This window comes from Acipenser ruthenus, chromosome 41 (genome assembly GCF_902713425.1).
Source record: "Acipenser ruthenus chromosome 41, fAciRut3.2 maternal haplotype, whole genome shotgun sequence".
Lineage (NCBI taxonomy): Eukaryota > Metazoa > Chordata > Actinopteri > Acipenseriformes > Acipenseridae > Acipenser > Acipenser ruthenus.
This window is the reverse complement of record NC_081229.1, coordinates 9,399,458-9,471,546: the sequence shown is the minus strand read 5'-3', so window position 1 is coordinate 9,471,546 and position 72,089 is coordinate 9,399,458. Positions and strand designations below refer to the sequence as shown.

General features: G+C 42.7%; 2 protein-coding genes and 1 pseudogene across 2 annotated transcripts in view; all 3 read right to left on the bottom strand.

Moving 5' to 3' along the window:
- LOC131709041 (zinc finger protein 79-like) overlaps window positions 1-1,670 on the bottom strand; it is a 6,230-nt gene extending 4,560 nt beyond the window's left edge. Inside the window, exon 1 of the mRNA XM_059010655.1 lies at window positions 1,619-1,670. Within this exon, the coding sequence (XP_058866638.1) occupies window positions 1,619-1,670 (52 nt within the window). The remainder of the gene's footprint in view (window positions 1-1,618) is intronic.
- Window positions 1,671-13,455: 11,785 nt separating this feature from the next.
- LOC131709003 (zinc finger protein 883-like) lies at window positions 13,456-30,367 on the bottom strand. Its single transcript, XM_059010600.1, has 4 exons — window positions 30,162-30,367; window positions 26,408-26,918; window positions 25,414-25,809; window positions 13,456-15,407 (listed from the first exon to the last, which is right to left on the bottom strand). Exons 2-4 carry the CDS (start codon window positions 26,886-26,888, stop codon window positions 14,422-14,424), a joined length of 1,863 nt encoding a protein of 620 aa, XP_058866583.1. The 5' UTR covers window positions 26,889-26,918; window positions 30,162-30,367; the 3' UTR covers window positions 13,456-14,421.
- A 5,613-nt stretch (window positions 30,368-35,980) lies between these two features.
- On the bottom strand, window positions 35,981-65,278 carry LOC131709040 (uncharacterized; annotated as a pseudogene).
- Between the last annotated feature and the right edge of the window lie 6,811 nt (window positions 65,279-72,089).

The following is a 72,089-nucleotide window of genomic DNA, read 5'->3' as shown; positions in this document are numbered from 1 at the left end:
CAATCACTTTGAAGGAGCTACAGAGTTCAGTGGCAGGGAGTTGAGTAATGGTGCACCAGTCAACCATATCAAGAGCTCTGTATAACACTGGCCTGTATGGGAAGGTGGCAAGAAAGAAGCCGTTACTCAAAAAGTACCATCTGAAAGCACGTCTGGAGTTTGCCAGAAAGCATGAGAGTGACCCAGCTGCGATGTGGGAAAAGGTTTTGTGGTCAGATGAGACCAAGATAGAGCTTTTTGGCCGACACTGTGTGCAAAGCTGGTACATACTTACCCCAAAAGACTTAAAGCTGTTATTGCAGCAAAAGGTGGCTCTACCAAATATTAATGTGTGGGGGTTGAATACTTATGCAAGCAAGATATTTCAGTTTGTTTTATTGTTCTTAAAAATATTTCCCAATGTCACCTTACAATAATTGATTTTGAGTTTCAGTGTTAAAATAAAATATCAAACAGAACGAAATGTCAATGTACCATTTGTAATTCAGTAATATGAGAGAATTGGTCAGGGGTCTGAATACTTTTGCAAGGCACTGTATATATACACACACACACACACACACACACACACATACATATATATATATATATATATATATCTCCCATGTTTGTGGCTCAGATGCCGGGAGCTGTTTAGGGTTATGTTGTCCTGGTTGCCACCTTGCTGGCTATTCAAGCCACAGTGAGCAGCCCCATCGTGTGCCACATAATCAGGGTGCCTCGGACAAACCATTTGAATGTTTTTTGTTTTTTTCTTTTGCACATTTTCAGTTAATCTTTTTTTTTTTTGGTTGCTTTTTTGTCCCTTTTGTATATATGGCCATAATTGCTTTATTTTGTGTCCAATTTGTTCCAATTTCACGTATGACGTATACCTGTAACCTTTATAATTAAAGAGTTATAGCCACAAATCTAACAGTAAAAACATGTGAAAATAACTCGGACCCTATTATTAACCTCCTTGTGCTCCGTGTTTCGGGTGAGACGCTGTTTATGCATAGTTCACACATACCCTATAGTCTCTGTAAGTTGCCTTGGATAAAGGCGTCTGCAAAACTAATTATTTATATATATATATATATATATAGGTCAGTTTACGCGTATTTCAAAATAAAAGTCTCAAATAATCTGCTAAAAAAATGCCTTACTGTATTTATCTTTATTTTTGTTTATGTTGCTTATTGTATTTCTATTTGTTTGTATTTCTATTATATTATATATTTTGTATGTAAAAATCTGTCATGTGTATATTTCATACATTCCTGAAAAAATTAAGGATTGTAACTCAGTAAAAGGGGGGTGAAATGTAATGAACAGACTCATAGTGAATAGAAAATGGGGTTGGTTGTGCCAGATTTACGTCACTGCTATTGTTGCTGGGGTTTTAGTAGTGCTCGGGTGCTGAAAACACAACATTTTGACTGGTAGGTTGTGTATTTCAGCCATTCCTGAAAAAATTAAAGATTATAACTCAATAAAAGGGGGTTAAATGTAACTAATTCACTCAAAAATAAAATAATGATTGTAACTAAAACAATAGGGATATTTTATTCTTTGTATGTTAATGTAACCCTGTTTAAGCTCCCTGTTGGTAGGTGGTAGTCTTAGATTTTCTGACCCAGCTTATCGTTGACCTTGGGCTTTAAGATCTGTTGTGCCAGGAATACCATGGCTGTGCATGAAGGTCCGATACCTCTCAATATCTGAACACTTCCCCGTCACATGCTCAGATCTGTGGTGTACTGATGGTGTACATCTCAGTGATGACTGTGGAATGAATCTCCTTGCACAGCTCATGTGGTGTGCAGCTTACTGTTTACTGCACAAGAGACCAAACTAGCAACAACAGGTTTGCAGAGCAGTAAACCTGGCCTCACTCCACGTGTGGTTGTGAGAGGGTCAGCACCAGTAATCAGCAGGTTTGCAGAGCAGTAAACCTGGCCTCACTCCACGTGTGGTTGTGAGAGGGTCAGCACCAGTAATCAGCAGGTTTGCAGAGCAGTAAACCTGGCCTCACTCCACGTGTGGTTGTGAGAGGGTCAGCACCAGCGATCAGCAGGTTTGCAGAGCAGTAAACCTGGCCTCACTCCACGTGTGGTTGTGAGAGGGTCAGCACCAGCGATCAGCAGGTTTGCAGAGCAGTAAACCTGGCCTCACTCCACGTGTGGTTGTGAGAGGGTCAGCACCAGCGATCAGCAGGTTTGCAGAGCAGTAAACCTGGCCTCACTCCACGTGTGGTTGTGAGAGGGTCAGCACCAGCGATCAGCAGGTTTGCAGAGCAGTAAACCTGGCCTCACTCAACGTGTGGTTGTGAGAGGGTCAGCACCAGCGATCAGCAGGTTTGCAGAGCAGTAAACCTGGCCTCACTCCACGTGTGGTTGTGAGAGGGTCAGCACCAGCGATCAGCAGGTTTGCAGAGCAGTAAACCTGGCCTCACTCCACGTGTGGTTGTGAGAGGGTCAGCACCAGCGATCAGCAGGTTTGCAGAGCAGTAAACCTGGCCTCACTCCACGTCTGGTTGTGAGAGGGTCAGCACCAGCGATCAGCAGGTTTGCAGAGCAGTAAACCTGGCCTCACTCCACGTCTGGTTGTGAGAGGGTCAGCACCAGCGATCAGCAGGTTTGCAGAGCAGTAAACCTGGCCTCACTCCACGTGTGGTTGTGAGAGGGTCAGCACCAGCGATCAGCAGGTTTGCAGAGCAGTAAACCTGGCCTCACTCCACGTGTGGTTGTGAGAGGGTCAGCACCAGCGATCAGCAGGTTTGCAGAGCAGTAAACCTGGCCTCGCTCCACGTGTGGTTGTGAGAGGGTCAGCACCAGCGATCAGCAGGTTTGCAGAGCAGTAAACCTGGCCTCGCTCCACGTGTGGTTGCGAGAGGGTCAGCACCAGCGATCAGCAGGTTTGCAGAGCAGTAAACCTGGCCTCGCTCCACGTGTGGTTGCGAGAGGGTCAGCACCAGCGATCAGCAGGTTTGCAGAGCAGTAAACCTGGCCTCGCTCCATGTGTGGTTGCGAGAGGGTCAGCACCAGCGATCAGCAGGTTTGCAGAGCAGTAAACCTGGCCTCACTCCACGTGTGGTTGCGAGAGGGTCAGCACCAGCGATCAGCAGGTTTGCAGAGCAGTAAACCTGGCCTCACTCCACGTGTGGTTGTGAGAGGGTCAGCACCAGCGATCAGCAGGTTTGCAGAGCAGTAAACCTGGCCTCACTCCACGTCTGGTTGTGAGAGGGTCAGCACCAGCGATCAGCAGGTTTGCAGAGCAGTAAACCTGGCCTCACTCCACGTCTGGTTGTGAGAGGGTCAGCACCAGCGATCAGCAGGTTTGCAGAGCAGTAAACCTGGCCTCACTCCACGTGTGGTTGTGAGAGGGTCAGCACCAGCGATCAGCAGGTTTGCAGAGCAGTAAACCTGGCCTCGCTCCACGTGTGGTTGTGAGAGGGTCAGCACCAGCGATCAGCAGGTTTGCAGAGCAGTAAACCTGGCCTCGCTCCACGTGTGGTTGCGAGAGGGTCAGCACCAGCGATCAGCAGGTTTGCAGAGCAGTAAACCTGGCCTCGCTCCACGTGTGGTTGCGAGAGGGTCAGCACCAGCGATCAGCAGGTTTGCAGAGCAGTAAACCTGGCCTCGCTCCACGTGTGGTTGCGAGAGGGTCAGCACCAGCGATCAGCAGGTTTGCAGAGCAGTAAACCTGGCCTCGCTCCACGTGTGGTTGCGAGAGGGTCAGCACCAGCGATCAGCAGGTTTGCAGAGCAGTAAACCTGGCCTCACTCCACGTGTGGTTGTGAGAGGGTCAGCACCAGCGATCAGCAGGTTTGCAGAGCAGTAAACCTGGCCTCACTCCACGTGTGGTTGTGAGAGGGTCAGCACCAGCGATCAGCAGGTTTGCAGAGCAGTAAACCTGGCCTCACTCCACGTGTGGTTGTGAGAGGGTCAGCACCAGCGATCAGCAGGTTTGCAGAGCAGTAAACCTGGCCTCACTCCACGTGTGGTTGTGAGAGGGTCAGCACCAGCGATCAGCAGGTTTGCAGAGCAGTAAACCTGGCCTCACTCCACGTGTGGTTGTGAGAGGGTCAGCACCAGCGATCAGCAGGTTTGCAGAGCAGTAAACCTGGCCTCACTCCACGTGTGGTTGTGAGAGGGTCAGCACCAGCGATCAGCAGGTTTGCAGAGCAGTAAACCTGGCCTCACTCCACGTGTGGTTGTGAGAGGGTCAGCACCAGTGATCAGCAGGTTTGCAGAGCAGTAAACCTGGCCTCACTCCACGTGTGGTTGTGAGAGGGTCAGCACCAGTGATCAGCAGGTTTGCAGAGCAGTAAACCTGGCCTCACTCCATGTGTGGTTGTGAGAGGGTCAGCACCAGCGATCAGCAGGTTTGCAGAGCAGTAAACCTGGCCTCACTCCACGTGTGGTTGTGAGAGGATCAGCACCAGTGATCAGCAGGTTTGCAGAGCAGTAAACCTGGCCTCACTCCACGTGTGGTTGTGAGAGGGTCAGCACCAGTGATCAGCAGGTTTGCAGAGCAGTAAACCTGGCTTCACTCCACGTGTGGTTGTGAGAGGGTCAGCACCAGTGATCAGCAGGTTTGCAGAGCAGTAAACCTGGCCTCACTCCACGTGTGGTTGTGAGAGGGTCAGCACCAGCGATCAGCAGGTTTGTAGAGCAGTAAACCTGGCCTCACTCCACGTGTGGTTGTGAGAGGGTCAGCACCAGCGATCAGCAGGTTTGCAGAGCAGTAAACCTGGCCTCACTCCACGTGTGGTTGTGAGAGGATCAGCACCAGTGATCAGCAGGTTTGCAGAGCAGTAAACCTGGCCTCACTCCACGTGTGGTTGTGAGAGGGTCAGCACCAGTAATCAGCAGAGCTGATCCTTTCCAGTGGGCCGAGGTGAAGCACGCTACCACCGAGAAGGCAGCGGAGGAGCTATTCCTGGCGATGATGTCTGTAAGTATTAAAACTTCATTTGTGTTGTTTTAATTTGATGTTCTTTGGCATTAGACAATAAAATATGCAAAACAATCTGAGTGATTGTCAGTTCTGTGCTATTATCTGAATTACATTTCCTCAATATGTAGCTGAATTATATTACATTAACGTGGATTGTATATAAAAACAAAGTGAAGGGTGAACGGTCTTAAAAAAAGGTGTCTAATAAGGAAGTAGGGCTGATTACAGGTGAGGTGATGGAGAAGGAGGTAGGTAGGACTACAGCTCAGGTGAAGGAGGGAGGTAAGACTACAGGTGTGAAGCATGGAAGTAAGACTACAGGAGAGAGGTAGGACTGCAGGTGCAGGTGTGATGAATACACTAAATATTACACTGAATATTACTAAACTTAAGGGAGGAAGTCCAACCACAACCAAACACAAAAAACATAAAGGAAAAAAAGCAAATCCATTAGATTATACAGTAACTGCAAATGCCATTCATGACGTTAATCAAAGCAATAAAAAAAACAAACACATTTCAATTTTTAGGACTGACTGAAATACACAACCTACCAGCTAAAATGTCGTGTTTTCAGCACCCGAGCACTACTAAAACCCCAGCAACAATAGCAGGGACGTAAATCTGGCACAACCAACCTCATTTTCTATTCATTATGAGTCTGGTCATTACATTTGAACCCCCTTTTACTGAGTTACAATCCTTAATTTTTTCAGGAATGGCTGAAATACACAACCCTCTAGTTGCCAAGTACCATCACAAACTAAAAAGAGATTTAAACACATAGATAATACATTATTAGCAATGCATTTCTGAAGGTATGTAAGTCACATAGATTATTTTCGTGTTTTCACTTGAACAGCTACACTGTATGTTTGTACTCATTCACAGCATACCTTAGTATGTGTTAACAGAATCCTATAAGACACATCTTATTTCCATTAGTATGGGGGTCTACACCAGCAGTCATTAAAGGTACAAACTTGAATGAGATGGTTTAAAAAAACACATCAACACTAAAAAGAAAATGATCTTTTTATTTGCTCCAGCATCACCAGCAAAAATGGTTTTGTGCTGGTACCCAGTGAGTGATGTGGAGCACTTTCTTGGTCTGTGGTGTGAACCACTGCCGTATAATGCAGAATCCATTGCTTACAATACAATAAGCTTCTACATTATTTTCATTTTAATCAGTTTATTTAAGTGAATGCACTTTTAATAACAGGATATGTGAAATAATATGATATCTTGTAACAATTGTAAGTCGCCCTGGATAAGGGTGTCTGCTTAGAAATAAATAATAATAATAATAATAATAATAATAAATCTTGTTTAAAAGTGTTTTTATATATATATATTTTTTATTATTAATAGTACTTTTTTCTATTTCTGTATTTTATTCTGTATTCTGCTTACCAAGTGCTTTGGGCTGCTTTTAATAATTGTACTGTATGTTTCTGTACTTCACTCTGCTGGATTCTGCTTGTAAAGCGCTTTGAGCCACTGTATTACACATTGATTGCACTATACAACTCAAGATTATTATTACATTGTTTAAGGCAGTGACTCCCAAATTATTATTATTTCAGAAGTAGCCTCTCTCATTCCTACAGAGCAAAATCAATTAATAAATAATAAATTACCTGGTGTTGAAGTCTTGGTCTCTGTTAACATATATTAAGCCTAATAAATGATCATTTATCATCTTGTTTTTGCATTTATAGGTTACAGTAATTTATACAGTATATGCAAAAACAACTATATATATATATATATATATATATATATATATATATATATATATATATATATATATATATATACACACACATACAGGAGACCTTGGTCATTAATAACATTCTTAAAAATAATATTAATAATTAAATGAATAATGCATGATGAGCAATGTATACTTCTTGCTGCTGCTTTTACTGTCTCTTTCAGTCGTTATATGAGAGTGACAGGATGGAGGGACTTTTATTTTGGAAAAAAACAGCCGGTTTCGACATCGAGATGCGGAAGCAGCATACGCCGGAAGTGAAGTTGTTGCTAGCTTCACGGAGATAAAAACATCGGTACCTTATTTTTTATTGATTTAATTGTTATATTTTAGTTTATTTGTTATATTTTAAATGGACTCGGTGTTGTTGATGACGTCACGCCTGTTCATTTAACAAACAAAGAGTCTCACACGCGCGCGCGCGTCACAAACAAATAACCTTCAATTAAAATGAATAATACTGTAACTTACCTTTTAGTCTCGTCCACGCCTTACAAACGGGTATGTAATATCGTTTAACTAAACACACAAATATAAAATCCTCCGCAGGGCTCCGTGTTTACCTCCTGCTGTGTGTTTGAAACGCCAGCAGCGCCGCGTTCCCGGATGCAGTTTGTGCGCATGCTCCGAGGCGGAGGCTCTTCTTCTGGTTAATCTATAGGACGCATCCCATCTATTATATTAGATGATGAGCGCCCTCCATCTGTACTCCTTTGTGTGTCTTTGTTTCACTTTATTTTTCTGTCATCTTTATTTATTATAACTTCCCTTCTTTTCCTGTTTCCTTTATATATTTCGTCAGTATCCTTTCTCTATTCAGTCTCCCGTCCTCTTTCCCCAGCAAGTTCTTTATATTGACTTCCTATACCTCCATTTCTCTCAGCCTCCTCTCCACATTCCTTCTCTGCTCCTCATATTTCTCACACTTTAATAAATAATGTTCTACTGTTTCAGCTACTTTACATTTTTCACACTTTCCATCTTCATGTTTCCCCAGTCTTAAAAGATGTTTATTTAAAGAACTCTGCTCAATCCTTAACCTATCCAACGCTCTTTCCTCTTTCCTTCCCAACTCTTTGTTCACCAGACTGTTATTCACCTCTTTCTGGATATTATGATAAAAACCTTCCTTTTATGCTTTTAAGCTGAGTCTCAGCTGCTCCATCAAGCTCCATAGAGGCACAGCGTCCATTCAAAACTAACACAAGAAAGAGTTCACATCCTTTTTATATTTAACGGCTGTAATACATACAGTACTGTATCGATGCCTCTGTAATTTCCATTGATAAATCATTACAAAAATAACATCTTAGAGTTTTATTACACTTGATAATCGGTTCCCTTTTCTCTTTTGCAGTTGTAGTTTTTGTTTTGCACTTTGGAAACATGAACGAAAAACACAGATGAATATAATTGAAGTAGACTGTAAACCCGACACACACACACACAGCTCACAATATTACAGCAGATACCAGGAAAAACCTATTCAGGTAACTGACAGTCTATTCATTATTTACAATCACTCTGCAATATCCATGTCTCCATCCTCTACGTCTGCCTCCTCCACTTTCCTATTCTCATCCATGTCGCTGTTCGTGGCTTGAATCATCTCCGCTGATGGCTGAATAGGGGAGGGTAGCAGGGTAATGTTCCTGCGTGGGGATAGGGAGACAGGCAGCACCAACGCGTTTAAGTTCAACACTAACCCTAAATAAAATGTTCTTCCTGTTATTAAGCAGTGGTATAATGGGAAGCAGTGGTAAATTGAAAATAACAGAAGCCAGTTTTTACTATAGTGAAGTAGGCTACAATTTGTTTTTCATTAAAAACGTGTTTATTGAAATTAATGTTCAGCTTTCATATTGAAGCTTGTTGTGGGCGACTCATTCAATCAAACCCAGTAGTGTGGAATTTGCTTTAATCGTTCAAGACGTTTTTCAACTCAAGTAAGCTTATTTGTGTATAACAAACGACACACGAGCGTGGCAGCCCTTCTATCGCAGCCAGTGTCATGTTTATAGCACGCAGCTGAAATGGTAACGTGACAGCGCTGTCTCTGTTTAGCGCACGCAAGAACGCGCAGAATGGATGGAACTCTGTTGAGAATTGGAAGACAACGCATTTGAAAGCAAAACATTTTATGACATTTTTAAATCTCATAGCTGAAGAGGTGTCGGCGCTTTGCCTCGTCAAGACCAGAGGTGCCGGGCTGAGCCCCAGACAGCCCTGGCACAAATTAACCACTGTGTGTATGTGTATGTATGTGTTAGGGCTGCAACGATAAAATCGAAAATCGATATTTTTATCGATTTTCCTCCTTATTACGATCATCGATAATAAAACTGGATCATCGATAATGGCAAAGTTTATTAATTTCTGGAATTTATAAACTAAATGTTGCACCAAACTTCCTATATTGGCATTTAAATTACAGGACGCCACCATTATGTCTACTTGAAATACCGACACAAATACCCGGCACTAAGGTTCAAATGTATCTCCTCAAGTGCAGCGCGAAACTGATTAATTCTCTTCCGGTTCGTTTTCATAAATGAAAGATGTCTGACAAAAGTGATAACATGGCGGGTAGAAGTGCTCCTGAGCGCACAATTGTTACACCACCCAGTATGAAAAGCAAATACTGGCGTCATTTCGGATTTTGGACGATTGGAGGACAGATTGAAAATAAAAAAAAATGTTGTATGTAAATTATGCAAACGCGAACTCCCCTATAATTCAAATACAACGAACATGAGAAGCCATTTGGAAAAACACCACCCACTTGAGTGCAGCGAAATACAGGGTAAGGAGGAGAGATCAGAAACGGCTGGGCCTTCATGTCCTAAACAGCCACGAATGACAGCGTTTCTTCAACAAACTTCTGCTGCTGCATTACCCGGTCAACGAAGTGAAGCAATTACAAAATCTCTTGTAAAATTCATCTGCAAAGATATGAGACCCATCAGCATTGTCGAGGGTGATGGTTTCAGGGAATTTTGCAGTGAAATGGAGTCGAGATACAAAATTCCGAGTCGCACAACAATTTCAAAGAACATAATTAAACTGTATGATACCACTCGTGCAAATGTAAAACAAATACTGCATGATTGTAAGGACATTGCTTTAACTACAGATGGTTGGACCTCCTTAGCCACCGATGCTTGTGTTACCGTAACAGCGCATTGCATTACTGATTCTTGGGAACTGCGAGATTTTGTTCTGCAAACCAAAGAGCTTCGAGGAAGTCACACAGCAGAAAATGTTGCAGAGTGTATTTCAGAAATTCTGGATGATTTTAATATACGCGAGTCAGTAATTGCTGTCACTACTGATAATGCACTGAACTACGTCAACGCAGTAGAAAGATATCTCAATTTGATCAACATCCCGTGTGTGGCTCACACAATTAACCTTGCTGTACGGAAGGGACTGAATACTGGACCGATCGAAAGAACACTTACCCGACTTAAAAGTTCGGCTGCACATTTCAATAGGTCACCAACTGACAAATGTCTTCTGGAGGATAAGCAAAAGTTGCTCGGATTAAAAAATGACAATTTAATCAATGACTGTGTTACACGCTGGAACAGCACCTACGACATGATTTGCCGAGCATCAGAACAACAGGCTGCAGTGGCCGCTGTAATCTTTGAAAAAAAGCTCTCGCATCTGGAGTTAACAACTAACGAATGGATGGTTGTTGAAAATATCCGTGAAACTGAAACCATTCAAAACGGCAACCGCTGCATTATCAACAGACAAATACCCCACAGCTTCAGCTGTTTTACCTCTTCAGCATATCCTGAAATTCCTGTAATAAAGGAGATGAAAAACAAAATCTACAGTGATCTGAGTTTGAGGTACGACAAAGAAGAACGACAATCAACATTCATGCTTTTGAACAAAACGTCATTCTTTGACCCACGCTTTCACCGATTGATACATTTATCTGAACAAGAAAAGCGTCAGGTACAGGAAGAAATTCAAACAGAAGTGATACAGCGTTTTGTAAATGAAACTGATTTGGTAAATGAACATGGCAGTTCTGAAAATAAAGACGCTAGCAGAAAAACTGCGCTGTCTGCAATGGGTGACCTGTTTGGGGACACATACACCTGTGGGCAAGAAGAAACAAAGAATTGCGAAATACAACTGATGCAGGAGATGGCGTGCTATGTCAAGGAGACACCACTCTCAGCAGATAGCAATCCACTGGAATGGTGGAAAAAATCAGGCCTGAAATATCCACACCTTGCTCAACTGGCCAAAAAATACCTGTGTGTGCCAGGCACATCTGTGCGCTCTGAACGTGTCTTTTCGACAGCAGGAAACATTGTAAATAAAAAGCGAGCAGCCCTGGATCCAGAGCAAGTCGACAGGCTTGTGTTCCTTGCAAACAACATTTAAAATACACACGTTTGAATGGACAGATTGGATATACATAGTTTTTGTTTCTTTTTGAACTGTTACAATTCTGTGATCTAGTTGGATATTTCTTAAGGACAACACACAGTAAGTAACTGACTGTACATTAACTTATATATTTTTTTCATTTGAAAGTTTATATTTTGTGTACCTGGGTAATAATAATATATACACACTTTTATAACGCTTTTTTTTTTTAGTTTGACATTTGACCGTAATCCGGTGTTGCCATTAGATGTTTTTCTAAACAGAGGGTTGCGAGATAATAAAACATTGTAAGAGTATAATATAGAGATGTCTTATTTTGTATTGTAGGTAAAACAAAAATAACTCTAAATATCGATTTTTTTATCGATCGATTTGATATTGTGGGTTCAATTATCGATTTCAGTTTTCGGGTTAACCTGACACCCCTAGTATGTGTGTGTGTGTGTATATATATATATATATATATATATATATATATATATATATATATATATATACACTACCGGTCAAAAGTTTTAGAACACCTCCATATTTCCAGTTTTTACTGAAATTTACGCAGTTTAATGTCTCAATGTACTCTGAAATTAAAGCATAGAACAAATAAACAATTGGAGATAAAAAAGAAATCATGGAATCATTTTGTTCAACAAAATTTAATCTAAATTTTTGACTCATCAAAGTAGCCACCTTTTGCAGATATAACAGCCGAACACACTCATGGCATTCTTTCTACAATGGAAATCAAATATTGTTCGGAAAGTTCTTCCCAACACTGTTGCAGAAGTTCCCACAAATGTGTTGCACTTGTAGGTTGCTTTGCTTTCACCCTTCTGTCCAGTTCATCCCAAACCAGCTCGATGGGGTTTAAGTCTGGAGACTGTGCTGGCCATTCCATGATTTGAAGCCTACCGTCTTGTTCTTTTCTTCTAAGGTAGTTCTGACATAGCCTGGAGGTATGTTTTGGGTCATTACCTTGCTGTAGGATGAACCCCTGACCAACTAGGCGTATACCAGAGGGTATTGCATGGCGCTGCAAAATGCTGTGGTAGCAGTTTTGGTTCAGGGTGCCACTCACTCTGTGCAAGTCGCCGACTCTGGATCCAGCAAAAGAGCCCCAGACCATCACGCTTCCACCTCCATGTTTGACAGTTGGTGCCACACACCGAGGAACCATTTTCTCGCCATTATGAGAGCAATATACTACTTCCTGCAGTACAATACTGTCCAAATAATGCTTAAGAGGGTGTAGTAACACAGTCTGTTCCAACACTGCTTTTATACAGACAGAGGGTTTGTAAGAAATCAACAAAAGTTGACACCTGTAGAAATTGTTAGCATCAACTTTCAAGGCTTAATTTACTTCCATTGCTGCAGAACAGCTGTAAGTTGTTAACCTATTACTTGTTCCCTGAAAAAGGCCTTTTTGTATAACTCTGAAATGTACATTATTTTTCAGTTTTTGGTAACCTAAACTTTTTTTTTTAAACCTCTGGCAGGTAACAGCTTACCTTTGTACCATTTCAGGTTATTCACTGGACTTGAACTGCTTAAATTTCAATAAAACTGGAAAAATGGGGGTGTTCTAAAACTTTTGACCGGTAGTGTATATACACACTGTAATCCCCAGTCATTCTAAATAAATTAAATCAAATTACATTCACTTAAAAATTCAAATTGCATTCATCCATTTTAAGTTAGTTTAACATTCAAATTGACTTTAGTTGTTCAAACGTAAATAGATGATGTAGAACCAGGGGACTGGATTCCCATCAGCCCTTGCGGGACTTGTACAATTTATTTTTTGAATTGTTTGTTGTTTATTGTGTTGTTGTTTTGTGTGTGTGTGCGGTTGCACACGTGTGTTGTGTTTGCTTGTCTCTTGTGTCCCCGGATGCTTTCTTGCACGTGTTCTCCTTGTGTTGTTTGCGGCCAGCCCCGTTCGGACTTCAGTCTGCGGATGTGACGTCACTCCCTTCTCCCTCTGTCTGCTTCTCTGCTGCTGCCTGGTTCCAGCACTTGTAAATGCTGCCATAAGCACAGAAGAAGTGCTGCACTGGCAGCTAATAAAATAACTTACCGATTTCACATTCTGTTTCCTCAGCTCACTTTTTATTGTTAAAATTAATTTAAAAATGTTCAAACAAACAAAAAATTACATCTAACGTCTGTGTATAAGCTGCTGCCTGTTGTTTTCGTGTGTGTGTGTGTGTGTGTGTGTGTGTGCACCGCCCCCTGTGGGCTCGCTGAGCTGTGCGGGTGGTGGAAAGTTATGCAAATCACCTAATCTAGCCTGACCAATGAGCGGTGAGGATAAGCTTATATTAAGAGCAGCCTGCGCTCTGCATGTGGTTGATTTGGCTGGGGACTCAGAGAGTTAAAGAGGAGCTCCCTGTACTGTATTCAAGCTCTAAACATGCTGAAGTGTTGCAATACCCAGGAGCTGTGTGCTAGCTGGAACTAGAGGGGAAGATTAACCAGCATTATAGAAATCAACAGGAATTCTGTGCAGCATTAAAACACACAAATCATGACAAATAAAAATAATAAACACATCTAAAAAATAAAATTTATTGAACATTAGATCATTTAAAAAAATGCATGATTAGTTGTGACTTTTTATTTTCATGTTTTTTTCACTACCTAAAAGGCTCTTTCCCAGCAGTCCTCTATATCCTCTGAATGCAGAGTCTGCCTGGGTGCTGCGTCACATGATGAAGGCTCCAGCACTGACAACGACTCAGAAAGGCAAAGCGACAGAACTCAATTTGATACAACAACCTTTAAAAAGTACATTTTGCTAATTTAAATACAAGTTAGACATAGGTGTTGTTTTAGCGTTGCTTACTATTGTGTTGTATAATTAATCAATTAATTTCACAATTAACACATTTCTCATTTTTAATTCAGAAATCAGTTGTTTCTACTAACTTGGCTTGTGTTTTTCAGACACAGTAAAAGCAGATCAAATGCATGAAAAACACAAGCCCAGTTAGTAGAAACAATTGATTTCTGAATTAAAACTGAGAAATGTGTTAGTTGTAAAATTGGGGCAACCTTGGCCCCCACCTCTTTGATAGTTGTGCCCATTTCCTTGGTGCTGAGCAAGGTTGCCCCAAAGGTTTCATGAAACTTGGCTTGTGTTTTTGATATCTCTACTTTAAATGGCTGGGCACTTTTGATAACTTGGCGATTTTTCACATTTCCAAAGTGTTTTTGTTTCAAATTCATGATGCAAGGTTAACATTTTTTTCTTCATGATAGAACAGTCCCAATTAACATAGTCTTTAAGGTTTCGCTCTTCTGTGAATTCTCTGGTGATTTTGAAAGCCTTGTTTAAGACGGAAGCACTTCCCACAGTCAGAGCAGTGATACGGTTTCTCTCCTGTGTGAATTCGCTGGTGCGAAACAAGGTTGTTTGAATGACTGAAACTCTTCCCAAAGTCAGAGCAGGAATATGGTTTCTCTCCTGTGTGAATTCGCTGGTGTTTTTTCATGTCTCCTGAGTAACTGAAACTCTTCCCACAGTCAGAGCAGCGATACGGTTTCTCTCCTGTGTGAATTCGCTGGTGTGAAACAAGGTGTCCGGACTGACTGAAACTCTTCCCACAGTCAGAGCAGGAATACGGTTTCTCTCCTGTGTGAATTCGCTGGTGTTTTTTCATGTCTCCTGACCTACGGAAACACATCATACAGTGAGTGCAGGAATACGGTTTCTCTCCTGTGTGAATTCGCTGGTGTGAAACAAGGCTGTCTGACCGACTGAAACTCTTCCCACAGTCAGAGCAGGAATACGGTTTTTCTCCTGTGTGAATTTGCTGGTGTGTTTTCATGTCTTTTGACCTAATGAAACACTTCCCACAGTCAGAGCAGTGATACGGTTTCTCTCCTGTGTGAATTCGCTGGTGTGAAACAAGGTTGTATGACTGACTGAAACTCTTCCCACAGTCAGAGCAGCAATACGGTTTTTCTCCTGTGTGAATTTGCTGGTGTGTTTTCATGTCTCTTGACCTAATGAAACTCTTCCCACAGTCAGAGCAGCGATACGGTTTCTCTCCTGTGTGAGTTCGCTGGTGTGAAACAAGGCTGTCTGACCGACTGAAACTCTTCCCACAGTCAGAGCAGGAATACGGTTTCTCTCCTGTGTGAATTCGCTGGTGTTTTTTCATGTTTTGTGACCTACTGAAACTCTTCCCACAGTCAGAGCAGCGATACGGTTTCTCTCCTGTGTGAATTCGCTGGTGTGTTTTAAAATGCTCTAACTGGGTGAAACCTTTCCCACAGTCAGGATATTCTCCAGCGCCCGCCCTCGCTTTAGCTGCTGGACTGGAACCTGGAAAATACGAACAGAAAAGTAAGAGGGACTGCTTGCTGGCTTAGGCAGGGATGGAAATAAGCCCCTCCTTTGCATAGCAGTTTGATCCCTTCCTGGATTTACTAGCAGTTTAATAAGACACACCTGTGCTTGTTAACTATACATTGGGGCTAATCAGGCTCATTTTAAAACCTGGAACAGGTGAATCTGCTATGCAGTAGGAGTATTATTTGCATTCCTGGCTTAGGGCAGGTGGTGGAGTGTATTAAAACATGTGAATTTTAGCTGTGGGGGCTTGCAATAGGTTACAACAGCTTAAAAAAACCAAATAAACAAAGCCTTTACTTTATGTGTAAAAGCAGTCAGTAAAGACTGATGCTGGTGAAACCGAGCCCTGGGATCAAAATCTGCCTTCAAAGACCTCCTGTGACGTTTCAGGTCTATTTCCTCTAACACATGCTACAATTATATCTTTAAATAGCATTATTTTACGCATTTACAGAAATATCCATATACTGTTACACTGAACATTTATAATGATATACAGTACTTTAGTGTTTCTCCCCCTTGGTATAATACCCCCCCCCCCAGCAATGACTACATTATATCTGTATCTGAAGTTCACCAGTAGTGAGTCCTATCTTGAACTGGTTGGAGTGGTACAGCAAAAACAAACAGCTAGTAATCTAGCCTACATGCTCCCTCCCTCCCTCTCAACCACACTGTGGATATCACCCAATCTAGAATGACAATGTCACAGCTACTGGGAGTCACTCACCTGCTAGACTGCATTCTGAATGGGAGCGCCCGTCTTCCTTTCCACCTCCTTGCGTGCTGTTGGGAGAGCCTTCCTCTCCAGCGCCTTGCTCTCTCACACAGATTCTCTCCAGCACCACACTACACTCCCGCAGGCATACAGGCTCCAGCTCAGGGATGTTTGGTTTGAAGTCCTCAGATTCTTCCTTCCCTGGTTCCATGTGGTCAAACTCTACTTCAAGGGGCTCCCATTTAATACGGACAGTTTCCAGCACCTCTTCTTGTTTAACAGGAAGGGGTTCTTCTGTCTGGGGGCTCTCCAGGTCATTGTGCTCAGCTTTAATATCAGAGACCTCTAGCTGACTGCTGTCACATTGCATCTCACAGAGCTCCTGTTTAATGGGGAGGGAAGCCAGCCCAGAGAACTCCACTCTAATGGGGACAAGTTCAAGGAACTCCTCTTTAATCTGGACAGATTCCATCTTCACACTGTCCATGGCAGCACACGGGATTCTGTTTAATAGCTGAAAAACAAATGCATGTATTTATTTAAATACAGGGTTATGAAGGCCATTCAAGGGGCCGACAACATCTGTCCTTAATAGCAGGGGTGGCTTTGCTAATGAAGGGACTTTACAATTTCTTGTAATAACTTCATATTACCAGAGGATTTTATCTGTTGAAATGTTTACATAATGTATCCATTCCATATATTATTTATTGCAGATTTCTTTCAAGCAACATGTTCTAACATTTGTTTCAGATTTCGAACATACCCAGTAGTCTCTGCATATAGGAATACCTCCTAAGAGAACACTTTTTGATATAGACTGACTACACAGGGGAAAGTTGACAGAGATTCATTTTTATTTTTTCACTCTGCTATTTGAAGCTGCATCTGTATTGTGAATGACTAGCGTATCATATCGGAGGCATGGATTAGTGATGAGACATTATCACTTTTACAAGTCAATTTGATTATCGATTATCAGTTACGATTATTCTAATAACATCCTTCTAGGGGCAGAAAGTCACAAAAAGGTTCCTGATTAAATGTTTTTTTTTTATTCTAATTAAACTACAATAAACTTCAGTAACTTTTTCAACAGCACTTTCAAACCTAGAAAACATACAGTATGTTTTATATTGAAGTCACTACTAAAGCAGCATAAGCAATATATAAACCATACCACTTCACAGAAACCACTTTTAAATAAAGAAGAAAAGCACACACAATCTGACAATGCACTCTCATGCTCTCAACTGCCTGAATCTTCTCTTAAAGTCTTTCAAATCTTTTACACCCCAGGGAATTATGCACTGAAAAAAAAAATATTCAAAATGATGCAGTATCTCTGAACAAGTGTGTGCAAAGTAACAAAACTATTGTGCAGTTGTGTTGGGTCCTTCGCTCATACTGGATATGAAAATACTAACATAAGTTAAAAAATAATAAACTAGAAAACAATGGATTTTTTTCTAAATTCCATGATTGATATAAAGGAACACCAGCTCCTTCAGTTTGTCTTCCGAAAGAGAACGCCTCCGATCGGACAGGACAAGATTCCACAGCGAGGTGCTGCGCTCGGCATCGGCTGTATTTACTGCATCGATGTATCTGAAAGCTAATGTTTTCACATGAAGAAGACGGTCAGCTGTCGATGACCAAAACAAGTCAATGTCGAATTTCCCCTGTGGATCGCATCGGGCGTCACCTTCACAGTGTTCAAAGCAAAGCAATGAAAATCTTTTAGTCTCTCGTTTCCTGATATATTTGCAACGTGGGATCTTTGTCGTGGCATTTTCTGGCAAAATCAGTCAATGTTCCCTTTATCCTCAGTGGGTCAACTGCACTGAACTGAAAGCAGCGTAGTAACTGGGGATGATCCCGTGGTTAGTACGCAGCTCCGTACTAAACTAGTGCGCAAGTTAAATACCAATTGCAACGAACTTGGAGGCTGAAGTTAGTCCCCAGCTGCGTACTAAAAAAGGTATCAATTGCACCGAAGCCAAAAATAACTGCTGCTGCCCTCTAGAGGATACAAAGTACGGGACTAACTTAGTTTAACTCTTGCTATGGACTAAGAATTTTAGTATCGTACTAAGTGGAATAGTGGAAGACATGTGAAAGTCCCAGAATGTACTGGCAGTTTATTTTTGCTGAAATAATAATGTGTGCATATAATATGCACACATATACAGTGCCTTGCAAAAGTATTCAGACCCCTGACCAATTCTCTCATATTACTGAATTACAAATGGTACATTGAAATTTCGTTCTGTTTGATATTTTATTTTAAAACACTGAAACTCAAAATCAATTATTGTAAGGTGATATTGGTTTTATGTTGGGAAATATTTTTAAGAAAAATAAAAAACTGAAATATCTTGCTTGCATAAGTATTCAACCCCTGTGCTGTGGAAGCTCCCAGTTTACACCGATGAAAGAAATTGCCCTAACGAGGACACAATTACCTTACCATTGGCTTCCACCTGTGAACCATTAAAGTTGCTGTCACATTTTCTGGATAAAAACCCCACTGTTGAAGGATCATTGGTCAGGCTGGGAATCTGAAGGAAAATGAAGACCAAAGAGCATTCTATAGAAGTTAGAGATAAAGTAATACAAATGCATAGATCAGGGAAAGGGTACAAAATAATATCCAAGTGTTTGGATATCCCAGTGAGCACAGTTGGATCAATAATCAGGAAGTGGAAGCTGCATCACACCACCCAGGCACTGCCAAGAAAAGGCCGTCCCTCAAAACTCAGCGCTCAAACAAGGAGGAGACTTGTGAGAGAAGCCACAGAGAGGCAAGCAATCACTTTGAAGGAGCTACAGAGTTCAGTGGCTGGGAGTGGAGTAATGGTGCACCAGTCAACCATATCAAGAGCTCTGCATAACACTGGTCTGTATGGGAAGGTGGCAAGAAAGAAGCAGTTACTCAAAAAGTACCATCTGAAAGCACGTCTGGAGTTTGCAAGAAAGCATGAGAGTGACCCAGCTGCGATGTGGGAAAAGGTTTTGTGGTCAGATGAGACCAAGATAGAGCTTTTTGGCCAAAACTCAAAGCGCTATGTGTGGCGCAAACCTAACACTGCCCATGCCTCAAGACACACCATCCCTACAGTGAAGTATGGTGGTGGCAGCATCATGCTGTGGGGATGCTTCTCATCAGCAGGGACTGGGCATCTTGTTAAAATTGAAGAAAGAATGGATGGAGCAAAATACAGGGAAACACTGCAAGAGAACCTGCTTCAGTCCGCTAAAAAACTGAAGCTTGGGAGGAAATTCACCTTTCAGCAGGATAATGATCCCAAGCACAAGGCCAAAGCAACATTGGAGTGGCTCAAGAACAAAAAGGTGAATGTCCTACAGTGGCCCAGTCAAGGTCCTGATCTCAATCCCATTGAGAATCTGTGGCACTATTTGAAAATTGCGGTCCACAAGCGTCGTCCAACCAACCTGAACAAGCTGGAGCAAATCTGCCAAGAAGAATGGGCCAAAATCACTCCGACACTGTGTGCAAAGCTGGTACATACTTACCCCAAAAGACTTAAAGCTGTTATTGCAGAGAAAGGTGGCTCTACCAAATATTAATGTGTGGGGGTTGAATACTTATGCAAGCAAGATATTTCAGTTTGTTTTATTTCTCTTAAAAATATTTCCCAATGTCACCTTACAATAATTGATTTTGAGTTTCAATGTTAAAATAAAATATCAAACAGAACGAAATGTCAATGTACCATTTGTAATTCAGTAATATGAAAGAATTGGTCAGGGGTCTGAATACTTTTGCAAGGCACTGTATATATATATATACACACATATATATACACACACACACATATATAAATCTCCCATGTTTGTGGCTCAGATGCCGGGAGCTGTTTAGGGTTATGTTGTCCTGGTTGCTACCTTGCTGGCTATTCAAGCCACAGTGAGCAGCCCCATCGTGTGCCACATAATCAGGGTGCCTCGGACAAACCATTTGAATGTTTTTTTTCTTTTGCACATTTTCAATTAATCTTTTTTTTTTGGTTGTTTTTTTGTCCCTTTTGTATATATGGACATAATTACTTTATTATGAGTCCAATTTGTTCCAAAATAAATATCCATGTCCCTACATGATGAAGTTTCATTGCACAATGCCAGATTTGAGCTGGCCATGTTAAAACATCTTTTACAAACAATAAATGTGTTTTTCCAAAAATCACCTCTCCTTTTTCTGTGGTTTTTGTTATCTGTATTGAGCAGGGTGCGTCTCAAGCTGTTTAATTTATTTTATGGAAGTCTAGTGTGTGTTTGCATTCATTTCATGTATGACATGCACCTGTAACCTTTATAGTTAAAGAGTTATAGCCACAAATCTAACAGTAAAAACATGCGAAAATAACTCGGACCCTATTATTAACCTCCTTGTGCTCCGTGTTTCGGGTGAGACGCTGTTTATGCATAGTTCACACACACCCTATAGTCTCTGTAAGTTGTCTTGGATAAAGGTGTCTGCTAAACTCTCTATATATATATATATATATGAGTCAGTTTTCGCGTCCCTCGTTGATCAGTGTTGTACACACACTATGGTATAGCGGTAGTTCGCCTGCCCCTCAATGTAAATACCCAGCTAACACACTAAGACTCAAACACGTTGTCATTAATATTAAACATAAAAACGTCGGTACCTTATTTTTTATTGATTAAATTGTTATATTTTAAATGGACTCGGTGTTGTTGATGACGTCACGCCTGTTCATTTAACAAACAAAGCGTCACAAACAAATAACCTTCAATTAAAATGAATAATACTGTAACTTACCTTTTAGTCTCGTCCACGCCTTACAAACGGGTATGTAATATCGTTTAACTAAACACACAAATAATAATAATGATAATAATTAACCCGCCTCCTCACGGCTCGGTGTTTATCTCGCGCTGTTTGAGAAACGCCGCGCTCTGTTTGAAGCGTCAGCAGCTCGGAGTTCCCGGATGATGACGCGCACCCGCTCTCTGGGATGGAACCGCACAACAGTCTCGCGTTTTGATTGGTCCATGTCTGTCACATGAATGTGTCGTCACACGCGTGGAAAAGCGTGCAGGCATTTTTAACATTGTGATCAGAGAGAGAGAGAGAGTGATCTGCTTTCCACAACCTTACCATTAAAATATAATGTGGTATTACACTGCACTGATATAACAAACTATGGGTGATTACTTTATATGAATGATCATGTTATGCACGAATGTAAGAATTGGCTTTCTGTGGTGGTGTACTTTTTTCTTTCAAGTAGCATATATCTATAATCGTTTTTGAACATGTGAACATGTACATAACCACACTGTTCAAAACTAACACAACAAGAATGCTTTTTTTTTTTTTATTTAACGCTTGTAATACACACAGTACTGTATCGATGCCTCTGTAATTTCCATTGATAAATCATTACAAAAATAACATCTTAGAGTTTTATTACACTTGATAATCGGTTCTCTTTTCTCTTTTGCAGTTGTAGTTTTTGTTTTGCACTTTGGAAACATGAAAGTAAAAAAAACAGATGAATATAATTGACGTAGACTGTAAACCCGGCACACACACACACAGCTCACAATATTACAGCAGATACCAGGAAAAACCTATTCAGGTAACTGACAGTGTATTCATTATTTACAATCACTCTGCAATATCTCTACTTCAGCCTCCTCCACTCAGAGCCGCAGAGAGCCGTCATGCGCCCCGGGGAATGATGGGTACGTTCAGACATTTTGATCATGGTTTGGTTTTTCATTTGTGTAATTTCTTGTTATATTATGTATACTCTTAATATGCTGCATGGATAGATGCTTCTCTGTGGTTTCTGTGTTTCTACGCTTTGAGATGCGTGCATCTAGGAGCTTTATAAAATAAAGATTGTACCAGCCCCTGGTACTCTCCCGCCTAGACTACTGCAACTCCCTCCTGGCTGGCCTCCCTGCGTCCGCCAACCGTCCGCTCCAGCTCATCCAGAACTCTGCTGCCCGCCTGGTGTTCTCTCTGCCTCGCTTCTCCCACGCTACTCCACTACTCCGCTCGCTCCACTGGCTCCCGATCACCGCTCGCATCCAGTTCAAGACTCTTGTACTAGCCTACAGATGCCTTGACCAGACTGCACCCAGCTACCTCCAGACCCTCATCTCTCCCTACACCCCCACTCGACCTCTCCGCTCCGCCTGCACTAGCAGACTAGCTCTACCTCCGCTACGCTCCCCTGTCTCCAGAGCCCGCTCCTTCTCCACCCTTGCTCCGCAGTGGTGGAATGACCTTCCTACAGATGTCAGGACTGCCCAGTCCCTGACCACATTCCGGCGCCTCCTTAAGACTCACCTCTTCAAACAGCACCTGTAGAAGTCCTCTGTTTGTATCCTGGGACACTATAACCCTTCATGTAAATGTGCTTTATTCTGCTCTTATCTGCCCCCTATTTTACTGCATTTAATCCTGTACTTCAGAATACTGTAATCTGCCAAGTGTTTAACCTGTAGTATTTTGTACTTAATCATATCCTGATGTAACTATCACTATTTAATCATATCCTGATGTAACTATCACTATTATCTGCTGTATTATTGAATTGTGGTTTGTCACACTTGAACAAAAGTTATTGTATTTCTTGCTCTTATTGTATTACTTGTATTGTAACACTTGAAATGTATTTGCTTACGATTGTAAGTCGCCCTGGATAAGGGCGTCTGCTAAGAAATAAATAATAATAATAATAATAATAATAATAATAATATGTCTTAACTATTAATATCCAGGAATATAACTAGCAAACCTCTGATTATTAACAAAACGCTTCACTGCCACACATACTTTTACAGCTTGTTTTCTGTGTACATAATTTAATAAGAAGTTAATAACAGCACCTGTTTATTTTGAGCGAATAAAAGACATGTGGATGACTGCAAAGTGGAAGCCTGAACTGAAGGCAAATTAGTGCTATTTGATTCGCTGGCTGCTCTGAAAAAGCAACCTAAATGTAATGTTGAATTTCATTGGCTGGCTGTGATGTAATGCTTTGTCATTGGCCACTGAGGTGTCAGACCATGGGAAGAGCGTTTTTATTCCCCCAGATGATTGTACATTTGAAAACAATGGAGAGAGACAGAGAAAACAGACAGAAAGGGAAAAAAACTTTATTAAACAAAGTCTGAATATCATTTTCATTCCAGAATGTAATAAATGAATGTTGTTTCTTTTTTTGTTTGTTTATCGTTGCGGTTGTTTCTAAACCCTGGTTTTCTTTCCATTCTTGGCACGATAAAGGAGTTTTGTCGATTTGAAGCCTAATTGGTGCTGTTGGTCCTGCAGGGGCTTGCGTGCTGGGGTGCCTGCACCTCAAAAAAGGAATTAGGCCTCAAATATGTTGGCAATGTTTGTGTAAATCTTTAAAAAATATTCAGAGCTTGAGAAAGTTCCTGCAGCATTGTATCACACATCAGGTTTTGTAAACAAATGTAAATTTAATGTCCGAGGACAAAATTACTCCTTGCTGATTGGTTGTTTTAAGATATTTTTTTTTCCAAAATACTAAAACATCCTTGTTGAACTCAGAGAGGCAGAGCACTGGAACTCAATCTCCAGCACTGAGAAGGACTCCGAGAGGCAGAGCACTGGAACTCAATCTCCAGCGCTGAGAACGACTCAGAGAGGCAGAGCGCTAGAACTCAATCTCCAGCACTGAGAACGACTCAGAGAGGCAGAGCACTGGAACTCAATCTCCAGCACTGAGAAGGACTCAGAGAGGCAGAGCGCTAGAACTCAATCTCCAGCACTGAGAAGGACTCCGAGAGGCTGAGCGCTAGAACTCAATCTCCAGCGCTGAGAACGACTCATAGAGGCAGAGCGCTAGAACTCAATCTCCAGCACTGAGAAGGACTCAGAGAGGCAGAGCGCTAGAACTCAATCTCCAGCACTGAGAAGGACTCAGAGAGGCAGAGCGCTAGAACTCAATCTCCTACACTGAGAACGACTCAGAGAGGCAGAGCGCTAGAACTCAATCTCCTACACTGAGAACGACTCAGAGAGGCAGAGCGCTAGAACTCAATCTCCAGCACTGAGAAGGACTCAGAGAGGCAGAGCGCTAGAACTCAATCTCCAGCGCTGAGAACGACTCAGAGAGGCAGAGCGCTAGAACTCAATCTCCAGCACTGAGAAGGACTCAGAGAGGCAGAGCGCTGGAACTCAATCTCCAGCACTGAGAACGACTCAGAGAGGCAGAGCGCTAGAACTCAATCTCCAGCACTGAGAAGGACTCAGAGAGGCAGAGCGCTAGAACTCAATCTCCAGCACTGAGAAGGACTCAGAGAGGCAGAGCGCTAGAATTCAATCTCCAGCACTGAGAAGGACTCAGAGAGGCAGAGCGCTGGAACTCAATCTTAAATGCACATTCAGTTGGAAGATTATTTTTCTTTAAAAAAAAAAAATAATAATAATTCTCAGAGAGACCTTACATTGCATTACATAATATTTGGGCTTCTGGTTTTCGTCTGACTTTTCGTCCCTCCTTTATAAATTAATTTCACAATTAACACATTTCTCAGTTTTAATTCAGAAACCAATTGTTTCATGCATTTGATCTGCTTTTACTGTGTCTGAAAAACACAAGCCAAGTTAGTAGAAACACTTGGTTTCTGAATTAAAACTGAGAAATGTGTTAGTTGTGAAATTGGGGCAACCTTGGCCCCCACCTCTTTGATAGTTGTGCCTGTTTGCTTGGTGCTGGCCAAGGTTGCCCCAATTGTTTCTTCCAAGTTAACTTGTGTTTTTGATACAAGTTAGAAGAAACAACTGGGGCAACCTTGGACCTCATCGGTTTTACAGTTGTGCCTGTTTGTTTTCTGCTGAGCAAGGTTGCCCCAAAGGTTTCATGAAGCTTGTCTTGTCTTTTTGATATCTCTACTTTAAATGGCTGGGTACTTTTGAGAACTTTTTTCACATTTCCAAAGTGTTTTTGTTTCAAATTCATAATGCAAGGTTAACAGTTTTTTCTTCATGATAGAACAGTCCCAATTAACATAGTCTTTAAGGTTTCTCTCTTCTGTGAATTCGCTGGTGTTTTTGAAGGCCTTGTTTAAAACAGAAACTCTTCCCACAGTCAGAGCAGCGATACGGTTTCTCTCCTGTGTGAATTAGCTGGTGATTCTGAAGGCCTTGTTTAAGACGGAAACTCTTCCCACAGTCAAAGCAGTGGTACTGTTTCTCTCCTGTGTGAATTCGCTGGTGTATTCTCAGGTTTCCTGAATAACTGAAACTCTTCCCACAGTCAGAGCAGCGATACGGTTTCTCTCCTGTGTGAATTCGCTGGTGTTTTTTCATGTCTCCTGACTGACTGAAACTCTTCCCACAGTCAGAGCAGCGATACGGTTTCTCTCCTGTGTGAATTCGCTGGTGTGTTTTAAGGTTGCCTAACAGACTGAAACTCTTCCCACAGTCAGAGCAGGAATACGGTTTCTCTCCTGTGTCAGTTCGCTGGTGTATTTTAAAATGCTCTAACTGGGTGAAACCTTTCCCACAGTCAGGATATTCTCCACCGCCCGCCCTCGCTTTAGCTGCTGGACTGGAACCTGGAAAATATGAACAGGAAAGAAAGTAAGAGGGACTGCTTGTAGGCTTAGGTAGGGATGGAAATAAGCTCTCCTTTGCACAGCAGTTTGATCCCTTCCTGGTTTTACTAGCAGTTTAATAAGACACACCTGTGCTTGTTACCTTCTACATTGGGGCTAATCAGGCTCATTTTAAAACCTGGAATAGGTGAATCCGCTATTTATATTAATATTATATTAATATGCAAAGACCTCCTGTAATGTTTCAGGTCTATTTCCTCTAACACATGCTACAATTATATCTTTAATTAGCATTACTTTACACATTTACAAAAATATCCATATACTGTTACACTGAACATTTATAATGATATATACAGTACTTTAGTGTTTCTAATCCTTGGTATAATTCCCCCCACTCCCAGAGCAATGACTACATTATATCTGTATCTGAAGTTCACCAGTATTGAGTCCTATCTTGAACTGGTTGGAGTGGTACAACAAAAAACAAACAGCTAGTAATGTAACCTACATGCTCCCTCCCTCCCTCCCTCTCAACCACACTGTGGATATCACGCAATCTAGAATGACAATGTCACAGATACTGGGAGTCACTCACCTGCTAGACTGCATTCTGAATGGGAGCGCCCGTCTTCCTTTCCACCTCCTTGCATGCTGTTGGGAGAGCCTTCCTCTCCAGCGCCTTGCTCTCTCACGCAGATTCTCTCCAGCACCACGCTACACTCCTGCAGGCGTACAGGCTCCACGTTAGGGATGTTTGGTTTGAAGTCCTCAGATTCTTCCTTCACTGGTTCCATGTGGTCAAACTCTACTTCAGGGGGCTCCCATTTAATACGGACAGTTTCCAGCACCTCTTCTTGTTTAACAGGAAGGGGTTCTTCTGTCTGGGGGATCTCCAATTCATTGTGCTCAGCTTTAATGTCAGAGACCTCTGGCTGACTGCTGTCACATTGCATCTCACAGAGCTCCTGTTTAATGGGGAGGGAAGCCAGCCCAGAGAACTCCACTCTAATGGGGACAAGTTCAAGTTCAGGAAACTCCTCTTTAATCTGGACAGATTCCATCTTCACACTGTCCATGGCAGCACACGGGATTCTGTTTAGTAGCGGCTGAAAAACAAATGCATGTATTTATTTAAATACAGGGTTATGAAGGCCATTCAAGGGGCCGACAACATCTGTCTTTAATAGCAAGGGTGGCTTTGCTAATGAAGGGACATACAATTTTTTGTAATAACTTCATAATACCAGAGGATTTTATCTGTTGAAATGTTTACATAATGTATCCATTCCATATATTATTTATTGCAGATTTCTTTCGAGCAACATGTTCTAACATTTGTTTCAGATTTGGAACATACCCAGTAGTCTCTGCATGTAGGAATACCTCCTAAGAGAACACTTTTTGATATAGACTGACTACACAGGGGAAAGTTGACAGAGATTCATTTTTATTTTTTCACTCTGCGATTTGAAGCTGCATCTGTATTGTGAATGACTAGCGTATCATATCGGAGGCATGGATTAGTGATGAGACATTATCACTTTTACAAGTCAATTTGATTATCGATTATCAGTTACGATTATTCTAATAACATCCTTCTAGAGGCAGAAAGTCACAAAAAGGTTTCTGATTATTATTTTTTTATTCTAATTAAACTACAATAAACTTCAATAACTTTTTCAACAGCACTTTCAAACCTAGAAAACATACAGTATGCATTATATTGAAGTGACTACTGGGGATGATCCCGTGGTTAGTACGCAACTGCGTACTAAAAATGGTCTCAATTGCACCGAAGCCAAAAATAACTGCTGCTGTCCTCTAGAGGACACTAAGTATGGGACTAACTTAGTTTAACTCTTGCTATGGACTAAGAATTTTAATATCATACTAAGAGGAATAGTGGAAGACATGTGAAAGTCCCAGAATGTACTGGCAGTTTATTTTTGCTGAAATAATAATGTGTGCATATAATACACACATATATATATATATATATATATATATATGCCATCACTATATTTGAAGCATCTGCTGCCTGTACGGATATTGTAATAGTAACATAAAATTTCACTATGACTACAATACTGTTAACTACTAATAATGAAGGAAGATGTCGGCAGCATTACAGTCATGCATGTAGAGCCTGTAGGATGCGATAGTAGGTTTTTTGGGGGGGGCGGGGGGGCAGCAAGTCTTTTCATTCCCTTTAAGTTGAGGGGACTCGGCACTGGTGGTTCTTAGGGGTGAGCAGAGATATTGAGGAGTAGGGACACAGTGGGTAGAATGTGATTTAAGTGTTATTTTATGTAGTAGGACCTGGGGGCACATTGAAAAATAAAATAATCAGTGCTCTTCTCAGGGTGTTTTTAGAAGTGATTATCTAGGATACGTCTTCGGAATACCACCCCTTCCCTGTTTTGTACTACCTGTGGTCCAATGACAACGGTGTCGAAACAGCCCGTGTGTGTTGAGTGTCAACATTAAACCAGCTTGGTTTATTTCATGGCATTGCACTTGGTTGAGTATTTTATAGGAAGTCCGTGTGCCCTGATATGGAGTACTTTACCATGCATATATATGTTAAATAAAAAATAAAAAATTATTACGTGCAGACATATAAATATATGTTAGAGAAGACTTAATATTTATGTGTAACTGTCGGCCTATTTGTAACATTGTAAAAATGATTATTAGCTCATAATATCGTAAAATACACACATTACTGTTACAAATATTTCAAATGTGCTGATTCAGAGCCACCCCGCCTTGCGCCGTGTCTGGCTCCCTGTAAAAGGATGAAGCGGTTCTGATAATGAATGAATGAAAGAATGATTCAGAGCCCCCTTCAGATCCTGTTTGGGAACAACAACAATGCTTGATCCTCAGTACCGTACTAAATCTGGGGATCAGCTAGTCTCCAACTTTGATCCGCTTGTTTTTTCGATGCAATTGGTACTAACTTAGTCCGCAGCTGGGGATGATCCCGAGATAGTACCGTACTAGCTAGTACACAACTTTGTACGCAGCTCCGTACTAACTCTGCAAGTTCGTTGCAATTGGCCCTATATTACGATCCTGTGTGTTATGGTAATTGTTTATGTATTAAGTTTTAAAATGTTTAGTAAAACAGCATGACCTCCAGTTTTTGTTAAATTGATAAACTGTCAGTAATGAAATACAAATCGAGATGTAAGAGTCTGTGCGATGTATTTAAACACCCAAAATCAATATAAATGAAATGGCAACATCGAAGGCACAAGGACCTATTTTCACACACATACTATATATATATATATATATATATATATGACAAGATTGGCAGAGGGTGAGGCTCAGAAACAGTTTAAAAGTTCAAAAATAAAGTTTTTATTTAAACAAAATACACCAAATAAACAGACACGAGGACCAAAACAAAAAGATTTCAAACACAAACAATCAACACAAAACAAAACTTACAACACAAACATGGCTTCCAGGCTGGGCATTGCCTTCACTGGTTTCAAAAACTAACAAAACAGCACACACAGAAAAACGCTTCTTCTCCTTCCAGAACTCTCCCCCTGCTGGCAGGCTGAGGCCTCCATCCCTGCTCTGCCACAATATATACAATAATACACACACCAATATATATAATTATATATATATATACACACACACACACACACACATACATATATATATACATACAGTGCCTTGCAAAAGTATTCAGGCCCCTGACCAATTCTCTCATATTACTGAATTACAAATGGTACATTGAAATTTCTTTCTGTTTGATATTTTATTTTAAAACACTGAAACTCAAAATCAATTATTGTAAGGTGACATCGGTTTTATGTTGGGAAATATTTAAGAAAAATAAAGTAAATAGAAAAATAAATAGTTATAGCCACAAATCTAACAACAGTAAGAAAACATGTGAAAATAACACGGACCCTATTATTAACCTCCTTGTGCTCCGTGTTTCGGGTGAGACGCTGTTTATGCATAGTTCACACACACCCTATAGTCTCTGTAAGTTGTCTTGGATAAAGGTGTCTGCTAAACTCTCTATATATATATATATATGAGTCAGTTTTCGCGTCCCTCGTTGATCAGTGTTGTACACACACTATGGTATAGCGGTAGTTCGCCTGCCCCTCAATGTAAATACCCAGCTAACACACTAAGACTCAAACACGTTGTCATTAATATTAAACATAAAAACGTCGGTACCTTATTTTTTATTGATTAAATTGTTATATTTTAAATGGACTCGGTGTTGTTGATGACGTCACGCCTGTTCATTTAACAAACAAAGCGTCACAAACAAATAACCTTCAATTAAAATGAATAATACTGTAACTTACCTTTTAGTCTCGTCCACGCCTTACAAACGGGTATGTAATATCGTTTAACTAAACACACAAATATAAAATCCTCCGCAGGGCTCCGTGTTTACCTCCTGCTGTGTGTTTGAAACGCCAGCAGCGCCGCGTTCCCGGATGCAGTTTGTGCGCATGCTCCGAGGCGGAGGCTCTTCTTCTGGTTAATCTATAGGACGCATCCCATCTATTATATTAGATGATGAGCGCCCTCCATCTGTACTCCTTTGTGTGTCTTTGTTTCACTTTATTTTTCTGTCATCTTTATTTATTATAACTTCCCTTCTTTTCCTGTTTCCTTTATATATTTCGTCAGTATCCTTTCTCTATTCAGTCTCCCGTCCTCTTTCCCTAGCAAGTTCTTTATATTGACTTCCTATACCTCCATTTCTCTCAGCCTCCTCTCCACATTCCTTCTCTGCTCCTCATATTTCTCACATTTTAATAAATAATGTTCTACTGTTTCAGCTACTTTACATTTTTCACACTTTCCATCTTCATGTTTCTCCAGTCTTAAAAGATGTTTATTTAAAGAACTCTGCCCAATCCTTAACCTACCCAACGCTCTTTCCTCTTTCCTTCACAACTCTTTATTCACCTCTTTCTGGATATTATGATAAAACCTTCCTTTTATGCTTTTAAGCTGAGTCTCAGCTGCTCCATTGAGCTCCATAGAGGCACAGCGTCCATTCAAAACTAACACAAGAAAGAGTTCACATCCTTTTTATATTTAACGGTTGTAATACATACAGTACTGTATCGATGCCTCTGTAATTTCCATTGATAAATCATTACAAAAATAACATCTTAGAGTTTTATTACACTTGATAATCGGTTCCCTTTTCTCTTTTGCAGTTGTAGTTTTTGTTTTGCACTTTGGAAACATGAACGAAAAACACAGGTGAATATAATTGAAGTAGACTGTAAACCCGACACACACACACACACAGCTCACAATATTACAGCAGATACCAGGAAAAACCTATTCAGGTAACTGACAGTGTATTCATTATTTACAATCACTCTGCAATATCCATGTCTTCATCCTCTACGTCAGCCTCCTCCACTTTCCTATTCTCATACATGTCGCTGTTCGTGGCTGAATCATCTTCGCTGATGGCTGAATAGGGGAGGGTAGCAGGGTAATGTTCCTGCGTGGGGATAGGGAGACAGGCAGCACCAACGCGTTTAAGTTCAACACTAACCCTTAATAAAATGTTCTTCCTGTTATTAAGCAGTGGTATAATGGGAAGCAGTGGTAAATTGAAAATAACAGAAGCCAGTTTTTACTTTAGTGAAGTAGGCTACAATTTGTTTTTCATTAAAAACGTGTTTATTGAAATTAATATTCAGCTTTCATATTGAAGCTTGTTGTGGGCGACTCATTCAATCAAACCCAGTAGTGTGGAATTTGCTTTAATCGTTCAAGACGTTTTTCAAATCAAGTAAGCTTATTTGTGTATAACAAACGACACACGAGCGTGGCAGTCCTTCTATCGCAGCCAGTGTCATGTTTCTAGCACGCAGCTGAAATGGTAACGTAAGAGCGCTGTCTCTGTTTAGCGCACGCAAGAACGTGCAGAATGGATGGAACTCTGTTGAGAATTGGAAGACAACGCATTTGAAAGCAAAACATGTTATGACATTTTTAAATCTCATAGCTGAAGAGGTGTCGGCGCTTTGCCTCGTCAAGACCAGAGGTGCCGGTGCTATGCCCCAGACAGCCCTGGCACAAATTAACCACTGTGTGTATGTGTATGTATGTGTTAGGGCTGCAACGATAAAATCGAAAATCGATATTTTTATCGATTTTCCTCCTTATTACGATCATCGATAATAAAACTGGATCATCGATAATGGCAAAGTTTATTAATTTCTGGAATTTATAAACTAAATGTTGCACCAAACTTCCTATATTGGCATTTAAATTACAGGACGCCACCATTATGTCTACTTGAAATACCGACACAAATACCCGGCACTAAGGTTCAAATGTATCTCTTCAAGTGCAGCGCGAAACTGATTAATTCTCTTCCGGTTCGTTTTCATAAATGAAAGATGTCTGACAAAAGTGATAACACGGCGGGTAGAAGTGCTCCTGAGCGCACAATTGTTACACCACCCAGTATGAAAAGCAAATACTGGCGTCATTTCGGATTTTGGACGATTGGAGGACAGATTGAAAATAAAAAAAAATGTTGTATGTAAATTATGCAAACGCGAACTCCCCTATAATTCAAATACAACGAACATGAGAAGCCATTTGGAAAAACACCACCCACTTGAGTGCAGCGAAATACAGGGTAAGGAGGAGAGATCAGAAACGGCTGGGCCTTCATGTCCTAAACAGCCACGAATGACAGCGTTTCTTCAACAAACTTCTGCTGCTGCATTACCCGGTCAACGAAGTGAAGCAATTACAAAATCTCTTGTAAAATTCATCTGCAAAGATATGAGACCCATCAGCATTGTCGAGGGTGATGGTTTCAGGGAATTTTGCAGTGAAATGGAGTCGAGATACAAAATTCCGAGTCGCACAACAATTTCAAAAAACATAATTAAACTGTATGATACCACTCGTGCAAATGTAAAACAAATACTGCATGATTGTAAGGACATTGCTTTAACTACAGATGGTTGGACCTCCTTAGCCACCGATGCTTGTGTTACCGTAACAGCGCATTGCATTACTGATTCTTGGGAACTGCGAGATTTTGTTCTGCAAACCAAAGAGCTTCGAGGAAGTCACACAGCAGAAAATGTTGCAGAGTGTATTTCAGAAATTCTGGATGATTTTAATATACGCGAGTCAGTAATTGCTGTCACTACTGATAATGCACTGAACTACGTCAACGCAGTAGAAAGATATCTCAATTTGATCAACATCCCGTGTGTGGCTCACACAATTAACCTTGCTGTACGGAAGGGACTGAATACTGGACCGATCGAAAGAACACTTACCCGACTTAAAAGTTCGGCTGCACATTTCAATAGGTCACCAACTGACAAATGTCTTCTGGAGGATAAGCAAAAGTTGCTCGGATTAAAAAATGACAATTTAATCAATGACTGTGTTACACGCTGGAACAGCACCTACGACATGATTTGCCGAGCATCAGAACAACAGGCTGCAGTGGCCGCTGTAATCTTTGAAAAAAAGCTCTCGCATCTGGAGTTAACAACTAACGAATGGATGGTTGTTGAAAATATCCGTGAAACTCTGAAACCATTCAAAACGGCAACCGCTGCATTATCAACAGACAAATACCCCACAGCTTCAGCTGTTTTACCTCTTCAGCATATCCTGAAATTCCTGTAATAAAGGAGATGAAAAACAAAATCTACAGTGATCTGAGTTTGAGGTACGACAAAGAAGAACGACAATCAACATTCATGCTTTTGAACAAAACGTCATTCTTTGACCCACGCTTTCACCGATTGATACATTTATCTGAACAAGAAAAGCGTCAGGTACAGGAAGAAATTCAAACATTCAAACAGTGATACAGCGTTTTGTAAATGAAACTGATTTGGTAAATGAACATGGCAGTTCTGAAAATAAAGACGCTAGCAGAAAAACTGCGCTGTCTGCAATGGGTGACCTGTTTGGGGACACATACACCTGTGGGCAAGAAGAAACAAAGAATTGCGAAATACAACTGATGCAGGAGATGGCGTGCTATGTCAAAGAGACACCACTCTCAGCAGATAGCAATCCACTGGAATGGTGGAAAAAATCAGGCCTGAAATATCCACACCTTGCTCAACTGGCCAAAAAATACCTGTGTGTGCCAGGCACATCTGTGCGCTCTGAACGTGTCTTTTCGACAGCAGGAAACATTGTAAATAAAAAGCGAGCAGCCCTGGATCCAGAGCAAGTCGACAGGCTTGTGTTCCTTGCAAACAACATTTAAAATACACACGTTTGAATGGACAGATTGGATATACATAGTTTTTGTTTCTTTTTGAACTGTTACAATTCTGTGATCTAGTTGGATATTTCTTAAGGACAACACACAGTAAGTAACTGACTGTACATTAACTTATATATTTTTTTCATTTGAAAGTTTATATTTTGTGTACCTGGGTAATAATAATATATACACACTTTTATAACGCTTTTTTTTTTTAGTTTGACATTTGACCGTAATCCGGTGTTGCCATTAGATGTTTTTCTAAACAGAGTGTTGCGAGATAATAAAACATTGTAAGAGTATAATATAGAGATGTCTTATTTTGTATTGTAGGTAAAACAAAAATAACTCTAAATATCGATTTTTTTATCGATCGATTTGATATTGTGGGTTCAATTATCGATTTCAGTTTTCGGGTTAACCTGACACCCCTAGTATGTGTGTGTGTGTGTATATATATATATATATATATATATATATATATATATATATATATATATATATATATATATATACACTACCGGTCAAAAGTTTTAGAACACCTCCATATTTCCAGTTTTTACTGAAATTTACGCAGTTTAATGTCTCAATGTACTCTGAAATTAAAGCATAGAACAAATAAACAATTGGAGATAAAAAAGAAATCATGGAATCATTTTGTTCAACAAAATTTAATCTAAATTTTTGACTCATCAAAGTAGCCACCTTTTGCAGATATAACAGCCGAACACACTCATGGCATTCTTTCTACAATGGAAATCAAATATTGTTCGGAAAGTTCTTCCCAACACTGTTGCAGAAGTTCCCACAAATGTGTTGCACTTGTAGGTTGCTTTGCTTTCACCCTTCTGTCCAGTTCATCCCAAACCAGCTCGATGGGGTTTAAGTCTGGAGACTGTGCTGGCCATTCCATGATTTGAAGCCTACCGTCTTGTTCTTTTCTTCTAAGGTAGTTCTGACATAGCCTGGAGGTATGTTTTGGGTCATTACCTTGCTGTAGGATGAACCCCTGACCAACTAGGCGTATACCAGAGGGTATTGCATGGCGCTGCAAAATGCTGTGGTAGCAGTTTTGGTTCAGGGTGCCACTCACTCTGTGCAAGTCGCCGACTCTGGATCCAGCAAAAGAGCCCCAGACCATCACGCTTCCACCTCCATGTTTGACAGTTGGTGCCACACACCGAGGAACCATTTTCTCGCCATTATGAGAGCAATATACTACTTCCTGCAGTACAATACTGTCCAAATAATGCTTAAGAGGGTGTAGTAACACAGTCTGTTCCAACACTGCTTTTATACAGACAGAGGGTTTGTAAGAAATCAACAAAAGTTGACACCTGTAGAAATTGTTAGCATCAACTTTCAAGGCTTAATTTACTTCCATTGCTGCAGAACAGCTGTAAGTTGTTAACCTATTACTTGTTCCCTGAAAAAGGCCTTTTTGTATAACTCTGAAATGTACATTATTTTTCAGTTTTTGGTAACCTAAACTTTTTTTTTTAAACCTCTGGCAGGTAACAGCTTACCTTTGTACCATTTCAGGTTATTCACTGGACTTGAACTGCTTAAATTTCAATAAAACTGGAAAAATGGGGGTGTTCTAAAACTTTTGACCGGTAGTGTATATACACACTGTAATCCCCAGTCATTCTAAATAAATTAAATCAAATTACATTCACTTAAAAATTCAAATTGCATTCATCCATTTTAAGTTAGTTTAACATTCAAATTGACTTTAGTTGTTCAAACGTAAATAGATGATGTAGAACCAGGGGACTGGATTCCCATCAGCCCTTGCGGGACTTGTACAATTTATTTTTTGAATTGTTTGTTGTTTATTGTGTTGTTGTTTTGTGTGTGTGTGCGGTTGCACACGTGTGTTGTGTTTGCTTGTCTCTCGTGTCCCCGGATGCTTTCTTACACGTGTTCTCCTTGTGTTGTTTGCGGCCAGCCCCGTTCGGACTTCAGTCTGCGGATGTGACGTCACTCCCTTCTCCTTCTCTGCTCCTGCCTGGTTCCAGCACTTGTAAATGCTGCCAGAAGCACAGAAGCAGAAATGCTGAACATGCAGCTAATAAAATAACTTGCTGGTTTCACACTGTTTCCTCAGCTCACTTTTTATTGTTAAAATTAATTAAACATTTTCAAACAAACTAAAACTTACATCTAACGTCTGTGTATGAGCTGCTGCCTGTTGTTTTCCTGTGTGTGTGTGTGTGTGCACCGCCCCCTGTGGGCTCGCTGAGCTGTGCGGGTGGTGGAAAGTTATGCAAATCACCTACTCTAGCCTGACCAATGAGCGGTGAGGATAAGCTTATATTAAGAGAAGCCTGCGCTCTGCATGTGGTTGATTTGGCTGGGGACTCAGAGAGTTAAAGAGGAGCTCCCTGTACTGTATTCAAGCTCTAAACATGCTGAAGTGTTGCAATACCCAGGAGCTGTGTGCTAGCTGGAACTAGAGGGGAAGATTAACCAGCATTATAGAAATCAACAGGAATTCTGTGCAGCATTAAAACACACAAATCATGACAAATAAAAATAATAAACACATCTAAAAAATAAAATTTATTGAACATTAGATCATTTAAAAAAATGCATGATTAGTTGTGACTTTTTATTTTCATGTTTTTTTCACTACCTAAAAGGCTCTTTCCCAGCAGTCCTCTATATCCTCTGAATGCAGAGTCTGCCTGGGTGCTGCGTCACATGATGAAGGCTCCAGCACTGACAACGACTCAGAAAGGCAAAGCGACAGAACTCAATTTGATACAACAACCTTTAAAAAGTACATTTTGCTAATTTAAATACAAGTTAGACATAGGTGTTGTTTTAGCGTTGCTTACTATTGTGTTGTATAATTAATCAATTAATTTCACAATTAACACATTTCTCATTTTTAATTCAGAAATCAGTTGTTTCTACTAACTTGGCTTGTGTTTTTCAGACACAGTAAAAGCAGATCAAATGCATGAAAAACACAAGCCCAGTTAGTAGAAACAATTGATTTCTGAATTAAAACTGAGAAATGTGTTAGTTGTAAAATTGGGGCAACCTTGGCCCCCACCTCTTTGATAGTTGTGCCCATTTCCTTGGTGCTGAGCAAGGTTGCCCCAAAGGTTTCATGAAACTTGGCTTGTGTTTTTGATATCTCTACTTTAAATGGCTGGGCACTTTTGATAACTTGGCGATTTTTCACATTTCCAAAGTGTTTTTGTTTCAAATTCATGATGCAAGGTTAACATTTTTTTCTTCATGATAGAACAGTCCCAATTAACATAGTCTTTAAGGTTTCGCTCTTCTGTGAATTCTCTGGTGATTTTGAAAGCCTTGTTTAAGACGGAAGCACTTCCCACAGTCAGAGCAGTGATACGGTTTCTCTCCTGTGTGAATTCGCTGGTGCGAAACAAGGTTGTTTGAATGACTGAAACTCTTCCCAAAGTCAGAGCAGGAATATGGTTTCTCTCCTGTGTGAATTCGCTGGTGTTTTTTCATGTCTCCTGAGTAACTGAAACTCTTCCCACAGTCAGAGCAGCGATACGGTTTCTCTCCTGTGTGAATTCGCTGGTGTGAAACAAGGTGTCCGGACTGACTGAAACTCTTCCCACAGTCAGAGCAGGAATACGGTTTCTCTCCTGTGTGAATTCGCTGGTGTTTTTTCATGTCTCCTGACCTACGGAAACACATCATACAGTGAGTGCAGGAATACGGTTTCTCTCCTGTGTGAATTCGCTGGTGTGAAACAAGGCTGTCTGACCGACTGAAACTCTTCCCACAGTCAGAGCAGGAATACGGTTTTTCTCCTGTGTGAATTTGCTGGTGTGTTTTCATGTCTTTTGACCTAATGAAACACTTCCCACAGTCAGAGCAGTGATACGGTTTCTCTCCTGTGTGAATTCGCTGGTGTGAAACAAGGTTGTATGACTGACTGAAACTCTTCCCACAGTCAGAGCAGCAATACGGTTTTTCTCCTGTGTGAATTTGCTGGTGTGTTTTCATGTCTCTTGACCTAATGAAACTCTTCCCACAGTCAGAGCAGCGATACGGTTTCTCTCCTGTGTGAGTTCGCTGGTGTGAAACAAGGCTGTCTGACCGACTGAAACTCTTCCCACAGTCAGAGCAGGAATACGGTTTCTCTCCTGTGTGAATTCGCTGGTGTTTTTTCATGTTTTGTGACCTACTGAAACTCTTCCCACAGTCAGAGCAGCGATACGGTTTCTCTCCTGTGTGAATTCGCTGGTGTGTTTTAAAATGCTCTAACTGGGTGAAACCTTTCCCACAGTCAGGATATTCTCCAGCGCCCGCCCTCGCTTTAGCTGCTGGACTGGAACCTGGAAAATACGAACAGAAAAGTAAGAGGGACTGCTTGCTGGCTTAGGCAGGGATGGAAATAAGCCCCTCCTTTGCATAGCAGTTTGATCCCTTCCTGGATTTACTAGCAGTTTAATAAGACACACCTGTGCTTGTTAACTATACATTGGGGCTAATCAGGCTCATTTTAAAACCTGGAACAGGTGAATCTGCTATGCAGTAGGAGTATTATTTGCATTCCTGGCTTAGGGCAGGTGGTGGAGTGTATTAAAACATGTGAATTTTAGCTGTGGGGGCTTGCAATAGGTTACAACAGCTTAAAAAAACCAAATAAACAAAGCCTTTACTTTATGTGTAAAAGCAGTCAGTAAAGACTGATGCTGGTGAAACCGAGCCCTGGGATCAAAATCTGCCTTCAAAGACCTCCTGTGACGTTTCAGGTCTATTTCCTCTAACACATGCTACAATTATATCTTTAAATAGCATTATTTTACGCATTTACAGAAATATCCATATACTGTTACACTGAACATTTATAATGATATACAGTACTTTAGTGTTTCTCCCCCTTGGTATAATACCCCCCCCCCCAGCAATGACTACATTATATCTGTATCTGAAGTTCACCAGTAGTGAGTCCTATCTTGAACTGGTTGGAGTGGTACAGCAAAAACAAACAGCTAGTAATCTAGCCTACATGCTCCCTCCCTCCCTCTCAACCACACTGTGGATATCACCCAATCTAGAATGACAATGTCACAGCTACTGGGAGTCACTCACCTGCTAGACTGCATTCTGAATGGGAGCGCCCGTCTTCCTTTCCACCTCCTTGCGTGCTGTTGGGAGAGCCTTCCTCTCCAGCGCCTTGCTCTCTCACACAGATTCTCTCCAGCACCACACTACACTCCCGCAGGCATACAGGCTCCAGCTCAGGGATGTTTGGTTTGAAGTCCTCAGATTCTTCCTTCCCTGGTTCCATGTGGTCAAACTCTACTTCAAGGGGCTCCCATTTAATACGGACAGTTTCCAGCACCTCTTCTTGTTTAACAGGAAGGGGTTCTTCTGTCTGGGGGCTCTCCAGGTCATTGTGCTCAGCTTTAATATCAGAGACCTCTAGCTGACTGCTGTCACATTGCATCTCACAGAGCTCCTGTTTAATGGGGAGGGAAGCCAGCCCAGAGAACTCCACTCTAATGGGGACAAGTTCAAGGAACTCCTCTTTAATCTGGACAGATTCCATCTTCACACTGTCCATGGCAGCACACGGGATTCTGTTTAATAGCTGAAAAACAAATGCATGTATTTATTTAAATACAGGGTTATGAAGGCCATTCAAGGGGCCGACAACATCTGTCCTTAATAGCAGGGGTGGCTTTGCTAATGAAGGGACTTTACAATTTCTTGTAATAACTTCATATTACCAGAGGATTTTATCTGTTGAAATGTTTACATAATGTATCCATTCCATATATTATTTATTGCAGATTTCTTTCAAGCAACATGTTCTAACATTTGTTTCAGATTTCGAACATACCCAGTAGTCTCTGCATATAGGAATACCTCCCAAGAGAACACTTTTTGATATAGACTGACTACACAGGGGAAAGTTGACAGAGATTCATTTTTATTTTTTCACTCTGCTATTTGAAGCTGCATCTGTATTGTGAATGACTAGCGTATCATATCGGAGGCATGGATTAGTGATGAGACATTATCACTTTTACAAGTCAATTTGATTATCGATTATCAGTTACGATTATTCTAATAACATCCTTCTAGGGGCAGAAAGTCACAAAAAGGTTCCTGATTAAATGTTTTTTTTTTATTCTAATTAAACTACAATAAACTTCAGTAACTTTTTCAACAGCACTTTCAAACCTAGAAAACATACAGTATGTTTTATATTGAAGTCACTACTAAAGCAGCATAAGCAATATATAAACCATACCACTTCACAGAAACCACTTTTAAATAAAGAAGAAAAGCACACACAATCTGACAATGCACTCTCATGCTCTCAACTGCCTGAATCTTCTCTTAAAGTCTTTCAAATCTTTTACACCCCAGGGAATTATGCACTGAAAAAAAAAATATTCAAAATGATGCAGTATCTCTGAACAAGTGTGTGCAAAGTAACAAAACTATTGTGCAGTTGTGTTGGGTCCTTCGCTCATACTGGATATGAAAATACTAACAAGTTAAAAAATAATAACTAGAAAACAATGGATTTTTTTCTAAATTCCATGATTGATATAAAGGAACACCAGCTCCTTCAGTTTGTCTTCCGAAAGAGAACGCCTCCGATCGGACAGGACAAGATTCCACAGCGAGGTGCTGCGCTCGGCATCGGCTGTATTTACTGCATCGATGTATCTGAAAGCTAATGTTTTCACATTAAGAAGACGGTCAGCTGTCGATGACCAAAACAAGTCAATGTCGAATTTCCCCTGTGGATCGCATCGGGCGTCACCTTCACAGTGTTCAAAGCAAAGCAATGAAAATCTTTTAGTCTCTCGTTTCCTGATATATTTGCAACGTGGGATCTTTGTCGTGGCATTTTCTGGCAAAATCAGTCAATGTTCCCTTTATCCTCAGTGGGTCAACTGCACTGAACTGAAAGCAGCGTAGTAACTGGGGATGATCCCGTGGTTAGTACGCAGCTCCGTACTAAACTAGTGCGCAAGTTAAATACCAATTGCAACGAACTTGGAGGCTGAAGTTAGTCCCCAGCTGCGTACTAAAAAAGGTATCAATTGCACCGAAGCCAAAAATAACTGCTGCTGCCCTCTAGAGGATACAAAGTACGGGACTAACTTAGTTTAACTCTTGCTATGGACTAAGAATTTTAGTATCGTACTAAGTGGAATAGTGGAAGACATGTGAAAGTCCCAGAATGTACTGGCAGTTTATTTTTGCTGAAATAATAATGTGTGCATATAATATGCACACATATACAGTGCCTTGCAAAAGTATTCAGACCCCTGACCAATTCTCTCATATTACTGAATTACAAATGGTACATTGAAATTTCGTTCTGTTTGATATTTTATTTTAAAACACTGAAACTCAAAATCAATTATTGTAAGGTGATATTGGTTTTATGTTGGGAAATATTTTTAAGAAAAATAAAAAACTGAAATATCTTGCTTGCATAAGTATTCAACCCCTGTGCTGTGGAAGCTCCCAGTTTACACCGATGAAAGAAATTGCCCTAACGAGGACACAATTACCTTACCATTGGCTTCCACCTGTGAACCATTAAAGTTGCTGTCACATTTTCTGGATAAAAACCCCACTGTTGAAGGATCATTGGTCAGGCTGGGAATCTGAAGGAAAATGAAGACCAAAGAGCATTCTATAGAAGTTAGAGATAAAGTAATACAAATGCATAGATCAGGGAAAGGGTACAAAATAATATCCAAGTGTTTGGATATCCCAGTGAGCACAGTTGGATCAATAATCAGGAAGTGGAAGCTGCATCACACCACCCAGGCACTGCCAAGAAAAGGCCGTCCCTCAAAACTCAGCGCTCAAACAAGGAGGAGACTTGTGAGAGAAGCCACAGAGAGGCAAGCAATCACTTTGAAGGAGCTACAGAGTTCAGTGGCTGGGAGTGGAGTAATGGTGCACCAGTCAACCATATCAAGAGCTCTGCATAACACTGGTCTGTATGGGAAGGTGGCAAGAAAGAAGCAGTTACTCAAAAAGTACCATCTGAAAGCACGTCTGGAGTTTGCCAGAAAGCATGAGAGTGACCCAGCTGCGATGTGGGAAAAGGTTTTGTGGTCAGATGAGACCAAGATAGAGCTTTTTGGCCAAAACTCAAAGCGCTATGTGTGGCGCAAACCTAACACTGCCCATGCCTCAAGACACACCATCCCTACAGTGAAGTATGGTGGTGGCAGCATCATGCTGTGGGGATGCTTCTCATCAGCAGGGACTGGGCATCTTGTTAAAATTGAAGAAAGAATGGATGGAGCAAAATACAGGGAAACACTGCAAGAGAACCTGCTTCAGTCCGCTAAAAAACTGAAGCTTGGGAGGAAATTCACCTTTCAGCAGGATAATGATCCCAAGCACAAGGCCAAAGCAACATTGGAGTGGCTCAAGAACAAAAAGGTGAATGTCCTACAGTGGCCCAGTCAAGGTCCTGATCTCAATACCATTGAGAATCTGTGGCACTATTTGAAAATTGCGGTCCACAAGCGTCGTCCAACCAACCTGAACAACCTGGAGCAAATCTGCCAAGAAGAATGGGCCAAAATCACTCCGACACTGTGTGCAAAGCTGGTACATACTTACCCCAAAAGACTTAAAGCTGTTATTGCAGCGAAAGGTGGCTCTACCAAATATTAATGTGTGGGGGTTGAATACTTATGCAAGCAAGATATTTCATTTTTTTCTTTCTTAAAAATATTTCCCAACATAAAACCAATCTCACCTTACAATAATTGATTTTGAGTTAAAGTGTTTTAAAATAAAATATCAAACAGAACAAAATTTCAATGTACCATTTGTAATTCAGTAATATGAGAGAATTGGTCAGGGGTCTGAATACTTTTGCAAGGCACTAATTATATATATATATATATATATATATATATATATATATATATATGAGTCAGTTTTCGCGCCCCTCGTTGATCAGTGTTGTACACACACTATGGTATAGCGGTAGTTCGCCTGCCCCTCAATGTAAATACCCAGCTAACACACTAAGACTCAAACACGTTGTCATTAATATTAAACATAAAAACGTCGGTAGCTTATTTTTTATTGATTAAATTGTTATATTTTAAATGGACTCGGTGTTGTTGATGACGTCACGCCTGTTCATTTAACAAACAAAGCGTCACAAACAAATAACCTTCAATTAAAATGAATAATACTGTAACTTACCTTTTAGTCTCGTCCACGCCTTACAAACGGGTATGTAATATCGTTTAACTAAACACACAAATAATAATAATGATAATAATTAACCCGCCTCCTCACGGCTCGGTGTTTATCTCGCGCTGTTTGAGAAACGCCGCGCTCTGTTTGAAGCGTCAGCAGCTCGGAGTTCCCGGATGATGACGCGCACCCGCTCTCTGGGATGGAACCGCACAACAGTCTCGCGTTTTGATTGGTCCATGTCTGTCACATGAATGTGTCGTCACACGCGTGGAAAAGCGTGCAGGCATTTTTAACATTGTGATCAGAGAGAGAGATAGAGAGTGATCTGCTTTCCACAACCTTACCATTAAAATATAATGTGGTATTACGCTGTACTGATAGAACAAACTATGGGTGATTACTTTATATGAATTATCATGTTATGCACGAATGTAAGAATTGGCTTTCTGTGGTGGTGTACTTTTTTCTTTCAAGTAGCATATATCTATAATCGTTTTTGAACATGTGAACATGTACATAACCACACTGTTCAAAACTAACACAACAAGAATGCTTTTTTTTTTTTTATTTAACGCTTGTAATACACACAGTACTGTATCGATGCCTCTGTAATTTCCATTGATAAATCATTACAAAAATAACATCTTAGAGTTTTATTACACTTGATAATCGGTTCTCTTTTCTCTTTTGCAGTTGTAGTTTTTGTTTTGCACTTTGGAAACATGAAAGTAAAAAAAACAGATGAATATAATTGAAGTAGACTGTAAACCCGACACACACACACACACAGCTCACAATATTACAGCAGATACCAGGAAAAACCTATTCAGGTAACTGACAGTCTATTCATTATTTACAATCACTCTCAATATCTCTACTTCAGCCTCCTCCACTCAGAGCCGCAGAGAGCCGTCATGCGCCCCGGGGAATGATGGGTACGTTCAGACATTTTGATCATGGTTTGGTTTTTCATTTGTGTAATTTCTTGTTATATTATGTATACTTTTAATATGCTGCATGGATAGATGGTTCTCTGTGGTTTTTGTGTTTCTACGCTTTGAGATGCGTGCATCTAGGAGCTTTATAAAATATAGATTGTACCAGCCCCTGGTACTCTCCCGCCTAGACTACTGCAACTCCCTCCTGGCTGGCCTCCCTGCGTCCGCCAACCGTCCGCTCCAGCTCATCCAGAACTCTGCTGCCCGCCTGGTGTTCTCTCTGCCTCGCTTCTCCCACGCTACTCCACTACTCCGCTCGCTCCACTGGCTCCCGATCACCGCTCGCATCCAGTTCAAGACTCTTGTACTAGCCTACAGATGCCTTGACCAGACTGCACCCAGCTACCTCCAGACCCTCATCTCTCCCTACACCCCCATTCGACCTCTCCGCTCCGCCTGCACTAGCAGACTAGCTCTACCTCCGCTACGCTCCCCTGTCTCCAGAGCCCGCTCCTTCTCCACCCTTGCTCCGCAGTGGTGGAATGACCTTCCTACAGATGTCAGGACTGCCCAGTCCCTGACCACATTCCGGCGCCTCCTTAAGACTCACCTCTTCAAACAGCACCTGTAGAAGTCCTCTGTTTGTATCCTGGGACACTATAACCCTTCATGTAAATGTGCTTTATTTTGCTCTTATCTGCCCCCTATTTTACTGCATTTAATCCTGTACTTCAGAATACTGTAATCTGCCAAGTGTTTAACCTGTAGTATTTTGTACTTAATCATATCCTGATGTAACTATCACTATTTAATCATATCCTGATGTAACTATCACTATTATCTGCTGTATTATTGAATTGTGGTTTGTCACACTTGAACAAAAGTTATTGTATTTCTTGCTCTTATTGTATTACTTGTATTGTAACACTTGAAATGTATTTGCTTACGATTGTAAGTCGCCCTGGATAAGGGCGTCTGCTAAGAAATAAATAATAATAATAATAATAATAATATGTCTTAACTATTAATATCCAGGAATATAACTAGCAAACCTCTGATTATTAACAAAACGCTTCACTGCCACACATACTTTTACAGCTTGTTTTCTGTGTAGATAATTTAATAAGAGTTTAATAACAGCACCTGTTTATTTTGAGCGAATAAAAGACATGTGGATGACTGCAAAGTGGAAGCCTGAACTGAAGGCAAATTAGTGCTATTTGATTCGCTGGCTGCTCTGAAAAAGCAACCTAAATGTAATGTTGAATTTCATTGGCTGGCTGTGATGTAATGCTTTGTCATTGGCCACTGAGGTGTCAGACCATGGGAAGAGCGTTTTTATTCCCCCAGATGATTGTACATTTGAAAACAATGGAGAGAGACAGAGAGAACAGACAGAAAGGGAAAAAAACTTTATTAAACAAAGTCTGAATATCATTTTCATTCCAGAATGTAATAAATGAATGTTGTTTCTTTTTTTGTTTGTTTATCGTTGCGGTTGTTTCTAAACCCTGGTTTTCTTTCCATTCTTGGCACGATAAAGGAGTTTTGTCGATTTGAAGCCTAATTGGTGCTGTTGGTCCTGCAGGGGCTTGCGTGCTGGGGTGCCTGCACCTCAAAAAAGGAATTAGGCCTCAAATATGTTGGCAATGTTTGTGTAAATCTTTAAAAAATATTCAGAGCTTGAGAAAGTTCCTGCAGCATTGTATCACACATCAGGTTTTGTAAACAAATGTAAATTTAATGTCCGAGGACAAAATTACTCCTTGCTGATTGGTTGTTTTAAGATATTTTTTTTTCCAAAATACTAAAACATCCTTGTTGAACTCAGAGAGGCAGAGCACTGGAACTCAATCTCCAGCACTGAGAAGGACTCCGAGAGGCAGAGCGCTAGAACTCAATCTCCAGCGCTGAGAACGACTCAGAGAGGCAGAGCGCTAGAACTCAATCTCCAGCACTGAGAAGGACTCAGAGAGGCAGAGCGCTGGAACTCAATCTCCAGCACTGAGAACGACTCAGAGAGGCAGAGCACTAGAACTCAATCTCCAGCACTGAGAAGGACTCAGAGAGGCAGAGCGCTAGAACTCAATCTCCAGCACTGAGAAGGACTCAGAGAGGCAGAGCGCTGGAACTCAATCTCCAGCACTGAGAACGACTCAGAGAGGCAGAGCGCTAGAACTCAATCTCCAGCACTGAGAAGGACTCAGAGAGGCAGAGCGCTAGAACTCAATCTCCAGCACTGAGAAGGACTCAGAGAGGCAGAGCGCTAGAATTCAATCTCCAGCACTGAGAAGGACTCAGAGAGGCAGAGCGCTGGAACTCAATCTTAAATGCACATTCAGTTGGAAGATTATTTTTCTTTAAAAAAAAAAAATAATAATAATTCTCAGAGAGACCTTACATTGCATTACATAATATTTGGGCTTCTGGTTTCCGTCTGACTTTTCGTCCCTCCTTTATAAATTAATTTCACAATTAACACATTTCTCAGTTTTAATTCAGAAACCAATTGTTTCATGCATTTGATCTGCTTTTACTGTGTCTGAAAAACACAAGCCAAGTTAGTAGAAACACTTGGTTTCTGAATTAAAACTGAGAAATGTGTTAGTTGTGAAATTGGGGCAACCTTGGCCCCCACCTCTTTGATAGTTGTGCCTGTTTGCTTGGTGCTGGCCAAGGTTGCCCCAATTGTTTCTTCCAAGTTAACTTGTGTTTTTGATACAAGTTAGAAGAAACAACTGGGGCAACCTTGGACCTCATCGGTTTTACAGTTGTGCCTGTTTGTTTTCTGCTGAGCAAGGTTGCCCCAAAGGTTTCATGAAGCTTGTCTTGTCTTTTTGATATCTCTACTTTAAATGGCTGGGTACTTTTGAGAACTTTTTTCACATTTCCAAAGTGTTTTTGTTTCAAATTCATAATGCAAGGTTAACAGTTTTTTCTTCATGATAGAACAGTCCCAATTAACATAGTCTTTAAGGTTTCTCTCTTCTGTGAATTCGCTGGTGTTTTTGAAGGCCTTGTTTAAAACAGAAACTCTTCCCACAGTCAGAGCAGCGATACGGTTTCTCTCCTGTGTGAATTAGCTGGTGATTCTGAAGGCCTTGTTTAAGACGGAAACTCTTCCCACAGTCAAAGCAGTGGTACTGTTTCTCTCCTGTGTGAATTCGCTGGTGTATTCTCAGGTTTCCTGAATAACTGAAACTCTTCCCACAGTCAGAGCAGCGATACGGTTTCTCTCCTGTGTGAATTCGCTGGTGTTTTTTCATGTCTCCTGACTGACTGAAACTTTTCCCACAGTCAGAGCAGCGATACGGTTTCTCTCCTGTGTGAATTCGCTGGTGTGTTTTAAGGTTGCCTAACAGACTGAAACTCTTCCCACAGTCAGAGCAGGAATACGGTTTCTCTCCTGTGTCAGTTCGCTGGTGTATTTTAAAATGCTCTAACTGGGTGAAACCTTTCCCACAGTCAGGATATTCTCCACCGCCCGCCCTCGCTTTAGCTGCTGGACTGGAACCTGGTAAATATGATCAGGAAAGAAAGTAAGAGGGACTGCTTGTAGGCTTAGGTAGGGATGGAAATAAGCTCTCCTTTGCACAGCAGTTTGATCCCTTCCTGGTTTTACTAGCAGTTTAATAAGACACACCTGTGCTTGTTACCTTCTACATTGGGGCTAATCAGGCTCATTTTAAAACCTGGAATAGGTGAATCCGCTATTTATATTAATATTATATTAATATGCAAAGACCTCCTGTAATGTTTCAGGTCTATTTCCTCTAACACATGCTACAATTATATCTTTAATTAGCATTACTTTACACATTTACAAAAATATCCATATACTGTTACACTGAACATTTATAATGATATATACAGTACTTTAGTGTTTCTAATCCTTGGTATAATTCCCCCCACTCCCAGAGCAATGACTACATTATATCTGTATCTGAAGTTCACCAGTATTGAGTCCTATCTTGAACTGGTTGGAGTGGTACAACAAAAAACAAACAGCTAGTAATGTAACCTACATGCTCCCTCCCTCCCTCCCTCTCAACCACACTGTGGATATCACGCAATCTAGAATGACAATGTCACAGATACTGGGAGTCACTCACCTGCTAGACTGCATTCTGAATGGGAGCGCCCGTCTTCCTTTCCACCTCCTTGCATGCTGTTGGGAGAGCCTTCCTCTCCAGCGCCTTGCTCTCTCACGCAGATTCTCTCCAGCACCACGCTACACTCCTGCAGGCGTACAGGCTCCACGTTAGGGATGTTTGGTTTGAAGTCTTCAGATTCTTCCTTCACTGGTTCCATGTGGTCAATCTCTACTTCAGGGGGCTCCCATTTAATACGGACAGTTTCCAGCACCTCTTCTTGTTTCACAGGAAGGGGTTCTTCTGTCTGTGGGATCTCCTGTTCATTGTGCTCAGCTTTAATGTCAGAGACCTCTGGCTGACTGCTGTCACATTGCATCTCACAGAGCTCCTGTTTAATGGGGAGGGAAGCCACTCTAATGGGGACAAGTTCAAGGAACTCCTCTTTAATCTGGACAAATTCCATCTTCACACTGTCCATGGCAGCACGCGGGATTCTGTTTAGTAGCGGCTGAAAAACAGATGCATGTATTTATTTAAATACAGGGTTATGAAGGCCATTCAAGGGGCCGACAACATCTGTCTTTAATAGCAAGGGTGGCTTTGCTAATGAAGGGACATACAATTTCTTGTAATAACTTCATAATACCAGAGGATTTTATCTGTTGAAATGTTTACATAATGTATCCATTCCATATATTATTTATTGCAGATTTCTTTCGAGCAACATGTTCTAACATTTGTTTCAGATTTGGAACATACCCAGTAGTCTCTGCATGTAGGAATACCTCCTAAGAGAACACTTTTTGATATAGACTGACTACACAGGGGAAAGTTGACAGAGATTCATTTTTATTTTTTCACTCTGCTATTTGAAGCTGCATCTGTATTGTGAATGACTAGCGTATCATATCGGAGGCATGGATTAGTGATGAGACATTATCACTTTTACAAGTCAATTTGATTATCGATTATCAGTTACGATTATTCTAATAACATCCTTCTAGGGGCAGAAAGTCACAAAAAGGTTCCTGATTAAATGTTTTTTTATTCTAATTAAACTACAATAAACTTCAGTAACTTTTCCAACAGCACTTTCAAACCTAGAAAACATACAGTATGCATTATATTGAAGTCAATACTAAAGCAGCATTAGCAATATATAAACCATACCACTTCACAGAAACCACTTTTAAATAAAGAAGAAAAGCACACACAATCTGACAATGCACTCTCATGCTCTCAACTGCCTGAATCTTCTCTTAAAGTCTTTCAAATCTCTTACACCCCAGGGAATTATGCACAGAAAAAAAAAAATTATCCAAAATGATGCGGTATCTCTGAACAAGTGTGTGCAAAGTAACAAAACTATTGTGCAGTTGTATTGGGACCTTCTCTCATACTGAATATGAAAATACTAGCATAAGTTAAAAAATAATAACTAGAAAACAATGGATTTTTTTCTAAATTCCATGATTGATATAAAGGAACACCAGCTCCTTCAGTTTGTCTTCCGAAAGAGAACGCCTCCGATCGGACAGGACAAGATTCCACAGCGAGGTGCTGCGCTCGGCATCGGCTGTATTTACTGCATCGATGTATCTGAAAGCTAATGTTTTCACATTAAGAAGACGGTCAGCTGTCGATGACAAAAACAAGTCAATGTCGAATTTCCCCTGTGGATCGCATCGGGCGTCACCTTCACAGTGTTCAAAGCAAAGCAATGAAAATCTTTTAGTCTCTCGTTTGCTGATATATTTGCAACGTGGGATCTTTGTCATGGCATTTTCTGGCAAAATCAGTCAATGTTCCCTTTATCCTCAGTGGGTCAACTGCACTGAACTGAGAGCAGCGTACTAACTGGGGATGATCCCGTGGTTAGTACGCAGCTCCGTACTAAACTAGTGCGCAAGTTAGATACCAATTGCAACGAACTTGGAGGCTGAAGTTAGTCCCCAGCTGCGTACTGTAACGACCCTGGCGATGGCAGCATCCTGGACATTGTGTTTGTCTTGTTTGTTACGTCCTGTTTAAGGTTCCATGTATTGTGAGGGTACGGGGCACGCCGTTGGTGTGTGTCTGCGTGAGTGCATGCGTGTGTGTGCAGTGGGCGGTTCCCCCAGAGGCTATAAGTAGGAGGGGGGGGAAGCCGCGAGCGGGTGAATGCGTGTGAATGTCTGACTGGAGAGCGATTACGAGAGAGAGAGTACCGGCTGAGAGAGTGCTTGTCGGTGAGTCTGCGGTGTAAAAGAGAGAGAGACAGCTATTTGTTATTTTGGCGTGAACCCCGGCCCAAACAGGGTTTCGTTGTGTTATTAGAGAAATTAAAAAAATAAAAGTACGTGGAACCTCATCTGGCCTCTCCCGAGTCTGTCTCATCCCCATAGCACAGAACGCTACATTGGTGTCAGAAGTGGGATCTGGTGTATGAGTATCGCCACAGTTTCGCTACCGCCTCGGATGACGTGGGGCGGACACACCTGGTGCAGCACCAGATCGAGACGGGAGCCGCCCGCCCCATTAAGCAGTGCCCTCGCCGCCAACCACTCGCCCTCCAGGAAGCCACAGAGCAGGTGCTGGAGGAGATGAAGGCAGCGGGGATCATTGAGCCGTCCGACAGCCCCTGGACCTCGCCGGTAGTCATGGTGCGGAAGAAGGACGGCAAGTGGCGCTTCTGCGTCGATTACCGGCGAGTGAACGATGTGACGGAGAAGGACTCCTACCCCCTTCCCCGCATCGATGAGTCCCTGGACTTGGTGGCCGGCTCTAGATGGTTCTCTTCGCTGGACCTCCGCAGCGGCTACTGGCAGGTTGCGCTGGATCCCTCTGCACGGCCGAAGACTGCCTTCTCCACTGGACGGGGTCTGTGGCAGTTTACTGTGATGCCGTTCGGACTTTGCAACGCCCCCGCAACGTTCGAGCGGCTCATGGAAAAGGTGCTGGCCGGAGTACCCCCCTCGGAGTGCCTGGTCTACCTGGATGACCTGCTAGTCCACGGAGGGACCTTCCAGGACGCCCTGGCCTCCCTGCATGAGGTGCTCCGGCGAGTGAGGAAAGCGGGGCTAAAACTGCACTCTGAAAAGTGCCAGCTGATGCGCCAGGAGGTCTCGTTCCTCGGGCACCGAGTGGGAGCAGAGGGGATCCAGACGGAGGTGGACAAGGTCACCGCAGTGAGGGACTGGCCTATTCCCGTCAATCCCCGGCAGGTTAGAAGCTTCCTAGGGCTTGCGTCCTACTACCGCAGGTTTGTGCAGGGCTTTGCCACCATCGCTGCCCCCCTGCACCGCCTCCTGAGGAAAGACGAGCCCTTTGAGTGGACCCCGGCGTGCCAGGAGGCGTTCGCCTCCCTGCAACATGCGCTGTGCCAGTCCCCGGTGCTGGCTCCCCCGGATGTCCGTTCTCCCTTCCTGCTGGACACGGATGCAAGCAACGAGGGGATCGGGGCTGTCTTATCCCAGCCGGGTCCAGAAGGGGAGCATGTGGTGGCGTATTTTAGCCGGTCGCTCAGCAAGGCAGAGCGCCGGTATTGCGTCACCCGACGGGAGCTGCTTGCGGTGGTGGAGGGGGTCCGCCACTTCCGCCACTATCTCTGCGGGCTCCCCTTCACCATTCGCACAGACCACGCTGCCCTGCAGTGGCTCCTGACGTTCCGGGAGCCGGAGGGACAGGTCGCCCGTTGGATCGAGCAGCTCCAGGCGTTTCAGTACCGGATCCAACACCGGGCTGGTGAGAAGCACGCCAATGCGGACGCGCTGTCCCGTCGTCCCTGTGCCCGGGAGGGATGCGCCCATTGCAGCAGAAAGGAGGAGAGGGAAGCAGAGCTGTCCCGCCGGGGGGAAGAGCAATGCCGGGTGGCAGTATCGGCTGAGAGGGTGGATTGGAGAGCCCATCAGGACCGAGACCCGGACCTCCGCCCCATACTACATTGGCTAGAGGAGCAGCGAAGGCCTCCCTGGGAGGAGGTGGCCCCTTTTTCCACCGCCACTCGGGGGCTGTGGGCTCAGTGGAGCGGGTTGGCCTTGCGTGACAGAGTCCTTCAGCGGCAGTGGAAGGTGCCCGCCACGGGGGAGGTGAGGTGGCAGGTGGTTGTCCCGGGGGCGATGCGCCAGGAGGTGCTAGAGGCCCATCATGGGACCCCAGGCACTGGTCATTTTGGAGTGACGAAGACCCTGAGGCGGCTCCGCCAGTCGTTCTACTGGGGGCAGTGCAGGCGAGACGTGGAGGACCACTGCCGACGCTGTGACATCTGCACTGCCCGGAAAGGACCCCAGGGCCGGTCGCACGCCCCACTCCAGCAGTACCAGGTCGGGGGGCCTATGGAGAGGGTTGCCGTGGACGTACTAGGCCCCTTTCCACGCTCAGAGAGGGGGAACCGGTTCGTTCTGGTGGCCCTCGATTATTTCACTAAGTGGCCAGAGGCGTACGCTTTGCCAGACCAGGAGGCAGAGACGGTCGCTGAAGCACTGCTGGAGGGGTTCTTCAGCCGGTTCGGGGTCCCTCAAGAGTTGCATTCCGACCAAGGGCGCAACTTTGAGTCCCGGGTCTTTGCCGGGATGTGCCGGCGCCTGGGCATCAAGAAGACGCGGACCACCCCTCTGCACCCTCAGAGCGACGGACTGGTGGAGAGGTTCAACCGCACGCTGGCCGTACAGCTGGCTGTCACCACCGCCACCCACCAGCGGGACTGGGACACCCACCTGCCTGTCGTGCTGTTGGCCTGCCGCTCTGCTGTCCAGGATTCCACCGCCTGCACCCCTGCCCTGCTCATGCTGGGGCGTGAGCTGCGCACTCCTGCGGAGCTAGCGTTTGGTCGTCCCCCAGATGCCCCCAGTGTACCCCCGGGCCCTGAGTATGCCAGGAGACTACAGGACCGACTGGAATCAGCCCACAGCTTCGCCAGGGACCAGTTGCAGGCTGCTGGGGTACGGCAGAAGCGGAACTATGACCTCCGAGTACGGGGGCGCCACTTCACCGCCGGGGAGCTCGTGTGGGTCTTCAGCCCCAAGAGACAGCGGGGCCGTTGCCCCAAATTGGACAGCCACTGGCTTGGTCCTTGCCATGTCCTGGAGAGGATCGGGGACGTGGCCTACCGGGTGCAGCTACCTCACAGAGGACGCAAGGTAGTGCTACACCGGGATCGGCTGGCCCCCTACCTGGGACAACACCCAGCACCATCCGACCCAGCAGCTCCTGACAGTCCTCTCCTGCCCCCTCCTGATCCACCCCGCCCTAACAGTCCCCCCACCCCCAGGGCTGAGGGTTCCTCCCCCGACGGTTCAGTTTCCCTGTCCCCTGTGGCTGACAGGAGCCCGTCCTCCACGCAGGGCTCCCGCCCGCAAAGACAGCATCGCCTCCCGGGTCGTTTTCGAGACTTTGTTCTTCCCTCGGGGACGAGGGACTAAGGGGGGGGCTGTGTAACGACCCTGGCGATGGCAGCATCCTGGACATTGTGTTTGTCTTGTTTGTTACGTCCTGTTTAAGGTTCCATGTATTGTGAGGGTACGGGGCACGCCGTTGGTGTGTGTCTGCGTGAGTGCATGCGTGTGTGTGCAGTGGGCGGTTCCCCCAGAGGCTATAAGTAGGAGGGGGGGGAAGCCGCGAGCGGGTGAATGCGTGTGAATGTCTGACTGGAGAGCGATTACGAGAGAGAGAGTACCGGCTGAGAGAGTGCTTGTCGGTGAGTCTGCGGTGTAAAAGAGAGAGAGACAGCTATTTGTTATTTTGGCGTGAACCCCGGCCCAAACAGGGTTTCGTTGTGTTATTAGAGAAATTAAAAAAATAAAAGTACGTGGAACCTCATCTGGCCTCTCCCGAGTCTGTCTCATCCCCATAGCACAGAACGCTACATTGGTGTCAGAAGTGGGATCTGGTGTATGAGTATCGCCACAGTTTCGCTACCGCCTCGGATGACGTGGGGCGGACACACCTGGTGCAGCACCAGATCGAGACGGGAGCCGCCCGCCCCATTAAGCAGTGCCCTCGCCGCCAACCACTCGCCCTCCAGGAAGCCACAGAGCAGGTGCTGGAGGAGATGAAGGCAGCGGGGATCATTGAGCCGTCCGACAGCCCCTGGACCTCGCCGGTAGTCATGGTGCGGAAGAAGGACGGCAAGTGGCGCTTCTGCGTCGATTACCGGCGAGTGAACGATGTGACGGAGAAGGACTCCTACCCCCTTCCCCGCATCGATGAGTCCCTGGACTTGGTGGCCGGCTCTAGATGGTTCTCTTCGCTGGACCTCCGCAGCGGCTACTGGCAGGTTGCGCTGGATCCCTCTGCACGGCCGAAGACTGCCTTCTCCACTGGACGGGGTCTGTGGCAGTTTACTGTGATGCCGTTCGGACTTTGCAACGCCCCCGCAACGTTCGAGCGGCTCATGGAAAAGGTGCTGGCCGGAGTACCCCCCTCGGAGTGCCTGGTCTACCTGGATGACCTGCTAGTCCACGGAGGGACCTTCCAGGACGCCCTGGCCTCCCTGCATGAGGTGCTCCGGCGAGTGAGGAAAGCGGGGCTAAAACTGCACTCTGAAAAGTGCCAGCTGATGCGCCAGGAGGTCTCGTTCCTCGGGCACCGAGTGGGAGCAGAGGGGATCCAGACGGAGGTGGACAAGGTCACCGCAGTGAGGGACTGGCCTATTCCCGTCAATCCCCGGCAGGTTAGAAGCTTCCTAGGGCTTGCGTCCTACTACCGCAGGTTTGTGCAGGGCTTTGCCACCATCGCTGCCCCCCTGCACCGCCTCCTGAGGAAAGACGAGCCCTTTGAGTGGACCCCGGCGTGCCAGGAGGCGTTCGCCTCCCTGCAACATGCGCTGTGCCAGTCCCCGGTGCTGGCTCCCCCGGATGTCCGTTCTCCCTTCCTGCTGGACACGGATGCAAGCAACGAGGGGATCGGGGCTGTCTTATCCCAGCCGGGTCCAGAAGGGGAGCATGTGGTGGCGTATTTTAGCCGGTCGCTCAGCAAGGCAGAGCGCCGGTATTGCGTCACCCGACGGGAGCTGCTTGCGGTGGTGGAGGGGGTCCGCCACTTCCGCCACTATCTCTGCGGGCTCCCCTTCACCATTCGCACAGACCACGCTGCCCTGCAGTGGCTCCTGACGTTCCGGGAGCCGGAGGGACAGGTCGCCCGTTGGATCGAGCAGCTCCAGGCGTTTCAGTACCGGATCCAACACCGGGCTGGTGAGAAGCACGCCAATGCGGACGCGCTGTCCCGTCGTCCCTGTGCCCGGGAGGGATGCGCCCATTGCAGCAGAAAGGAGGAGAGGGAAGCAGAGCTGTCCCGCCGGGGGGAAGAGCAATGCCGGGTGGCAGTATCGGCTGAGAGGGTGGATTGGAGAGCCCATCAGGACCGAGACCCGGACCTCCGCCCCATACTACATTGGCTAGAGGAGCAGCGAAGGCCTCCCTGGGAGGAGGTGGCCCCTTTTTCCACCGCCACTCGGGGGCTGTGGGCTCAGTGGAGCGGGTTGGCCTTGCGTGACAGAGTCCTTCAGCGGCAGTGGAAGGTGCCCGCCACGGGGGAGGTGAGGTGGCAGGTGGTTGTCCCGGGGGCGATGCGCCAGGAGGTGCTAGAGGCCCATCATGGGACCCCAGGCACTGGTCATTTTGGAGTGACGAAGACCCTGAGGCGGCTCCGCCAGTCGTTCTACTGGGGGCAGTGCAGGCGAGACGTGGAGGACCACTGCCGACGCTGTGACATCTGCACTGCCCGGAAAGGACCCCAGGGCCGGTCGCACGCCCCACTCCAGCAGTACCAGGTCGGGGGGCCTATGGAGAGGGTTGCCGTGGACGTACTAGGCCCCTTTCCACGCTCAGAGAGGGGGAACCGGTTCGTTCTGGTGGCCCTCGATTATTTCACTAAGTGGCCAGAGGCGTACGCTTTGCCAGACCAGGAGGCAGAGACGGTCGCTGAAGCACTGCTGGAGGGGTTCTTCAGCCGGTTCGGGGTCCCTCAAGAGTTGCATTCCGACCAAGGGCGCAACTTTGAGTCCCGGGTCTTTGCCGGGATGTGCCGGCGCCTGGGCATCAAGAAGACGCGGACCACCCCTCTGCACCCTCAGAGCGACGGACTGGTGGAGAGGTTCAACCGCACGCTGGCCGTACAGCTGGCTGTCACCACCGCCACCCACCAGCGGGACTGGGACACCCACCTGCCTGTCGTGCTGTTGGCCTGCCGCTCTGCTGTCCAGGATTCCACCGCCTGCACCCCTGCCCTGCTCATGCTGGGGCGTGAGCTGCGCACTCCTGCGGAGCTAGCGTTTGGTCGTCCCCCAGATGCCCCCAGTGTACCCCCGGGCCCTGAGTATGCCAGGAGACTACAGGACCGACTGGAATCAGCCCACAGCTTCGCCAGGGACCAGTTGCAGGCTGCTGGGGTACGGCAGAAGCGGAACTATGACCTCCGAGTACGGGGGCGCCACTTCACCGCCGGGGAGCTCGTGTGGGTCTTCAGCCCCAAGAGACAGCGGGGCCGTTGCCCCAAATTGGACAGCCACTGGCTTGGTCCTTGCCATGTCCTGGAGAGGATCGGGGACGTGGCCTACCGGGTGCAGCTACCTCACAGAGGACGCAAGGTAGTGCTACACCGGGATCGGCTGGCCCCCTACCTGGGACAACACCCAGCACCATCCGACCCAGCAGCTCCTGACAGTCCTCTCCTGCCCCCTCCTGATCCACCCCGCCCTAACAGTCCCCCCACCCCCAGGGCTGAGGGTTCCTCCCCCGACGGTTCAGTTTCCCTGTCCCCTGTGGCTGACAGGAGCCCGTCCTCCACGCAGGGCTCCCGCCCGCAAAGACAGCATCGCCTCCCGGGTCGTTTTCGAGACTTTGTTCTTCCCTCGGGGACGAGGGACTAAGGGGGGGGCTGTGTAACGACCCTGGCGATGGCAGCATCCTGGACATTGTGTTTGTCTTGTTTGTTACGTCCTGTTTAAGGTTCCATGTATTGTGAGGGTACGGGGCACGCCGTTGGTGTGTGTCTGCGTGAGTGCATGCGTGTGTGTGCAGTGGGCGGTTCCCCCAGAGGCTATAAGTAGGAGGGGGGGGAAGCCGCGAGCGGGTGAATGCGTGTGAATGTCTGACTGGAGAGCGATTACGAGAGAGAGAGTACCGGCTGAGAGAGTGCTTGTCGGTGAGTCTGCGGTGTAAAAGAGAGAGAGACAGCTATTTGTTATTTTGGCGTGAACCCCGGCCCAAACAGGGTTTCGTTGTGTTATTAGAGAAATTAAAAAAATAAAAGTACGTGGAACCTCATCTGGCCTCTCCCGAGTCTGTCTCATCCCCATAGCACAGAACGCTACAGTACTAAAAAAGGTATCAATTGCACCGAAGCCAAAAATAACTGCTGCTGCCCTCTAGAGGATACCAAGTACGGGACTAACTTAGTTTAACTCTTGCCATGGACTAAGAATTTTAGTATCGTACTAAGTGGAATAGTGGAAGACATGTGAAAGTCCCAGAATGTACTGGCAGTTTATTTTTGCTGAAATAATAATGTGTGCATATAATATACACACATATACAGTGCTTTGCAAAAGTATTCAGACCCCTGACCAATTCTCTCATATTACTGAATTACAAATGGTACATTGAAATTTCGTTCTGTTTGATATTTTATTTTAAAACACTGAAACTCAAAATCAATTATTGTAAGGTGACATTGATTTTATGTTGGGAAATATTTTTAAGAAATAAAAAACTGAAATATCTTGCTTGCATAAGTATTCCACCCCTGTGCTGTGGAAGCTCCCAGTTTACACCGATGAAAGAAATTGCCCTAACGAGGACACAATTACCTTACCATTGGCTTCCACCTGTGAACCATTAAAGTTGCTGTCACATTTTCTGGATAAAAACCCCACTGTTGAAGGATCATTGGTCAGGCTGTGAATCTGAAGGAAAATGAAGACCAAAGAGCATTCTACAGAAGTTAGAGATAAAGTAATACAAATGCATAGATCAGGGAAAGGGTACAAAATAATATCCAAGTGTTTGGATATCCCAGTGAGCACAGTTGGATCAATAATCAGGAAGTGGAAGCTGCATCACACCACCCAGGCACTGCCAAGAAAAGGCCGTCCCTCAAAACTCAGCGCTCAAACAAGAAGGAGACTTGTGAGAGAAGCCAGAGAGAGGCCAACAATCACTTTGAAGGAGCTACAGAGTTCAGTGGCTGGGAGTGGAGTAATGGTGCACCAGTGAACCATATCAAGAGCTCTGTATAACACTGGCCTGTATGGGAAGGTGGCAAGAAAGAAGCCGTTACTCAAAAAGTACCATCTGAAAGCACGTCTGGAGTTTGCCAGAAAGCATGAGAGTGACCCAGCTGCGATGTGGGAAAAGGTTTTGTGGTCAGATGAGACCAAGATAGAGCTTTTTGGCCAAATCTCAAAGCACTATGTGTGGCGCAAACCTAACACTGCCCATGCCTCAAAACACACCATCCCTACAGTGAAGTATGGTGGTGGCAGCTTCATGCTGTGGGGATGCTTCTCATGAGCAGGGACTGGGCATCTTGTTAAAACTGAAGGAAGAATGGATGGAGCAAAATACAGGGAAATACTGCAAGAGAACCTGCTTCAGTCCGCTAAAAAACTGAAGCTTGGGAGGAAATTCACCTTTCAGCAGGATAATGATCCCAAGCACAAGGCCAAAGCAACATTGGAGTGGCTCAAGAACAAAAAGGTGAATGTCCTACAGTGGCCCAGTCAAGGTCCTGATCTCAATACCATTGAGAATCTGTGGCACTATTTGAAAATTGCGGTCCACAAGCGTCGTCCAACCAACCTGAACAACCTGGAGCAAATCTGCCAAGAAGAATGGGCTAAAATCACTCCGACACTGTGTGCAAAGCTGGTACATACTTGCCCCAAAAGACTTAAAGCTGTTATTGCAGCAAAAGGTGGCTCTACCAAATATTAATGTGTGGGGGTTGAATACTTATGCAAGCAAGATATTTCAGTTTGTTTTATTGTTCTTAAAAATATTTCCCAATGTCACCTTACAATAATTGATTTTGAGTTTCAGTGTTAAAATAAAATATCAAACAGAACGAAATGTCAATGTACCATTTGTAATTCAGTAATATGAGAGAATTGGTCAGGGGTCTGAATACTTTTGCAAGGCACTGTATATATATATACACACATACACACATATATATAATCTCCCATGTTTGTGGCTCAGATGCCGGGAGCTGTTTAGGGTTATGTTGTCCTGGTTACCACTTTGCTGGCTATTCAAGCCACAGTGAGCAGCCCCATCGTGTGCCACATAATCAGGGTGCCTCGGACAAACCATTTGAATGTTGTTTTTTTTTTTTCTTTTGCACATTTTCAATTAATCTTTTTTTTTTTTGGTTGCTTTTCTGTCCGTTTTGTATATATGGCCATAATTACTTTATTTTGTGTCCAATTTAAAAAAAAAAAAAAAAAAAAAAAAAAATGTATCCATGCTAGATTTGAGCTGGCCATGCTAAAACATTTTTTTCAAAAAGAATAAATGTTTTTTTTGTTGTTTTGTTTTTCCTAAACATCACCTCTCCTTTTTCTGTGTTTTTTGTGAATCTGAATTGAACAGGGCGAGTCTCAGGGTACTTAGTGTTTTTTTTTTTAATGGAACCCTAGTGTGTGCGCATTCATTTCATGTCCCTGATTTTCACGTATATGACATGATGTACCTCTAACCTTTATAGAGTTATACCCACAAATCTAACAACAGTAAGAAAACCTGCGAAAATAACTCGGACCCTATTATTAACCTCCTTGTGCTCCGTGTTTCGGGTGAGACGCTGTTTATGCATAGTTCACACACACCCTATAGTCTCTGTAAGTTGTCTTGGATAAAGGTGTCTGCTAAACTCTCTCTCTATATATATATATATATATGAGTCAGTTTTCGCGCCCCTCGTTGATCAGTGTTGTACACACACTATGGTATAGCGGTAGTTCGCCTGCCCCTCAATGTAAATACCCAGCTAACACACTAAGACTCAAACATGTTGTCATTAATATTAAACATAAAAACGTCGGTATCTTATTTTTTATTGATTAAATTGTTATATTTTAAATGGACTCGGTGTTGTTGATGACGTCACGCCTGTTCATTTAACAAACAAAGCGTCACAAACAAATAACCTTCAATTAAAATGAATAATACTGTAACTTACCTTTTAGTCTCGTCCACGCCTTACAAACGGGTATGTAATATCGTTTAACTAAACACACAAATATAAAATCCTCCGCAGGGCTCCGTGTTTACCTCCTGCTGTGTGTTTGAAACGCCAGCAGCGCCGCGTTCCCGGATGCAGTTTGTGCGCATGCTCCGAGGCGGAGTCTCTTCTTCTGGTTAATCTATAGGACGCATCCCATCTATTATATTAGATGATGAGCGCCCTCCATCTGTACTCCTTTGTGTGTCTTTGTTTTACTTTATTTTTCTGTCATCTTTATTTATTATAACTCCCCTTCTTTTCCTGTTTCCTTTATATATTTCGTCAGTATCCTTTCTCTATTCAGTCTCCCGTCCTCTTTCCCCAGCAAGTTCTTTATATTGACTTCCTATACCTCCATTTCTCTCAGCCTCCTCTCCATTTTCCTTCTCTGCTCCTCATATTTCTCACACTTTAATAAATAATGTTCTACTGTTTCAGCTACTTTACATTTTTCACACTTTCCATCTTCATGTTTCCCCAGTCTTAAAAGATGTTTATTTTAAGAACTCTGCCCAATCCTTAACCTATCCAACGCTCTTTCCTCTTTCCTTCCCAACTCTTTATTCACCTCTTTCTGGATATTATGATAAAACCTTCCTTTTATGCTTTTAAGCTGAGTCTCAGCTGCTCCATCGAGCTCCATAGAGGCGCAGCGTCCATTCAAAACTAACACAAGAAAGAGTTCACATCCTTTTTATATTTAACGGCTGTAATACACACCGTACTGTATCGATGCCTCTGTAATTTCCATTGATAAATCATTACAAAAATAACATCTTAGAGTTTTATTACACTAGATAATCGGTTCCCTTTTCTCTTTTGCAGTTGTAGTTTTTGTTTTGCACTTTGGAAACATGAAAGAAAAAAAAACACAGATGAATATAATTGAAGTAGACTGTAAACCCGACACACACACACACACAGCTCACAATATTACAGCAGATACCAGGAAAAACCTATTCAGGTAACTGACAGTCTATTCATTATTTACAATCACTCTGCAATATCCATGTCTTCATCCTCTACGTCAGCCTCCTCCACTTTCCTATTCTCATCCATGTCGCTGTTCGTGGTTGAATCATCTCCGCTGATGGCTGAATAGGGGAGGTTAGCAGGGTAATGTTCCTGCGTGGGGATAGGGAGACAGGCAGCACCAACGCGTTTAACTTCAACACTAACCCTTAATAAAATGTTCTTCCTGTTATTAAGCAGTGGTATAATGGGAAGCAGTGGTAAATTAAAAATAACAGAAGCCAGTTTTTACTATAGTGAAGTAGGCTACAATTTGTTTTTCATTAAAAACGTGTTTATTGAAATTAATGTTCAGCTTTCATATTGAAGCTTATTGTGGGCGACTCATTCAATCAAACCCAGTAGTGTGGAATTTGCTTTAATTGTTCAAGACGTTTTTCAAATCAAGTCAGCTTATTTGTGTATAACAAACGACACAAGAGCGTGGCAGCCCTTCTATCACAGCAAGTGTCATGTTTATAGCACGCAGCTGAAATGGCATAAATTAACCACTGTTTATATATATCTATGTACTGTAACCCCCAAAGTCATTCTAAATAAATGAAATCAAATTACATTCACTTAAAATCTCAAATTGCTTTCCTCCATTTTAAGTTAGTTGAACATTCAAATTGACTTTAGTTGTTCAAACGTAAACAGTTGAAGTAGAATCAGGGGACTGGATTCCCATCAGCCCTTGCAGGGCTTGTACAATTTATTTTTTGAATTGTTTGTTTATTGTGTTGTTGTTTTGCGTGTGTGTGCGGTTGCACACGTGTGTTGTGTTTGCTTGTCTCTTGTGTCCCCGGATGCATTGTCCGAGTGGTGGAAAGTTATGCAAATAACCTACTCAAGCCCGACCAATGAGCAGTGAGGATAAGCTTATATTAAGAGCAGCCTGCACTCTGCATGTGGTTGTTTTGGCTGGGGACTCAGAGAGTTAAAGAGGAGCTCCCTGTACTGCATTCGAGCTCTAAACATGCTGAAGTGTTGCAATACCCAGGAGAGCTGTGTGCTAGCTGGAACTAGAGTGGAAGATTAACCAGTATCTTGCTAAACAGGAATTCTGTACAGCATTAAACACACAAATCATGACAAATAAAAATAATAAACACATCTAAAAAATAAAATTTATTGCAGATTGGATCATTTTAAAAAATACATGATTAGTTGTGACTTTATTTTCATGTTTTTTTCACTACCTAAAAGGCTCTTTCCCAGCAGTCCTCTATATCCTCTGGCTGCAGAGCCTGCCTGGGTGCTGCATCACATGATGAAGGCTCCAGCACTGACAATGACTCAGAGAGGCAGAGCGATAGAACTCCATTTGATACAACAACCTTTAAAAAGTACATTTTGCTAATTTAAATACAAGTTAGACATAGGTGTTGTTTTAGTGTTGCTTACTATTGTGTTGTATAATTAATCAATTAATTTCACAATTAACACATTTCTCATTTTTAATTCAGAAATCAATTGTTTCTAGTAACTTGGCTTGTGTTTTTCAGACACAGTAAAAGCAGATCAAATGCATGAAAAACACAAGCCAAGTTAGTAGAAACAATTGATTTCTGAATTAAAACTGAGAAACGTGTTAATTGTGAAATTGGTGCAACCTTGGCCCCCACCTCTTTGATAGTTGTGCCTGTTTGCTTGGTGCTGGCCAAGGTTGCCCCAATTGTTTCTTCCAAGTTAACTTGTGTTTTTGATACAAGTTAGAAGAAACAACTGGGGCAACCTTGGACCTCATCGGTTTTACAGTTGTGTCTGTTTGCTTTCTGCTGAGCAAGGTTGCCCCAAAGGTTTCATGAAGCTTGGCTTGTGTTTTTGATATCTCTACTTTAAATGGCTGGGTACTTTTGAGAACTTGGCGTTTTTTCACATTTCCAAAGTGTTTTTGTTTCAAATTCATAATGCAAGGTTAACATTTTTTTCTTCATGATAGTACAGTCCCAATTAACATAGTCTTTAAGGTTTCTCTCTTCTGTGGATTCACTGGTGTTTCTGAAGGCCTTGTTTAAAAAGCAAACTCTTTCCACAGTCAGAGCAGCGATACGGTTTCTCTCCTGTGTGAATTCGCTGGTGTGAAACAAGGTTGTCTGACTGACTGAAACTCTTCCCACAGTCAGAGCAGCGATACGGTTTCTCTCCTGTGTGAATTCTCTGGTGTGAAACAAGGCTGTCTGACCGACTGAAACTCTTCCCACAGTCAGAACAGTGAAATGGTTTCTCTCCTGTGTGAATTCGTTGGTGTGTTTTCAGGTTTCCTGAACAACTGAAACTCTTCCCACAGACAGAGCAGCAATATGGTTTCTCTCCTATGTGAATTCGCTGGTGTGTTTTCAGGGATACTGAGTGACTGAACCTCTTCCCACAGTCAGAGCAGCGATACGGTTTCTCTCCTGTGTGAATTCGCTGGTGTGTTCTCAGGGATACTGAGTGACTGAACCTCTTCCCACAGTCAGAGCAGCGATACGGTTTCTCTCCTGTGTGAATTCGCTGGTGTGTTTTAAGGCCGCCTAACTGACTGAAACTCTTCCCACAGTCAGAGCAGCAATATGGTTTCTCTCCTGTGTGAATTCGCTGGTGTGTTTTCAGGGTTCCTGCCCAACTGAAACTCTTTCCACAGTCAGAGTAATGATACGGTTTATTTTCTGCGTCAGTTCGCTGGTGTGTTTTAAAATGCCCAAACTGGTTGAAACCTTTCCCACAATCAGGATATTCTCCAGCGCCCATCCTCACTTTAGCTGCTGGACTGGAAACTGGAAAATATGAAAAGCAAAGAAAGTAAGAGGGACTGCTTGTAGGCTTAGGTAGGGATGGAAATAAGCCTCCCTTTGCATAGCAGTTTGATCCCTTCCTGGTTTTACTAGCAGTTTAATAAGACACACCTGTGCTTGTTACTTATACATTGGGGCTAATCAGGCTCATTTTAAAACCTGGAATAGGTGAATCTGCTATGCAACAGAGTCTTATTTCCATCCCTCACTTAGGGCAGGTGGTGGAGTGGATTAAAGCATGTGAATTTCAGCTGTGGGGGCTTGCAATACATTACAACAGCTTACATTATATCTGTATCTGAAGTTCACCAGTAGTGAGTCTTATCTTGAACTGATTGGAGTGGTACACGAAAAACAAATAGCTAGTAATGTAATCTACATGCTCCCTCCCTCCCTCTCAACCACACTGTGGATATCACACAATCTAGAATGACAATGTCACAGCTACTGGGAGTCACTCACCTGCTAGACTGCATTCTGAATGGGAGCGCCCGTCTTCCTTTCCACCTCCTTGCATGCTGTTGGGAGAGCCTTCCTCTCCAGCGCCTTGCTCTCTCACGCAGATTCTCTCCAACACCACTCTACACTCCCGCAGGCGTACAGGCTCCAGCTCAGGGATGTTTGGTTTGAAGTCCTCCGATTCTTCCTTCCCTGGTTCCATGTTCTCAAACTCTACTTCAGGGGGCTCCTGTTTAATACGGACAGTTTCCAGCACCTCTTCTTGTTTAACAGGAAGGGGTTCTTCTGTCTGGGGGATCTCCAATTCATTGTGCTCAGCTTTAATCTCAGAGACCTCTGGCTGGCTGCTGTCACATTGCATCTCACAGAGCTCCTGTTTAATGGGGAGGGACGCCAGCCCAAAGAACTCCACTCTAATGGGGACAAGTTCAAGGAACTCCTCTTTAATCTGGACAGATTCCATCTTCACACTGTCCATGGCAGCACACGGGATTCTGTTTAATAGCTGAAAAACAAATGCATGTATTTATTTAAATACAGGGTTATGAAGGCCATTCAAGGGGCCGACAAAATCTGACCTTAATAGCAGGGGTGGCTTTACTATTGAAGAAATACAGAATTATCAGTTACGATTATTCTAATAACATCCTTCTAGGGGCAGAAAGTCACAAAAAGGTTCCTGATTATTTTTTTTTAATTCTAATTAAACTACAATAAACTTCAATAACTTTTTCAACAGCACTTTCAAACCTAGAAAACATACAGTATGCATTATATTGAAGTCACTACTGGGGATGATCCCGTGGTTAGTACACAACGCCGTACTAAAAATGGTCTCAATTGCACCGAAGCCAAAAATAACTGCTGCTGTCCTCTAGAGGACACTAAGTATGGGACTAACTTAGTTTAACTCTTGCTATGGACTAAGAATTTTAATATCGTACTAAGTGGAATAGTGGAAGACATGTGAAAGTCCCAGAATGTACTGGCAGTTGATTTTTGCTGAAATAATAATGTGTGCATAAAATACACACATATATATGCAGTCACTATATTTGAAGCATCTGCTGCCTGTACGGATATTGTAATAGTAACATAAAATTACATTACGACTACAATACTGTTAACTACTAATAATGAAGGAAGGTGTCGGCAGCATTACAGTCATGCATGTAGAGCCTGTAGGATGCGATAGTAGCTTTAACATTTGAGAGACTTTATTTTTAGGGTGGGGGTGGGGGGGGGGGGGGTTGGGCAGCAAGTCTTTTCATTCCCTTTAAGTTGAGGGGACTGGGCACTGGTGGTTCTTAGGGGTGAGCAGAGATATTGAGGAGTAGGGACACAGTGGGTAGAATGTGATTTAAGTGTTATTTTATGTAGTAGGACCTGGGGGCACATTGAAAAATAAAATAATCAGTGCTCTTCTCAGGGTGTTTTTAGAAGTGATTATCTAGGATACGTCTTCGCAATACCACCCCTTCCCTGTTTTGTACTACCTGTGGTCCAATGACAACGGTGTCGAAACAGCCCGTGTGTGTTGAGTGTCAACATTAAACCAGCTTAGTTTATTTCATGGCATTGCACTTGGTTGAATATTTTATAGGAAGTCTGTGTGCCCTGATAAGGAGTACTTTACCATGCATATATATCTTAAATAAATAAAAAATTATTATTACATGCAGACATATAAATATATGTTAGAGAAGAATTAATATTTATGTGTAACTGTCGGCCTATTTGTAACATTGTAAAAATGATTATTAGCTCATAATATCGTAAAATACATACATTACTGTTACAAATATTTCAAATGTTCTGATTCAGAGCCACCCCGCCTTGCGCCGTGTCTGGCTCCCTGTAAAAGGATGAAGCGGTTCTGATAATGAATGAATGAAAGAATGATTCAGAGCCCCCTTCAGATCCTGTTTGGTAACAACAACAATGCTTGATCCTCAGTACCGTACTAAATCTGGGGATCAGCTAGTCTCCAACTTTGATCCGCTTGTTTTTTCGATGCAATTGGTACTAACTTAGTCCGCAGCTGGGGATGATCCCGAGATAGTACCGGACTAGCTAGTACGCAACTTTGTACACAGCTCCGTACTAACTCTGCAAGTTCATTGCAATTGGCCCTATATTACGATCCTGTGTGTTATGGTAATTGTTTATGTATTAAGTTTTAAAATGTTTAGTAAAACAGCATGACCTCCAGTTTTTGTTAAATTGATAAACTGTCAGTAATGAAATACAAATCGAGATGTAAGAGTCTGTGCGATGTATTTAAACACCCAAAATCAATATAAATGAAATGGCGACATCGAAGGCACAAGGACCTATTTTCACACACATACATACACATACTATATAATTATAATTTATATATATATATATATATATATATATATATATATATATATATATATATGCAGTATATACATATTATATATAATTATGTTGCCCTGGTTGCCACCTTGCTGGCTATTCAAGCCACAGTGAGCAGCCCCATCGTGTGCCACATAATCAGGGTGCCTCGGACAAACCATTTGAATGTTTTTTTTTTTTTTTTTCTTTTGCACATTTTCAATTAATCTTTTCTTTTGGTTGCTTTTTTCACCCTTTTGTATATATTGCCATAATTACTTTACTTTGTGTCCAATTTGTTTAAAAAAATATATATATACATGTCGAATTGAATTGACAAGTTGAATTGTTTAAAGTCAGATTTGAGCTGGCCATGCTGGAATATTTTTTACAAACAATAAATGTGTTTTTCTAAAAATCACCTCTCCTTTTTCTGTGGTTTTTGTTATCTGTATTGAGCAGGGTGCGTGTCAGGCTATTTAATTTATATTTTATGGAAGTCTAGTGTGTGTTCGCATTCATTTCATGTATGACATGCACCTGTAACCTTTATAGTTAAAGAGTTATAGCCACAAATCTAACAGTAAAAAACATGCGAAAATAACTCGGACCCTATTATTAACCTCCTTGTGCTCCGTGTTTCGGGTGAGACGCTGTTTATGCATAGTTCACACACACCCTATAGTCTCTGTAAGTTGTCTTGGATAAAGGTGTCTGCTAAACTCTATATATATATATATATATATGAGTCAGTTTACGCGTCCCTCGTTGATCAGTGTTGTACACACACTATGGTATAGCGGTAGTTCGCCTGCCCCTCAATGTAAATACCCAGCTAACACACTAAGACTCAAACACGTTGTCATTAATATTAAACATAAAAACGTCGGTATCTTATTTTTTATTGATTAAATTGTTATATTTTAAATGGACTCGGTGTTGTTGATGACGTCACGCCTGTTCATTTAACAAACAAAGCGTCACAAACAAATAACCTTCAATTAAAATGAATAATACTGTAACTTACCTTTTAGTCTCGTCCACGCCTTACAAACGGGTATGTAATATCGTTTAACTAAACACACAAATATAAAATCCTCCGCAGGGCTCCGTGTTTACCTCCTGCTGTGTGTTTGAAACGCCAGCAGCGCCGCGTTCCCGGATGCAGTTTGTGCGCATGCTCCGAGGCGGAGGCTCTTCTTCTGGTTAATCTATAGGACGCATCCCATCTATTATATTAGATGATGAGCGCCCTCCATCTGTACTCCTTTGTGTGTCTTTGTTTTACTTTATTTTTCTGTCATCTTTATTTATTATAACTTCCCTTCTTTTCCTGTTTCCTTTATATATTTCGTCAGTATCCTTTCTCTATTCAGTCTCCCGTCCTCTTTCCCTAGCAAGTTCTTTATATTGACTTCCTATACCTCCATTTCTCTCAGCCTCCTCTCCACATTCCTTCTCTGCTCCTCATATTTCTCACACTTTAATAAATAATGTTCTACTGTTTCAGCTACTTTACATTTTTCACACTTTCCATCTTCATGTTTCCCCAGTCTTAAAAGATGTTTATTTTAAGAACTCTGCCCAATCCTTAACCTATCCAACGCTCTTTCCTCTTTCCTTCACAACTCTTTGTTCACCCAACTGTTACCTCTTTGAATATTTGAATATATATATATATATATATATATATATATATATATATATATATATATATATATAATCAACGTGTAGTCGAGTCCGAATCACGAGTCCGTGAAACAAACTCAAATCAATTTGCATTCATGTAGTGGTAGTACCGGGGGAAGAGTTTACCCAACAGACGTTGCCCGATATCCCTCAGGAAAGATGTACAAATAATAAAAAAATACTGCTATAAAATAGCTAGATTATTCTATTTGCTTGCCCTTTTCAACTTGTCTGTCACTTTGAATACTGTTTGAATGTACCTGAATTTTATAGATAAGCTTCAAGTTTGTGGACGTTGTTTTTCACTTTGATAGAAGCCGTGATCTGGACCACAGAGCCGGTGTAGCGTTAGAAAGTGGTACATCATCAGAATGTGGTTTGTATACCAAAAACTTAACAGCATAACGTACCAGATTTGAATGGGTGCTTCCCTGCTTTCTTAGTAAATGTAGTGTGTGTATATATATATATATGAATATTAGACAGAGAGAGACCCCAATGGAAATGTATAATTTCTAGACATTTCTCAAACAGCATTTTAGGAAAAATCTTTTGTTGCCATTATTATTATTATTATTATTATTATGTAAAATGAGGAAAATAAAGTTACAAGAAATAGATGTCTACAATTATTTATTTCAGCATTCAGCAAAGTATTTATACCCTTTGATGCTATGACAGCATTGTCTACAAGGTACTAGAAATTTCAATATGATAATGCAGAATCTAATCCTAGAAAAGTCTATAAATACTGGATCTTAAGGGAACAATCTTAAGAGAGTATAAAACGGCTAGGCATAGGACGATTGCTGTCATTACCAGTCAGTCAATATGGGAACAAGTAAAGCGCTATCTGAAGACCTTAGGCAGAAAATTACTTATTTTCATAATGCGGGAGAAGGACTTGCAAGCATTTGAGTCTCCCAATTTCAATGCTGTACAGACGTTCTGTGTCGTTATCCGTTAGAGCTGCAGCTTTATTTGGATGATCGCCTTTACCTTGTTTTAATTTCCCGTTCCTCTCCAGTTTCTCTGAGATACGAATGTACCAGCTTGACTTCTTTTTACTTTATAGCGTATTCTCATTTTGTTGCTCATTAATGAACATTTCTGTACTGTGGGTGTTGTCGAGTGATTCAAAACGAGACAGTGTTTGAATTATATATATATATATATATATATATATATATATATATATATAAATTAAAAATAAAATATTATAAATAATTACAGTTAATTTACGCGTCTCTCGTTTATCAGTGTACACCCTATAGTATATCGGTAGTTTGCCAGCACCTCAAAAAATAACTCGGCCTCCAGTAGCTAATCAATAATATTAAACATAAAATCATCGTTACCTGATTGTGTATTGATTTCCCGGCGCCTTTTAGTTTAATTGTTATATTTCACATTGACTCGATCTTGTTGATGGCGTCATGCCTGTTCATTCAGCAAACAGTCTGCAACATCCGTGCGTCTCAAACAACTACACTTTAACTAATAACATAACGTAACTCAACTTTATATATATTTATATATTATTGTTTTTATCGTCCACGCCTTACAAACTGGTATGCAATACCGTTTAAACAAAACACTCTCTACACGGCTTAGTCTTCAGCAGGGCGGAGTTCCCGGATGGATTTTGTGCGCGTGCTCCTGAGCAGAGTCTCAGGGGCTCCACACAGACAGAGCGTCCATTCCCGGGGGAGCGGGTCTACACAACAACTCTGAACATGCACACAAGCACACTGCTCAAAACCAACACTGCAAGAAAGAGCTCACATGCTTCATTGTATTTAACAGCTGTCATACATACAGCACTGTATTATTATTATTACAGAATATCACATTACAGATAAGAGCAGTTACAAACTACAGTAGAATCAGTGGCAAATAAGATCAAATTCAGTTAAGAGCAAAATAACGAATGCGGTAAATAATTACATTTAAGAGCGATTTCAACTAAGAGCAGTTAACATAGTAAAAATAATTGCTCTTACGAGTAAAGTCCATTAAGAGCACATATTAAGTATGATAAGAGGATGAGAACGGTTTCAAATTAAAGCAATTACAAAAAAAACGTGAATACGGATACCTATGAGAGTAAAATCAAATACAAGATACAGGAAATGATTATAATTAAGAGCAGTAGTAGAACACAGCGAGGTACGGAGCAGTTCAGTGCAAGTACAAGCTGATGCAAGTACTGGTACAATTGAGTGCCATCTAGTCCAGTGTAGTGGAGAGTTGTGATGTTTACAGATGCTCTCTGAACAGGTAAGTGGTCAGGGACTGAGCAGTCCTGATATCCGTGGGTAGGTCATTCCACTACTGACGGGCGAGGGAGAATGAGAGGGCTCTGAAAGCAGAGTGGGGTACAGCTAATCTACCCAGTGGTGGAGGAGCAGGGGCGGTGTAGGGAGAAAAGATAGTCTGGAGATAGGAGGGAGCAGAAAGGTCAAGGCAACGATAGGCGAGTACAAAAGTTTTGAATTGGATGCGAGCAGCGATAGGGAGCCAGTGCAGAGAACAGAGCAGCGGTGTAGCGTGGGAGAAACGAGGAAGGGAAAAGACAAGGCGAGCAGCAGAGTTTTGGATGAGCTGGAGCGGACGGATAGCAGAGTCAGGGAGGCCGGCCAGGAGGGAGTTGCAGAAGTCAAGGCGGGACAGTACCAGGGCATGGAGCTGTGTGGAGAAATCACTGGTGGTGGAGGAGGAGGAGGAGTGTGAAGAAAAGGTCTGATTTAGAGAAATTGAGTTTAAGATGATGCATACATCCAAGAGGAGACTACTCTTAACCGCTAACCAAGATCATGCAACAGTCTCTTGACACAGGGGTTGTACCGACAGACTGGAAAATTGCAAACGTAATACCGGTCCACAAAAAGGGAGACAAAACCGAACCAGGTAACTACAGACCAATAAGCCTGACTTCTATTATATGGAAACTTATGGAAACTATAATAAGATCTAAAATGGAAAATTACCTATATGGTCACAATATCCTGGGAGACAGTCAGCATGGTTTTAGGAAAGGGAGATCGTGTCTAACCAACCTGCTTGATTTTTTTGAGAATGCAACATCGACAATGGATAATTGCAAAGCATACGACATGGTTTATTTAGATTTCCAGAAAGCTTTTGACAAACTCCCGCATAAAAGATTAATTCTCAAACTGAACACAGTAGGGATTCAAGGAAATGCATGCACATGGATTAGAGAGTGGTTAACATGTAGAAAACAGAAAGTACCGATTAG

Coding starts and splice junctions, on each gene's coding strand:
- LOC131709003 (XM_059010600.1), bottom strand. CDS start 26,888: ATGGACAGTGTGAAGATGGAATCTGTCCAGATTAAAGAGGAGTTTCCT. Junction 25,810..26,407: donor TTCAGAATGCAGTCTAGCAG/GTGAGTGACTCC, acceptor CATATTTTCCAG/GTTCCAGTCCAGCAGCTAAA. Junction 15,408..25,413: donor CTGCTTTGACTGTGGGAAGA/GTTTCCGTCTTA, acceptor ACTGTGGGAAAG/GTTTCACCCAGTTAGAGCAT.